Genomic DNA, 72,089 nt, shown 5'->3' with positions numbered 1-72,089 from the left:
AATTGTTCAAATCGACGAACAAGTATGACATAATTTTTTCAAATTTATTATATAGAAAATATTTCATATTTTTAATCATTGCGGTACAAAAATGTAATCGTTTAATCATAACTGTGATAAATATGACAGAGATTTATTTTACACCCCTCATAAGTTGGGTAATTTAGCACTTTCAATATATTACGATACGGTTACTGCTTACGAACTTACATTATAATATTCTTGATAATTACGCCTAAAATAAAAGCAGTCAACATAGTCCAAACCCATTTGGGCCAGGTGAAACCTAGTTCAACCCAAACAGGGCAAGCTCACCAGTAAACATAGTTCAAACCCAGCTGGGCTTGTGCAAACCAGTGAAACCTAGTTAAACCCCAGCTGGGTCAGCTCACCAGCCAATAGTCCAAACCCAGTTGGGCCAGTTCAAACCTAGTTCAACCCCACAGGGCAAGTTTACCAGTCAACATATATAGTTCAAACCCAGTTGGGCTAGTGCAAAACCAGTGAAACCTAGTTGAAGCCCAACTGGATCAGTTCAAACATAGTTCAAACTCAGTTGGGCCTGAACAAACCCAGTTGAACCTAGCTCATGTTCAGCATAGCCCAGTTGGAACCCAGTAAAACACAGTTAAACACAGTTAAAAACCAGTTAAACATAGTAGGCCCTGCCCTAGTACAGTTGGAAGTCTGACCTCAATATATGACCGTTACTAGCAAATTTTCGAGCACAGCTACTTGACCCGGAAGTAATTGTTTCGCGCAAATCCGGTTCTACGGACTTCGGTTCGCTACCTCCATGTACGGATGTAATCGGTAAAATTCGCAAACATCCCAATGTCATTCGGGTTTACGAGTATCGTAGCTCGATAAAGGATACTTTAGAGACTCAAGTACGATCATTTCCGGAAAGAAACGAAGATTTTACCAATAGAACAGTGCATTTTCTTATCGACGACCAACGCAAAAACATAAAGGTAAGTCAAATCGAGTCGACGTCTATCGTTATGTGACTTTCGCGTCTTAGACAACTTTTAACCGTAAAAATAGCATTTTTGTAATAAATAAGCTTGAATCTTACTCATATTTTTCAGAAAAGTTGTAACTCCCCCGAAAAGTGTGATTTTTTGGTCAACGAAAATGGTGCTCCTATGTGGTTTTGGTTGCCCCTAATACATGTATCCTAACGTACATAATACACATATACACGAAAGCACCGTATCCTATAACGTGCAGCCTAGCGCTATATGTCGACTATGATGTAGCTAGTGCTAGATTTGCAACGTCTCGTATTTTTCGTAATCTTTCTATTCGGCATAGATTCCCTTCATTTTTTTGCGTTAATATGGAAAAATCAGGGAGTTGATAAGTCACGGTACTACTTATGGCTACTAAATAGTTAAAATTTAAAAATTCGAGGGCATAGCGGACAGTAATATTACTGTACTAGGCCCCTAGTACAAGCCTAGGCTAGCCTATAGGCCTAGTACTTTTGTATTTACTAAAGTACTGTAATATACTACGACAAGTTTTTACTACAGGTAGGCCCTAGCCTAGTTTTAGTAATACTAGAATACCTGCATAGTTTAGTCCAATTTTAATAATGGACTAAGGCTTATAACCTTTAGTTCTTAGCCTACGCCTTCTTGTCCTTGTGTAATAATTCTAAGGGGCCTGTTCTTGAAAAGATTTGGACTGCATAAGATACAATTTAGTATTATTATTATTTTACAAAAATTATTAGTAGTATTAGTAGACTGCCTTTGTACTATGTATAATTTAAGATCATGGCTTATTATGAGTTTTATTAAAGCTGGACTGGGTGAAAATTTCCTCCATCCTGGGATCGGGATCCATTTCAATGTCACTTTGTTACAAGTGTTCAAGACCGGTATTAGATCCATGACTTAAGTCTAGGCCCAATTCCCTATGCTTAATATGTAGAGCAAGATACGTAACACAGAAATAAAAGTAGCTTGCTTTATACTGCTTACACTTTATACTTATTGCTATTACAGTTAGACCTACTGCTGGTACTTGAGAACAATTGCACCTCATAGAGCCATGTAGTTGTACATAGCTACTTATAATTCCAGGTGACTTAAAACAATATCAGGGATCATTTTGTGACAACATGTTTTGCTGTTAACGAGAGTTTACGATCTTTTTATTGTTATGTTGTTTTCTATGATAGGTACAGTAGTAGAAGTACTTAGTCATTCACGTACAGTCTTCCCTATGTGTGTGTGTGTCACACACAGATTTCTCTAAGGTGCTTTCCCATGTATATATGACCAAAAAAAAGTTATTCCCAAAAAGAAGAAAAGTTTCATTCACTATTAGATTTGTTTTGTTATGTATAATGTCTAACATTGCAAAATGCAGTTCCACTGGTATTAAGTATTAGCCCAGAGAGCTTCCAGAGTTTATTACATCCTCATGTTTATTATCCTCATATCTGAAGTCTTCATATAAGAGTTTATTTATAGAAATCTGTTAATAAATGTAGTCTCACATTCTATTTAATACTATATATCTTTAAGTTCCTAGCTCTCTTATATGTACCCGTAGTAAGAAGGAATGCAGCCTGTGGATCAGTTAAGTGCCTGTTGTTACAACTCTGCTCCAAACTATTGTTTGTTTAATCAGGTTGTATTATTAGTGTGCTACCTTTAAGCAATTTTGTTTTCTATATATGTGTAATTTACATTTTTCCTCAGTTTCTGTTATACTCTTATAGAAAGAACAAGTTGTGTGCAGCAACAGGCTGTAATATACTCAGCAGTCTCATGCCCATTCTCTAGCTAACTCGAACAGGTTATTGGCCCAGACACATACACTGGAAGTTAACTGTGTAGAATAGATTGTTGTTTGGAATTTATGTGCTGATTTTGGAACCATTTCTTGGGAATTGTCGGTACTTAAATTGGTTAATTTAGTCGTGACAACTGACCAATATGGCTGGAACAACAGAAGATATGACGTGGAAAATTAACAAAATGGATGGCTCGAACTGGCTGACATGGAATTTCCAGATGAGACATTTGTTTCTTGCAAAAGGCTTGTGGGCTATGAGGATGGCTCAGGAAAGTTGGGGGTTACTGTATGTGAGAAGTAGAAGAGTGCAAACTTGAAAAAGAAACAACTGGCATTTTTCACCATTGTGCTTGCAATAGCATCTAGTCAGCTGGAATTAATTACAACAAGTGAGAAACCTAGTGATGCTTAGGATGCCTTGCGTACTCTGTTCGAAAAGGATTCTCTAACCAACAAAATTCAGCTCAAGAAAAAGTACCTCAGAACTGAAATGGCAGAGGGCAAGTCAGTTGGAAATAATTTGAATTATATGAAAGGAAGTATGGATCGTTGGGCTGCTATTGGTGCTCCTATTTCTGAAGAAGACCAGGTTGTTAAAGTTATATGTCAAGTTTGGACTTATTTATTTACTTTCTACTCTTACCTTTTACTTTTATATATTTGTCTTTTAATTTTAATCTTATGCTATATGTCACAGGTATATCTCACCATTTCAAAGTTACAAAACTATCCATCCTGCCACCTGAACTATTTTTGCTATGTCATTCCTTCACTATGCCACCTTGAAATACCCCTTCCAGTCATAATGCACTTGACATTGTGTGTGATTTTTTTCAGACAATATTATTGTATGAAGTCTTCACAGTATGAAGTGTGTTCCATTTCAAGAAGTATTCAAATTTTGTTAAGCTATTCCTTCCATTTGAACAAAGTATTTCACTTTGAAGTGATCGAAGTAATTTATATTTCATGCCCATATTTTCACAGGACATTAAAACATGTTCTTTCATGGAGAGTGTCACACAAATGTTTTTTGTTTTCTTTTTTCTGTTGCTTAAAGTGCCTTATTGTTACAGTTATAAAATCAATAAAAGACCAGGCAACTCTATTTCCACTGTTGACTTATGTTCTACTATGCATGTGCAAAAGAAAAAGAAAACAGCCCTACTCAAAATATTTGGTCAGAGTATCCATAGAACGTAATGTATCCAAACACGTCCTGTGTACTGAAAGTCCGCTTTTAATTAAAGTCCCCATATGTGGCAAAACCACCTCATCCCTCCAAAATACCCTAACTCTTCCCAAAGCTGGTGAACACCACACCCATCCCAAAGCTGGGAAACTCCAAACCCTTCCCCAAATCCGCTAAGCACCACATTCCCTCCCCAAAACCCCTAAAAACACCACACCCCTCCCCTAAACAACACACCCCTACCCAAGCCACAGTACTTAACTTCAATATTGGCAAGCGGTTATGTAGTGTGATACATGAACCAAACAAGGATTGGTAATGACTGGAAAACTGTTAACTGATATTTATTGATGAATATAAGCAACAGATGAGTACCCAGCTTTGCAGAATCTCACTGAGTAAGGGCTACTGTGGAATTATGGTAAGTGGGTAAGTATAAATCATTTGGTATTGTAGGTATAAATCATTCGGAATTGTTGGAAGTTCCTTAGAAAGCAACTAGAAATAAGGTTTGGCCTAGGCCATGTTACCTTTGTATATTCGACATGTGGTATGACCCCTTCAGTTTTGACAACAGGCTCAGGAAAATTTGTGTTACCTTAATAGTTACCACCATTAATTTAGCTAGAAAGGAAACACCATCTCCCTTGCCCCCTCCCCCATTTTGTCTCTCTTACCCCTCCCATACACAGCTCTCAGTAATTTCACATTTTACCTAATCATATATTAGAATTTGGGACAAAATTTCTTCCAAACCTTAGCACAACTTAAATTACTTAATTTCACGCCACAAAACCTAACATGCCTAATAGACCGTACACTAAAGGAATGGGTTCCACTACATTGAAAACGATTTGAATGAAGTCTTGTCGGTAGTAGCCCATAGCATGAAAACGGCTTGGCGAAAGTCTACCTAATTTCAAAATGGCGGCGACAGCAACAAAATCGCCCAGTCGAGGTAATCGTTTTGTGACTGGCCGTCTTAGACAACCATTTCACCGAAACTTTACAGCATCATGTAGGAGAGTACAAGATCCACAAATGGGAGAACTTTTTTGCTGTAACTCTCTTTCGTTGGTTCGTTTTGACCTATTTTGTGTCAGTTAGGAATACATGTGTGAGGACGAAGTTGGATTGCAATCGTTGTTTCATAGGTTTTCGTTGATTTTTTCTCGGGTATCTTTGCCCTACCATACATTGGAATTACTTTTAATCCATTCTGTGAGGTTCCGGTAAGTTGTAAACTATCAATGTCTGTAAATTCTGTGAGTGAAACGTAGGACCGACTTTACGTTAAATGCGGGCAAATTCAAATTTAATGATATGCGTGATCGTTGATCATTCTTCGAGGTCACGGGGTCAGACTTCCAACTGTAGTAGAATCTAGTTGATTTTTTAACTGGGTCCTACTGGAATTTCTACCAGGGTTTTCAAAAGATTTTTACTTAAATAGGAAAAACAATGTGTGAAAAAAATTACAAACAATTAGAGGTGATGAATATGAAGGAAAAACTAAAATGATATTAAAAATATATAAATGGGTATTACATTGTACGCACCTCTTATAGTGACGTAATCACCGAATAATACAAGGGCGTAGGAACCGCCGGGGGCTGGGAGGCGCCAGTGAAAAAATATGGAGGGCGGAAGTATCATTCCGCCCCCCCCCACCCCCGCTTCGCAAATCAGAAAACCCCTTTTTATTTCTAAATGAGAAAGAAATCTCATTTGGAGCATCAAATTGCATCTAAGGCCAGGTGAAAATACAAAATTATATACAAAATGGAGTGGGTGGGTTGAAGTGTGCTATATTGCACAAAATTGCATCTGAGGTCACCTAGATATTCAAAAAAAAGATCCCTTGCCCCAGGCGGGCCACCAGTCTTCAGCCCCCCCCCCCCCCCCACTCAAAAGTACCTTCCTATGCCACTGGAATAATATCATTCACGACGGAACCCCCAACTTATCCCCCTCATTCCACTTCCACCTCCCAAAAAGGTGTGAAAAAGGCATACTATACTACTAAGGTCACATCAACAGATTTCCGACTGGTACAACCTCGTCATATTACACGACAGTTTCCGTTACCTTTACCATAGAGCTCCATGCTGTTACGTACACATACCGTAAGGGCTAACACGTGTAGCTTCATGCTTTTACGTATACATACTGTATAGTCGGAGATCTGACCTCAAGAAAAACCCGTTATTGCGCAATTATGAGCCACGAGAAGTCTTACCGGAAGTAGTGAAAACTACTCTCTTCCGGATTGCGAACTGAGTTGCGCGAATCCAATCGACACCACATAAGGAAACTGTCGGAATTATGCATATTCATAAATATTAGAACCGTTTACTTTCTTCATATGTGACGTAAAACATTCCTTTACCCGAGAATATCCGAGTTATGAGGAACCTAAGCTGCTGTGGTACGGTTGACGACGAAGAAATGAACGTTACTTGCGAGAAATAGTGAGGTGAGAACCTAAATTTTAGCTCCGATTTTATCTGTGACATTGCCGTCTTAAGTCACCAGTCAAACCAACGAGTGCATATTCTGGTATAAACATAGGCGTACGAGGCGGCAGGAGGACAGACTGCCCCCCCCCCCCCATTTTTTTCCAGAGGACAAGAAAGTCGGGCAAAAGTGCTGAAAAATTCGGGCAGCCTAGGAGAATAAACATATATATATGTGTATATAAATATGCAGTAGCTTGCCCGAAACTTTTTCAAATTTTTTGCCCGACAATTCTGTGGAGAGCGTTTTATGTTATTTGTTTTGTGACATTAATATTAAAATAGGCCTAATGATGTCTTTATTCAGCATAATGTTGCCCGAATATTTCCGTGTAATACCACCGTAAGCACAGCTCATCTGGGATAACACGCTTTTTTCACTTTCAAAAATGTGTCTAACTAGTCAACTGTATACCTGGACATCCCCGACATGAGTGTATGTAAGCACCGTTTTCTTGTTCATGGATGGTGGGGGGGGGGGGGGAGGGAGTGCCTACAAGCCTAGAAGTACAGGTTTGTTGTAATCTTTGTTATTTTTTATACTTTATTGTGAGACAAGTTGCAGTCTCACCCGACACAGCGACATTATCCCGCCTACGTGTCGTTGAACAATGTATGTTTTTTCTTGAAGCAGCTGAGTACTGTGTTAAAATAATAAATACGGTAACTAAATAGGAGCTTAAAAATGATACTGTCCTTTTTTCCCCTTCAAAGTGATGTTACCATATTTTCTTCTTCTAATTTACCAAATTTTTGGGGAAGTGTAAATTTCTAAAAGGTGAGATTATAAAATAAAGAATATTTAAATGCAATTTGCAAGGGCTCAGAAGGGCCATTTCCGGCAATCTGAGAGGCATTTTTGGCCAAAAATTCCTTGTACGCTACGCACCAACCGATGGTGGCACTCCGCTTAGATAGTGTCACGGGATCTTTCGGGCACAAAAGTTTCTGCCCCCCAAACTGAATATGGGTATAAAACATTTTTTTCTACAATATACCACAACGTGAAGTCATTTCACGTTTAAAAAAGGTTATTTTTGGCAGTGGCGTAGGAAGGTACTTTTGAGTGGGGGGCTGGAGACTGATGGCCGGCCTGGGGGAGGGGTCTCAGGGGAGGGGGTGTCCCCCTCCCCTTTGGATTTTTTGCATTTCCAGGTAGCCTCAGATGCAATTTGGTGCAATATAGCACACTTCAACACACACTCCATTTTGTAAACTTAATTTTGTATTTTCACCAGGCCTTAGATGCAATTTGGTGCTCCAAATGAGACTTTTTTTCTCATTTGGAAATGAAAAAGGGGTTTTCTGACTTGCGAAGCGGGGGCGGAATGATACTTCCGCCCTTCCACATTTTTCACTGGGGGGCTGGCGCCCCCCCAGCCCCCCCAGTTCCTACGCCCTTGAATTTACACTTGATCGTTCCCTTTCTCGTGCTCTCAATTAGAATAAGTTGGAATTTTTCAATTTCTTCCTTTCTGTTTTTTGAAAAAAAACTGAATAAATCCATAGATTAATGTTTGACGGTTGGAAATGATTCTTCATTCACTATTTAATCGGTGTACGTGTGTCCATATATCAAAGAGAGAGAGGGTGAGAGGGGGGAGAGAGCCGTGGGTGGGGGGGGGGGGAGATAGATAAAGAGAGAGAAACACCAGTATATGTATGCTGCTCTAGCCTATGTTACTTTTAAAGGCACTGAAGTCGCATTCTCCGTTTGACTTCACGACAATATCATATAGATAAGCGTAGGGTGGTTATACGGTAATTTCGCGAAATTGACCGAATCGAAAACGTATAGGTCAAGGTCAAAGGTCAAATGTAATGGTGATATCTTTGACTGTGCTTGCTTTGTAATTAGTTAAATATAGATGCCAAACACTCGACTAAGTAAGAGGGGGGGGGGGGGGTAAAATCCTCTACAAATTTGCGTATTTGTGAAATTCTGCGCCGGTTTAATATTGCATCCAAAAAAATTATTACAATTTTAAACTAACAAACACGGCAGCTATTATGTACAATACGCGAAGTTTTGGGACACACTTAGTTATACTGAACACTTAAATACCTGGGGAAAAAAACGTAAATTCAAAGGTTTACCTCACTTATAAATCAAAGCTGGGAATATTTGAATATGGTAACGAAGGTGTGTTTTTTTTTTGGGGGGGGGGGTGGAGAACTTTCCTAACAACTAAATTATATACTTATTAAACCAGGGAGTTGTTATGTAACGACTCCTTGATTGAACTGGCAGAAGCAACTCTTAATAATTCGCCAATTAAAAAGTCAGGATTGTTAGATAAAGTGTTAGTTTGACGTCATTATCCAATGATCACGTGTTCTACATATCACGTTTCATGCACTTTATCGAAGAAGAAAGAAAAACAATCAAAAGCAGGAGACCACTATATAGCATTAAGTTAATTCAAACTGGTTGTTAATTGTTTATTTACATAGTGCTCATACCAAAGGACGACAAACGTTCTTTCGTGGTTAGTGTCGGTGAAGAACTCACTCTGTGCGTGGATGACACCAAACTACCGAAGAACTGTGTTAATCAACTTGAGTGGGTACTCGACGGAAATCGAACAGAGAAATTGCGACGGTGGAATGGTTCCCCCTGTATTCACATCAAACGTGTGACCACAGCCGATGCTGGAATCTATGAGGCCTATAGAAGACCGGTCGGACGAAACGCCAAGCAGCACGCCTACTTTATCGTGGTTGTCCGACGTAAGTGTACTGCTCTAACGAGGTTCATCAGATAGGGGTAGGCTATAGAAGGGACACGGAGGGGGGGGGGAGGGGTGTGGGTGCGGATTTTATGATGCTTGCTCTATCTATATTAAAACAGCCAGACACTTCTCCAAGGCTTCAGGCCAGACGATCTTGAATACAACAAGCCAAGCTGAATGCAAACTGCAAGACAAAACTTAATGTTATCGAGATTTGCATCTGTTTTATATTATTATTATTGTTATTGTTGTTGTTATTATGATTATTATGATTATTATTATTATTATTGTTATTATTATAATTATTATTATTATAGTTATTATTATTATTATAATCATTATTATTATTATTATCATTATTAGCATTATTATTATTATTATTATTAGCATTATTATTATTATTATTATTTTTTTTTTTTTTTTTTTTTTTTTTTTAATTTTTATTAACGGCCTACTTTACTCATTATCATTTTCAAGTTGGCTATATATAGAAAGCAACTCAGTCTCGGAATGTCCCACGTCACATGTTTAACTGCGAAAGGAGAGTCGCTCTCTATAAGGCCACTCGTTGGCCTGTTTTTATGTTGTTTTTTTCTTCTTTTTTTTTCTTTTTAATCTCCTTCTAGAATAATTACTGAATCAACCATCCTAATCGAACAATCATTAATTGAGAGACCTTCCTGGAAAATGATACCCCTTGTATAGGTTGAAGCTGAGCGTACCAAACTTAATAAGTGGCCACATGCCCTCCACCTTCCCCCCCCCCACCTCCTCCACCCCCGGAATTGAGCATCAATCCCCAACCATGGCTGGGCATTGGTAAATTTGGAACCTCCTTTTGGGACCAGTTTCGCTTGCCGCATCGATCGCGGCCATGTTGCTCATTTTAACGCCACTGGCTACGACTGATGTCTAACCAGTGCCGGAGATGTATTAGAAAATATGTCATCTTTGATAGCATGAAAGAAAAAAAATGGAGAGGTTTAATCTGAATATATTCCTCCTCTTCCTTATTTCAGCTTGTCCAGATGGCAAATATGGATATCCTTTTTGCAGCAGTCAATGTACTATATGTCTCAATGGCGGATACTGTAGTGCAGATGACGGCAGTTGTCAATGCCTCCACGGCTTTGGAAAACCAAATTGTGATCGTAAGCAATATCAATCGATCTTTGTGTGTGTGTGTGTGTGTGTGCGTGTGCGTTTGTTTTGCTATCTGACCGAGGACTTGAACAAAGGAATTTCAGGCCCTCGGTTGTGATTTCTAAAGAATCACCACGTCCTCGGAAGAATTCTATTGTATGGGGTATTGTTAAAGTTAGGGTACGTGGATTTGAACAATGGGAAATACAATGGGGTCCTCGGTCTGAATGTAATACAAACATATGTGTGTGTGTATGTAAATGTAAATGTATATATAAATATAAATATATATATATATATATATATATATATATATATATTTATATATATATATATATATAAAGTGGAGCCATTCAAAAGTTTTTTTTTATTTCATAAAAGATATAAAGTTTTCAAAATTCTGCATCTGGCAATCCCACTAAAAAATACCATTGTTTTTCTTTATAACATGTCAGTCATTTATCCACAGTGGAAAAGAACATTTCTACAAGAAAGTTTAAAGATACATGTTTATGAAATTTTAAATACAGAGTACTTTGACAGCTTTGCAAAACTTTCAAAAGTATCATATTTCAAGGATTGGTGCAATACTATAATTCAGTCTTCTTTCTCCGTCGTAACGTAACATGTATTAGCCTGCCTTCTTATTCCCAAGAAAGGTGACTGAGAAAGGGGTGGTATTTCCGTAAAATTGATCCTTCTTCAGTCAATAGTCACTTGGTGAGAAGATATTAACTTGGGTCCATTCTCCTTGACGTGGGTTCCAATAAGTAAGCTAAACATTTGAGGAAGAATTATTTAATTGATTTTGATTGTTATATAGTAGCCGCTCTCTTCACGTGGTTTAAAAGTCAAAAAAAAAGAAATTTGTTTGATTTTTTTTTCATTTGACCTGTACGGTATCATTCGACGTGTCAATGACTTGATTCTACAGGTTACCGTATATTTGACATTAACGTTGTTCTGTGCCACCTTTCAGTCACGTGTTTCGAGAATTAAATTTCCTCGCGGATTTTCCCCTGCCACTTGTATTATTGCTTCTTATTATAGCCATTTTTCCTGAACTATATATATATATATATATATATATATATATTATTTATATATATATATATATTATTTATATATATATATATATATATATTATTTATATATATATATATATATATATATATATATATATATATATATATAAATATATATATATATATATATATATATATATATAAATGAATTTGTTTCAACCTCATTAATCTATTGTAACACGTACAATGCTGGAGTCTGATGCTTATCTTCTACTAAAATTGTTGTTTTCGTTCTTCAAACAAATCATAGCTCTAGGAGAAGGGAACATCGGTAATGATATAATCATCCCGTGTATTGACCTAGGCCACGGAAGAAGTTGTGAGGGGGCTTTGGTCTGCAATGAACACGTTGGGTGTTCTTGTGCTCATGGATGGAAAGGAATACGCTGCGATGAACGTAAGTTAAAGGCTATAATTGTAAAAGGGACTTAAATGAACATAAATGTTCTTTATTTGTCCATATATTATATTATTAAAAATTTAATATAACAATTCATTAATTCATTAATAATAAGCATGGCCAAAATAACATCAGCATGTCCAAAATAATAATAAGATTGTCCAAAATAACATAAGCTCGTCCAAAATAATAATAAGCATTTCAAATTAATAATAAGCATGTCCAAAATAATAATAAGCATGTCAAAAATAATATATGCTTGTCCAAAATAATAATAAGCATTTCAAATTAATAATAAGCATGTCCAAAATAATAATAAGCATGTCCAAAATAATATAAGCATGTCCAAAATAATTATCAGTATGTCCAAAATGATATAAGCATGACCACAATGATATAAGCATTTCAAATTAATAATAAGCATGTCCAAAATAATAATAAGCATGTCCAAAATAATAATAAGCATTTCAAATTAATAATAAGCATGTCCAAAATAATAATAAGCATGTCCAAAATAATAATAAGCATTTCAAAATAATAATAAGCATGTCCAAAATAATATAAGCATATCCAAAATAATATAAGCTTGTCCAAAATAATAAGCTTTTCAAAATTAATAAAAAGCATGTCCAAAATAATATAAGCATGTCCATAATAAAAATCAGTATGTTCAAGCTAACATCAGCATGTCCAAGATAATATAAGCATGTCCACAATAACAATCAGTATGTCCAAACTAACATCAGCATGTCCAAGATAATATAAGAGTACCGCAAAATACTATACGAGTGTCCAAGATAGACCCAGAATGTTTATAATAATAAGGACATGCATATATTATATTGGACACTTTTTGATTGATACAGCTTTCCGCACCGGAAATTCATGTTAATTCCACAAGTTAAGTCAATAGAGAGTGTTGCTTATTTTAGGTTAGAGATTCATTGATGTAACTTTGTAGCAATCTTAAAGCTACCACGGGCTGATCAGTTTGCGACATTGACTTGCTAGAAGCATTCACATTAACCCCTCTCCCCTCTCCCCTCTCCCCTCTTCCCTCTTCCCTCTTCCCTCTTCCCTCTCCCCTCTCCCCTCTCCCCTCTCCCACCTCTCCCCTCCCCCACCTCTCCCCCGTCCCCCACCTCTCCCCCACCTCTCCCCTCCCCACCCCTCCCCCACCTCCCCCACCTCTCCCTTTCCAAGTTGTATTTGTTCTTTATCCAGATAGAGTAGCTGTTATAACTGATATCGGGACGAGTTGTATATAGGTATAGGACACATTGTTTTAATAGAACGAGAGTTCTTATCACTCTCTAGATGTGTTATGTTGTCTGTATCTACGTTTTACTTCCATCTTTTGTTTTCGTCTTTCAGCATGCTCTTTAGGAACATATGGTCCGGACTGTTGCCTCGATTGTCCCGCCGAGGTACCAGATTGTAACCGTTTTACTGGAGAGGCATGTTTGACAAGTTAGTAGATATAAAGAGAGCCTATCAACTCAGGAGCGCAACCATCAGTTTTGTTACAAGGACCAGGGTGGACTGTGATTCTTAATATCGTCGTGAGGGGGGAGGGGAGGGAGGGGAGGTATAGCCTAAAGGGGAGGCGGTTAGTTTGTTAATATTGGTATAGTGTGCATGTTCGTTAGGAATTTTTTAAAGGGTTATAGGTTTCGAATGCACAATTTAAGTAAGATGTTAATGCCAATGTACTTTAGGATTCATTTGTGGTATATTCTGATTGTCGGTGGAAGGTAGGGGTAGGAGCTGGATTTCATATTGTCATTGTTAACGAAAGGAACTAGCCAATGTCAATGTTCCGATTATATAAGTATTAATATGTATGGCATATATGTTTTCTTAAATTGTCTCTTATTTCATAAGTTACGACTTTCGCCACTTTTATCTTGGCGGCATGTTGATATGATATAATTTGATAACGATTTCCATATTATTTGAATACTAAACTAGTATGACAATGTACGGTATATTAAATATAATCACGTTTCAATTCACATAACTGAATTCATAAAGAAGTGTTCCTCTATACTTTTCTGTTTTATCTGCCACATGGAATATCAAAATTAAAGGTACCACATCCGGCCCTATCATCATTCATTAATGCGAACCGCGTCAAGGTATAACGTTGTGCCTTACCTTGTCCAGTTATATGTAAAAGCTTGGCTTCAAGCTAATTGACGGGCTTTGGAATTTCCAATAATATCGACGTGCCACACAGGGGCGGGTTAAAACGGCGGATAGCGCGTTCAAAATGTTAATAAGAAGGTCACAGTTTTGTGACGCGCTTCAGCTTCGCGTTCGGGTCTAGCCTATAACTTGTAAACGAGTGCAGCATCTATATATATATATATATATATATATATATATATATATATATATATATATATATATATATATATATATATATATATATATATATATATATTTATATATATATAAATATATATATATATATATATCTATATATATTATATATCTATATATAAATATATATATATATATATATATATATATATAAAGTCATTGTACATAGGCGCGTAGCCTAAGTCTATTCCCTGCGTCTAAGCGCGCAGGTAGCATACGCCCATTAAAAGCCTCATTGACTTACACACCAAATCGCAAAGTAATGTGGTCTCTAAGTCTAGATAGAAATTCTCAGTGGCGTAGGAAGGTACTTTGAGGGGGGGGGGGCTCAAATCCGATGGCCGGCTTGGGGAGGGGTCTAAGGGGAGGGGTGTCCCCTCCCCTTTGGAAATTTTGGCATTTCCAGGTGGTCTCAGATGCAATTTGGTGCAATATAGCACACTTCAACCTACCCACTCCGTTTTGTATATAATTTTGCCCCTGGCCTTAGATGCAATTTGGTGCTCTAAATGAGATTTTTTTCTTATTTAGAAATGAAAGAGGGGTTTTCTGACTTGCGAAGCGGGGGGCGGAATGATACTTCCGCCCCTCCATATTTTTCACTGGTGAGGCTGGCACCACCCCAGCCAGCCCCCCGGTTCCTACGCCCTTGGAAGTTCTCGATAGCTACACACGCTACCCATCACCGGATAGCTGACAAGTTGGCCTTTTATGGCACTATCAATTTGTTGTATCATGACCATGTAGATTTTTTGCTAGCCGAGCCGGAAGTTTTCGTCACTTGTAAAATAAACTTCTTCACTCAGTATAGTGAACAATTTTCATACGCTGTTCCTGTGAGGCCTAAATGGGTCTAAAATTGCCTCAATTGACCCAATTTTTGCACCACATGTACTTCCATTCGTGTTCTTTAACATGCAAGCCACAAGAAAACAGATCTTGATTGATAACAGGTCAAAAAAAAAAGATGTTTTCCTATTGCATTTTGGCACTTTTGCTGAAGGAGAACATCCAGGCGGATTGACATAGGCTGTAATAGGAGTATGTGCCACCCGCAAGAGGACAAAGTCAGCCTAGCCTATGTGCAATTACCTTCAACCGACATTAGTATTTCACTGATTGACAATGAGTGGTAGGCCTACCATAATCTTCCTAGTTTTATAAGTTAGTAGTAAAGGGACGCAAACATGAGGAAAACACAATAACTTTATCACTGTTAAAAGTATCATTCTGGGAGCAGGACTCCAAGCCTAGCTTTGCTCAGTGCACAAAAGAATGTAGTCAATGTTAACTTCGAAAACGGTATTGCCAGATTGCATAGCTAATAGGCTAACAAATTTGTTCATTCGAAATCAGTGTTTACTGGCGATGACATTGCCCTCTTGTTTATTAAGTATCTGGCAACAATAGAATTAAAGTTAATTTCAAGTTTAAATTGGCATCCTTGCACTTCGTTAGACGATTCCGACATGACTTGATGGTTCATTCAATAAACACGAGTTCTTTAGTAAACCTCGTTGTTGTTTATAATACTTTCTTCATTGTGTCCGGCCTTCGACATGACAATTTGGGATAAACTGTACCCTTCTGTGATAAACTAAACCGATTTAAGGCAGTGATTCGTGGCAAACGAAAAGAATTACGCTGTCGAAGGGATTTCAATGGGGGGTTGTTATGCTACGAGAAGTATCATAGCAAAGGTATATGCGGACTGACTTTTTGGGACGGGGGGGGGTGAGGGGGGTTGTATTAAAACAGGTTATCACGTGAGTACGAGGAAACCTTGGGAACACCATGTTTTGATGAGAAATAGAGAACAGCCATTGATTAGAAAATACAACCCTGTAAGCTGTTTGGAACATGTTTATCAAATCCATAAAATTACTTCACGCATGAAACAAAGAAAAACGATTAAAAAACAATAAAACGTCACAACAATGCGCTTTAGATTGAACCACAGTAACAATTGAAAAATTGTTGAACCGATCAAAAACTGAATGATGAACGTGACAGAGCTAATATTGTACTTAAAATTATATATTTATATTTGTTTTATGGTTATTACATCAATTCACCACGCATACAATTATAAAATACCTCGCACACACTTACACCATGAACAAAAAACAAAAAAAACACACACAAGATTGCGTGCATATTATTTTCTTGGTCTCGGGTAGGAAGCAAAATTAAAAGAACCCACTACCAACTACAAAGTTCTTCTAAAAACTAATATTAATAATACAACTATAACTGAGTAACTTAGAATAATGATGTTCATACTTTGCATCGCTTTCTGGCACCAATTTCCATCTCGATCTTCTGGGCGATATTCCACTGTGGCTGATATTTTGACCTAGTGAAGTTGTCAACGGAAATAAGGTTTACGCCCCCTCCCCACCCCACCCCCTCCCCATCACCCCCTCTCCCCGTTGAGTATTTTTTTGTTATACGATCAAAGGTGTTTAGATGTAACATTGGGTTATATTTGTAACTTTTTTCAAGTAATTTATCGGACCGTTATGTTCAAGATTTTCCACATTAATTATTTTCCAAAACATTTATCAACCAGATATTCTTTTTCGGAAGTTTTTGGGACTTTACAAATTGATTGGTAGCGACCCTAAATGAAAGGCTCGCGACACCCAGTGTGAATACCAGGGGAGATAGAACCCTTGGTATATTCTAGTCTTCAATTTCTAACGTCACTTGTGAGTCTATTTCGGCTTTTTTGGCTTCTTGTTTAGCAACGTATGTTCGTAATTTCTCCAGGACGGCTAGGGTGCTTTCTGAAGGGTTCTTTTTGCTTAGTCTTTCCATACAAGTCACCGCATCGTTGTACTGTTTAGCTCTCACCATTATCACGCATATGTTATGTTCACATTGCAGATTTTCTGGATTTACACGTAAGCAATTTTGAAAACACTGTAACGAAAAAAAGGAAGAAACGAAAAGAAAAGAAAAAAATCATACAAATACACACGTCAAGTGATTCAATTAATCAGTCACAAATTAAGTGCATGTATAAAATCAAATGTAAAAAAAAATGGATCATAATAGTAGGTGGGAGAGAGTTAATTCATAGGGGTTGTGGGGGGGGGGGAATAATGGGTTAACCGGTCTTGCTATGTCTTAATGTCCATTCCAAAAGAACTGCATTATTTCGTCTCTTTACGATTATAGTGTTGATCGACTGAGTGGAATAGGATCAGGGGTCCACAGAGCCAGGGGGGGGGGGGACAAGAGGGGTAAGTGACCACAGCCCCTCAGTTTTTTGAAGAAAAAAAACCCCTCAAAAGTACTGACTATTTTTTCTTAAACAAGAAAGGATTGTTTTGGTTCAAAAGCTTTACTGATATACAGGTGCTGTGGCCGAGTGGATAAAGCCCGTTGTATTTTGAAGCAATGAGGCTTAGCAATCGGGAGGTTCCGGGTTCGATACCCGGCCAGGTTATAGTAAGGTGGGCTTTTCATCCAAGAGCAATCTACGGTTCTCCCATCTGAAATAATTTTCTAAATTGAAAAGATTACAAATTTGAGTTGAAATGCTGCACTGGAAGCCACCCGACGCGTAAGTTGTATAAGCTCTTACGGGTTTCTACCACATTTTAAGTGGTCGCTTAAGCGTCGTAAAAATGACTGCTGATTATTATTATTATTCATATTTTCGTAATGAAAAAAAAATTAGTTTTTTTAATTAGAAAGTTTCCTTCTTGATGCAAATTTATGAAACACATGTAAATAAAAATTGTGTCCCTATATATGTTAAAAATAGAAAAAAAAAATAGACATTCTTATATTGGATTTCTTGTCCGCGCAGAATTCATTTTGTTTGAAAGTTTCGAGGTAACTTTGTCCAATTCTTTTGCCCCATCGAATCAATGATACATTCAACATGGTAACCAATTTGTGTGTTATAACTCTACAATAATGTCGTAATAAAATTGACTTATACTTGAGGGTCTCGTTAAGATTGCAATCAGTTTTAAGAAAGCATTGAAAAGATCAGATCTAGGACCGAAATGAATGTGGCACGATTTGTTAGTATACTTTGGCAGTTAAGTACATGTATAATGGGATCAGCTTGAGACAAATGCAGTTTGCGTTGCGGTAGCTTCCTTCGGCTCTCTTTACTAGCTACCTTCACCACCCGACCCATACCCTTCACCCTGACCAATATTTAAAAAGTGCAAAAAGAAACGTTTAATGCCGGTAATCTGACCTAGTTTCGAATGAGGTGTAACAAAAGTGTTAGACACCACCATCGATCCCAGAAAATACACACACCGCTTGCTACCGTCGGTAATTAGAGGCTAGTGTACATAAGTCAGTACATACAGCTGCGGTCAATACCCACAGCTCATTCTACAAACGATACAGCGATGGAAATCTCAGGTCCAGCTAAAGATAATTAAGGTATCACGTTTTATTAATGTCTGCATTTTGTAGCGACACGAACAAAACGTCACTTGCAAGCAACAAAAAGTTAACTTTTTCTGATGGCCGGGTGCGGTTTGGAGCGAGTCTTCAATACTTTACGGTATTAGTCTAACGTAATAATGACGTCATTTACCTTCAGTCCATCTTGTAATGCCTCCAAGCCGTCGACGTAGAGTTCACCTAGACGCTGCCAGGCTTTATCATCGCCAGGATAGAGCTAGAGGGTGGTCACGTGATCAGAAAACATATTGAAGACATTAAAAAACAAAACACAGATGGCAGCTGGCAGCCAGTTGGGACAATTGTTTTATCGCTAATACCACTCTAAACTGTCATTCTGTTTCCTGCTTTAAGCCACTTGTACTGCAAGTACAAATAGTTCCTGGTCTATAACGCTTTATCTGATGATGGCAAAAAATGAGACATTCATACTGCTTCAAGGCGGCGGAAGCACTTTTAATCTGGGGGGGGGGGGGGGCACCGACATCAAAGTGGCACTTTGCAGAAATTCGATTGGACTGATGCAGCCTTATATTTAGTACCCTTTATAACTCTTATTTTATTATCTTATTTGTGTATACACATCACTCCATCAACGCCCCCCCCCCCCCCCTCAAGGAAAATATGCATACTAGCACTGCAATATCCAATGTGCAAATTGGGAATCAAGGAACAAGTTTTCTTTTGAGACAAAATGAGGTGAAATCATGCTAGTTGCTAATTTAGGAATCTTCCGAATTAGGGTTTATTTCTTGTTAATATCTTAACAATTTTTTTTCCATTCGAAATAGCTTTGAGTTTGACCAACAAAAATTCATTAAAAGTCAGGGCGTAGCCAGGATTTGCAAATTTGTATGCACAACTATCTGAGCGGAGCGCCACCATCGGATGGCGCGGAGCGTACTAGAAAATTTTTGGTTTTACAAACCCCTCAGATGGCCGGAAACGGCCCTTCCCGAGTGTTCATTCTGGTTCCCTGGCCTCTTGGTAACTTGAGACACCTCAATTTTTATGTAGAAAAAGGGCACATTTTTAACCTGAGGAAAAGTGGGGGGGGGCACGTGCCCCTGTGCCCCCCCCCCGTTTTGCCGCCCTTGTACTGCTTAAAGTGTCAGTATGAGTGCTTTGAAGTGGGATATGAAGGAATAGTTATAGAAAAAAAAAACATGTTCCAACTGGGTGAAAGATGGTGATAATTAATACGGCTCATCTATTAACATGACGCCACTTCTATCTTAGTGTTTGGGAAATAAACGAAACTTTACTGCGTATATCCCTATATCACACATCGTATGCTCCATATATGAACGCGTGTATGTGTGTATGGATATTAGATCCTCCTGCAAGCAGGAACTCACGAGGAAGCCTCATTGGCTTAATTTAAAGCCGCAAGCCGACCGAAGCCAGTCTCTTTACATTCATATTTAACGTCCATGATTATTGTTAATTGTCAACAACTCTGTAACTGGACGACATACATTAATCTAGGAGTGTCTCGAACCTTATATAACTCGAGACTGGGACACACACTTACGTTCTGCAGTGTGTTTATCCTATCATAACGACGACTTACATTCTATAGGTATATACTAGAAATCAATCAATAGTTATACCAGCAAACACACTGCAATTTCTTCTGAAATGATTTGATTTGCATGATACTTGTAATCCAATATTTACCTCAACTACTCGCTGGAGGTAAACCCTGGCTGATAAGGTATCATTCCGGGCCTTGTGTGTTACCCCTAACGCTGATAGCGCCTGTTTATCGTCTGGTAGCAGCTGTCGAAAGAAAATCAAAAACTGAAAATAACTGATGCATGGTGGTTAAAGAATATATCAAGTTCAAGGTTTATTAAATATGGCATACACTCGATGGATAGATTGATAGCAAATATAATAATCAACGTTCCTGCATACCATAGTTCTTTTGTGACGAATTAGTCAGTCAGTGCTATAGGATGCATGATGAATGCAATCTTCATTTAATGAATAATTAATCGATCAAGTAAAATGGCATGAATAATTAATCAATCAATCATTTAAGTATTAGCAAGTATACACAGTCAACCGAGATGACCGTTAGATCAAATATTCAATATATATATTCAATATTTTCACTATATATACAGGGTGACAGATTAACCAATCACCGTGTAGGAACATTTATAAATAATAAATCGCCATGTTCGATTGATCGTGAATTAATCAATCATTTAATATCACATTTATCATATAAACTTGACAGACCATGTTCCAAAAGTAAAAATATATATCTCATTTTTAATGGATACCTCGGATCTTTGTAAAGAAAGAGGGACGGGGAGGTGGGAGGGGCGGTTGGGGTGGGAGAGGGGGTTGGAGGGGATGGCTAACAAAGCACCGAAGTCATCCTTCATTGTTTAGTCTTATATAGTGCACGTACTGTCTTGAGTGGAAATACACAGAGTTTTGGACCCTGAATTCTTACCATTGTTTTTTTTTTTTTTTTTTTTTTTTTTTTTTGTCTTCTTCATTTAAAAGCTATTTCTAAAATTACCGCGGGCCACTTCGAACAACAAAAAAATGTGTATATAGAAGAACTTACCTCTAGTGTCTTGGTGTAGCAGATGAGGGCGTTTTCATAATCACCAGATTTACGGTATACCTCACCAAGTTTAATCAGATAAGCTGCTTTGTTTGATTCAGAGCTGTCTATTAATTTCTTGTACCTGATTGGATAGAATATAACATATTGTATTATTCTAACAAAAGGTCCATTGTTTATGCACTAACACATTGTTTTTTGACATATTTCGGAAATGAAATGTACATTTTAATGGCAGGAATTGATGGATAAGTGGAAATATTATGCCTTCTTGATTTCCTATCAGCTTCCTGGACAAATATATTCTCATCCCAGCAACAACAGCAAAAAACCTCTCGCCTCCCGACACCCCTCCCCAACCCCATCCCCCAAAGCAGCATTTTGCGTTTTGTCGCCGTTTTCCACTTTTTTACATATATCAATCACAAAACAGCAAACTAAGTTATTAGCCAAGTTTTTTTCCCTGCCAAAAGCGTTAATTGGCGAGTAATTAAGGACATTTGCAGATAATGAGAACTGTCCACCGACAAATTCCACATTTTAGATTAATCGCATACAGTTCCCCCAACCCACTATATTGAATCAAACCAATCACAGATGCAGGTTTAGTTATGAGCCGTTGCTAAAAATAGATTCAAACGTCGAGTTGGTAACTTGGTACAACCAGCGAGCTGGACTCTAACAGCTCCCTGGTACAACTGCCATAGACAATCTACACAAATCAAGCATGTTGTTGTATTACGTAATGGCCAATGACGTTCGTAGTATTGAAATATTCATATTATGGGCGAGGTTTATTTGGATCCCAACGGAAAATATCGTCGAGAAAAACAAAGTTGAAAGTTGTAAATTTTTCGACTTTTTTGCCACCATTTGAAGCAACATTTGAATAGATAAGCTAGTTATATATGTCGTTATGGCATAGTGGAGTCAGTGAGGTTGAGAAAAATCATAGAAAAGGATGCAAAATGCTGCTTTATGTATTTCTAGGCACACGCCAATTAATTGAGACAACGTGAGACATCGCTTGAAGCTGGTATATATTATACTTTATTTGCGACTTCTCGTTCGTCAACATTCATACTTCTAAACACAAACACTGGTCATTAGCAATTTGTAATTTAAAAAAGGAAAAAATTATCCATTTTACATCATTGGTGGAATTATTGAAGATTCAACTCATAAAAGCCCTTTTTTTACCGACTTTGATTAGAAACAATAATAATTAATCAAATGAATATACGGCAAAAATATACCTATTTATTAATTTTTCAGTCTCTTCATTTCCCGTTCCTTTTTCCAAAATAAGAGCTACGTTGTACTGCGCATTCTCGTTACTTGGTGAATAGCTCAAACATTGCTCAAAATAGTACAAAGCCTCATTTGTGTTCTTTCCAATTGCGTAGAGTCTTCCTAGCTGTGGTCAAATAAAAACAATAAAAAACAATGAAAACAAGTAAAAGAGAGATATATCACCCCTTCCCCCTCTCCCTTCCCCCTCCCCCAGGCGCGTAGCCAGAAAATTGCCAAGGGAGGGGCGAAACTGTAGGCAAACTATCAGAGTCTTAGATACGGCATTGCAAACTATCTAAGCGTAGCGCCACCATATTTGGCGAGAAGCGTACAAGAAAATTTTGGCTGAAAATGCCTCCCAGATTGCTGGAAATGGCACTTCCCAGTCCTTGTTAGTTGCATCTTAGCATTTTAATTTTAATACTATTGAATTTAGTGCGAGTTTGAAAAACAGAAAACGGAGTCTACCCAAACTAGTGGTCCATCATTCTTCCCGAACTGAATACGCATAACTCTTCCCAACTGAACGGAGATTTTACTTGACGATGGATATGGAGAAACCATGGTAACCCGCCACCCTCCTCCCCGCTCCCCCTTCCTCCCCATTTGCACACACACACTACTGCCTGCACCGAAAGATGTCTATGGAGGTACCAGTAACTATGGAGAGACTGGTAACTATGGAAATACTGGTGCTTATGGCGAAACTAGTAACTATGGAGATGCCAGTAAACAACATAAAACTTACTGATAAATCGTACAGATACTCGTATCATATGCATGTAGGTGTTGGGAAATGTGTATGAACCATTCTTGCGGTCCTATTGCATGGGCTTGTAGTCGATTGTAAGTTTATAGTTATCTATATTTTGTACTCACACTTTAGGATTGGTACTGGTAAGTGTACTAGCGACACTTTGTAAATCTATTGTCACTGTGTGAAGCTGGTACATTAATTAATGTAAGGTCATGGGTCGTAACTAAGAAGAAGGGGAGAAAACGACTTACAGCAGACAGTATCTTACAGTTTCTTGGATCTATAGCTAAGTATCTCCTTAAAATCCCAGTTGCTTTGTGAAACTCATTCATGGACAGATACAGATCACTCAACGCCTTGTAAGCATCTTCATATTCATTGTTTAGTCGGATTGCCTTCTTCAACATCTATATATGGGGAAGGAGAATGAGGAGGAGGAGGAGGAGGAGGAGAAGGAGGAGGAGGAGAAGGAGGAGGAGAAAGAGGAGAAGGGGGAGAAGGAGAAGGAGGAGAAGGAGGAGAAGGAGGAGAAGGAGGAGAAGGAGGAGAAGGAGGAGAAGGAGGAGAAGGAGGAGAAGGAGGAGAAGGAGAAGGAGAAGGAGAAGGAGAAGGAGAAGGAGAAGGAGAAGGAGAAGGAGAAGGAGAAGGAGAAGGAGAAGGAGAAGGAGAAGGAGAAGGAGAAGGAGAAGGAGAAGGAGAAGGAGAAGGAGAAGGAGAAGGAGAAGGAGAAGGAGAAGGAGAAGGAGAAGAAGGAGGAGAAGAAGGAGGAGAAGGAGGAGAAGGAGGAGAAGGAGGAGAAGGAGAAGGAAAAGGAGAAGGAAAAGGAGAAGGAAAAGGAGAAGGAGAAGGAGAAGGAGAAGGAGAAGGAGAAGGAGAAGGAGAAGAAGAAGAAGATTATAAATTAAGGGACGTCACTATAACTTTGGGCTCTCTTAAATCAAAATCCGTTTCCACGTGATACGGAGAATTGTAAGCGCCATGACTTACCATGTATTACTTATCCAGTGGTGAGTACCGGTTACTTAGTATTATACATCTACTAGCCTACGCCGAAAGCGACTTTCTCAGATTCGTCAACTTAAGATGGTAAACGGTCAAAGCAAGACGCCTTCCTTTACTATTAATTTTTATTAACCATGTGAAAGTATGAATGAATTATTCACAAAATTGATTTGATACAATCGCAATATTGTCTCGATCAGACAGCTTATTATATCAGTATTAATTAAATGCCCAAAAGCAAAATAATACTGCAGTTTTCTAATATTAATACATTAATTTAAATTGAGATTTGATTGGTCAACCCTAATGTACTGCATAATGTTGCTATGATGGACTTTCAGGATCAGATTAAGCTAATCCCAAAAGCTATTACTGTGAACAAACACCCCCCCCCCTCCACAAAAACAGCTATTTTAATGTTCCTTTTATGTTTCTTTTATGTTTGACAATATTTATGACTTATATGTCATTGATTGGGAAGTTAAAGGAATACTTATGCTTGTATAAAATATTCTTACATTTTCTGCTTCTGGCCATTGACTTTCGTTCTTCGCTCTAATCATAGCCATATGATAAAATGTCTGTACGTATTTCGGAGAGTAGCGGCCGTTTCCGCGTGGCGCCATGTACTTTTGCGCTTGGCTGAGATAGTACTCCGACATCACGTCGTCACCCATCGAAAAGTGCAACCGCCCAATTTCAGTCAAAGCACCATTTTCGATCGCGTACTCGCTGTAATGACATCAAATATAAATATATATACATATACTTATATATTAACATAAAAAAATGCAACAAAAAAATAAATCTTTTAATTGTGGGACAAATATATCTGCGGCTGGATATAACAGGTGTTACTAGACTGACAAAGCCGGGGCACAAGCACACATATATTTCTAGAGAGAAGGGGAGGGTGGTGAGGGGGGGGGGGCTTCATCTCCATATAATAAAATCAGACGGTTCAGTTCCAACACCTCTTCTCTGCCCCTTCCCATTGGTAGTCATAATATCACGCAGATACATAAACATATTCACGCATGATTTTACGGTACAACTTTAAAATGTCGACAAATTCTTCAATTCCCCCCACCCCCCCCCCCCAAAAAAAAATATAGTAAACTTTTACATTACACCTCCATGATATCTCCCACAGTAATTGTGCAACCGTGTAAAGGTCTTTTTAATTATACAAACTAATGGAAGATATTTACCTTTTAAAGGAGGCGTTGTAACAAGCTAAGGCCTCTTGTTTCTGTCCTGTGTTTTCGTAAAAATGACCCAAATTCAACCAAAGTTTAGCATTGTCTGTTGTTACTTGTAGTCCCGCACGAAACAAAGATTCTTTAGATATCCTGGTATAATAAACATATAAATATATAGAAATAGAAATATATATTTATATATATATATATATATATTTATATATATATATATATATATATATTTATATATATATCTTTTTTCACTGAATATTCATCAGGAAAAATATGGTTGCTGGCATCCAGTTGTAAATAAATGCGAAAGTAATATATAGATATATGAACCGATAGGAAAGTGGTCAGAAGTATTTGAAGTTTCTTTCTTTTTTACTTTACATATTAGATTATTCGCTACAATGGTGGATACAACAAACACACTTTTTAATAATAATCATATTGATATGAAGAAGAAATTAATCGGTAACGAAAAGGGTTTTTCGTAATTAAATGACAAGTAAAATGAAAGTACGATGACGTCAGATCCTTCTATGACTCTGAGCTTCAGTCATCGTCACAGTCACGTGATCAATGATAACCAATTACCTTTACTTATTATAACTTTGAATGGACCCAACATTCATCGCTTAAATTAATTCATAAAGTAATATAATGCACATTTGTTTATATTACCAGTCTTCGTTTCTGCGAGCTGTTCTAGCCCCATGAAGGAAGAGAGTTGTGCCCAGAAGTAGATACATTAAGTGGTTAAACCTAGCAGGAAATATAGACGAAATCAAGACGAAAATCAAGACAAACAAAATGCCTTACATTGTCATTGACAAAACACGGTTGCACAAAATATATATAAAGAAAATGGCTTTTGTCAATGCTTTTGTTGATCAGAGTATACCTATTGCACCTCTTTTCATCTGGGAAAAGAGCTGGAGAAAGTATAATGAGAAGATATTAAAGAAAATGATGAGATGACTTGAGAAAGTGGCGCTATTCTGCTTTATGGAGAAAGTATAATGAGAAGATATTAAAGAAAATGATGAGATGACTTGAGAAAGTGGAGCTATTCTACTTTATGAAATGTAGCTGCAAGTAGATGTAAGTAATTCGGAAGATAATAGTCCAGACCATACCAATGGTTGCCAAGGTTACCTATTACGAGGTTGGTCACTATGGCCACAGGTCCTCAAGGTCAGCTTAAAGAATAAAATATACCATTTTACTAAAGTATAGTACAATTTAAATTGAGCTGAAAATTGATTTCACTAAATTATACACGATTGCACTTATTAAGTGGAATTAAATTTTAACATACGTTTAATCTTATTTTCTCTTTTATTCTCTTTTATCTTATTTTTATCTTAACTTCAGTGGAATTGTTTCTTCTCATTAAATATAAAGCAGGTATTGTTTAAACGCGTTGCCATGGAACCGAGTCCATGAAACCTTAACACGCCACTGGTTACATATAGCTGTCCACCAGTGTCTTCCTTCCTAACTTTTGATAAAAAATGTTGATCGGTAAGTTGTGTTTACTAGATTTCAATCAATATGCAATCAAGTCAGTCCAAATCCAACCAAATCAATAAAAGTGCAGTTGAATCATCAAACATTTTGGAGTATAGGCTATATATATATATTGGGTGCTTTTAGGCCTAGACTAAATTTGAGGTCGTAACTATATATAGCCTTGGGAAATCACAACGTCGGTTCGCCAAGGAAAAAGTCACGGAAGCAGGTGTCTATAGTTAGTTGGCAGAATTTGGCGAATTGGCGAATTTCTAAATCTCACCAATAGCGAGGGGTGGACCTGTTTAGAAAGAATTATCTAAGATCAAATGGACTGCATGCAGTAAACCCGGGTTATAGAGCCTTTAGCTTACATAGAGACTTTTAAAATTTGCGTTCAGCTTGACTTACTTCTTGTATTTTAGAATCTGTTGCAGACCAATCACAACTAACATACTGAAACCAATGCTTGGTGAATAAAGAATTCGCTCAGCAATCACGAATCCAACCGGAAAGAAAATATTAGAAGCAGGCAAGAATGGGAAAACCAGGAAAGCCAGAGCCTATAAAAAGAGAATGAAACATAATGTATTCATTTTCTGGGCAACATATCCCCGAAGATAAACAATGTAACTGGCCACGTTTATGTAATTAATGAGTTATTAATTTAGTACAATTAACAATAGGGCCCGCCATCCACCATTGCACCTCACTCTCTACCCATTTCATTCATTGAAAGGCATTGAAGGCTCGCCCCAAACCGCGTGTGGCCATCTGGAGAAGTTAACTTTCCGTTGCTTGCAACAAGTGACGTTCTGTTCGTGTCGCTACCAAATGCAGACAGTAATGAAACGTGATACCTTAATTGTTATCTTTAGCTGGACCTGAGATGTCCATCGCTGTATCGTTTATACACTGTGCTGTAGATGTTGACCGCAGCTGTATGTACTGACTGTACACTATTGTCTAATTACCGACAGTAGCAAGCTGTGTGTGTATTTTCTGGGATCGATGGTACTGCCTAACACGTCTGTTACACCTCATTCGAAACTAGGTCAGATTACCGGCATTAGACGTTTCTTTTTGCGCGAGTCTTCACACCCTTTAAGATCGACAGTTATTGACTTAACAGATCTTATTTTTTAGTTCTTACCATTGCAATCTGCCTGGATAGCCTGTTTCGTCCTGTCAATGCCAGATAAGTGAGTGCCCCTAATCCACCGATAAAGTTCAGAGTGGCTAGATTCCTGGGGTCGGTCACTTTAGTGACCAATGGGATTGTGCTCCCACTATAGTCACAGATCAGTTTATAGGGGTACACGAGCAGCCAAAAATTTAGGGGGAAGAGATATGAGAGGGACAACTGCTTGGTAGGAGCAGTTGCGAAGGCTATTGGATTGTCATATCTGAAAATGAGGCCAAAACGGAATAAAATGAATAGTCATGACATCATTAGGCTGTTGCATATTCATTAGGCTGATAATAACATTTCTGTATGAATTGCTCAATACTTATTGAATGATTGTAGAAGTTGGAGATAAAATTATATGAGAGAGATAATTTACTTGGCGTTAGCATTGTCCTGTCTGTTAGCAGATGAAAAGAAATGAAAAAGTAAACATAATTGTTCTTAATGGTGATTAATCTAGGCTGTTGCATATTCACTAATTATAGCTTCGATGAATGCTTATTTTGCATGATCATAGAAATACACAATGAATAGATAATAAGAGAGACAATTCGTTGGAGTAGTAGTTACGAATGCTTTAAGTCATAAATGAATGCAATATATCATATCGATAAACATACCCTAAGACAAAGTTATGAATCTCATAATACTGTTGCATATTCATATATGTTTAATAAGATTTTTCAGTGCATTCTTTGGGTTTAATGATACATTTATGATGACATACCGAACGAAATGTGGCAGTTGAGCGCTCATTATGATGATTCGCAGTACGACTAGCAGAACAGCTGAAGAAAGGAGCGCTAACATTCTGAACACAGAAGCTACAAACCATAACGGTATGTGCTGTGGTGACGTCACAGCCGACTTGAGTAAGTCTAAACCTTCCCATAACGAAATCTGTTAGAGAGAATTGAGCGCAACAGTTATACATGATAACTTTGAGACTATTGGTTAAAATTGCGACACTATTATAACTACCTTTAATCCTACAGAAAAGAAATATAGATGTAGGTTGTTTGTCACGATTAATAGCGGTTATCAAACTATTACCTAAAGTGATATTTGAATAAATCATCACATTGATACGGTAGTAACTACTGTTTACTATGATATACGATACTACACCAATAACTATACATTGCCTACATTATGAGGCGTTACCAGACTGGCAAAGATGTCGGGATACACTGACAAGAGACATATACCACAATTGAAATGGAGGAAACCGTAGGGTTCGAATTAGAGAATGAACTACACGGCAAAAGCCATAGAACAGGGGTTCCCAATACGCGGCCCACGTGCCGTATCAGATCCGCGAAAGATTTTCCTTATCTCTCTCTAAAACAAACAAAAAATCGTCACACCATTTTGCATCCACTGTCGTATGTGTGAGCCCTTAAGGCGTTAGTTTACACAGTGACACAGTTAAAGACTGTTTTTCGATCTTTTACGTGTAACGTGTTAGTATACCTTATTACCTATATATTTAATAATTAAATACAATAAGTCTAACATAATATTCCAATACATATTTAAAACTAGGTTAAAAACTATTAAAGGCATTGAAGACTCGCCCCAAACCGCGTGTCGCGCTCTGAAAAAGTTAACTTTCCGTTGCTACAAAATGCAGACAGTAATGAAACGTGATACCTTGTTATCTTTTATCTTGAGATATCCATCGCTGCTATGTACACTGTGTTTTGGGTATTGACCGTAGCTGTATGTATTGACTGTACACTAGTGTCTATTTACCGACGGTAGCAAGCTGTGTGTGTATTTTCTGGGATCGATGGTGGTGTCTAACACTTCTGTTACACCTCATTCGAAACTAGGTCAGATTACCGGCATGAGACGTTTGTTTGTGCGCGAGTCTTCACACCCTTTAAACTCGTCGCTTTTATATGAACTATGACCTCCGATCCTGTAACAATCAGACTGCAAGTTAATTACCTTCTGTGACCAAAATATTTCATAAGCACAGCACACCGCAACGATCGTGATTCCCTGTTCCTTGCAGAGCGTTGCCATGACAGCGAGAGTAATGGTGATCCAGATATAGTGCCAGTCTGTCAAAGGTTAAAGGTCAAAAAGCGAAACCATGACGAACATTTCATAGATTAGAGATCATCTTGAAAAAAACTCCAGTGGCTTTAATCTTGATGAAGGCTTTCATTGATGTGAGCAACGAAAGCAAAACTGACCAATAGAAGTCTTGTTTTTTTCTTGTACTGGTTTGATATTATAGTAAGAACGTAGTAAAATAATTGTATTGTTATAAATTTATATAAATATTATAATATCTTAATATTTAGCTTATAATCATCAGAACAGTCAATCATTTATAGCCAATCCTCGTTTGCAAAGAAACAGTATACGAAGCATAGAAAAGAGATGTCCAAAATAATTCAATAGTACGTTTTCCTAAAAACTGATTAAAACAATAAATATATACTACTGATTTGTTAGTAATTTGTATTATGACTATTTTATATATAGACTGCATTAAAAAAGAAATATCACGTCACAACAAATATGTATATATGGGTCATCTCATGCACATCGCAAAAAGAAGGTGTTATATCACGCTACGTGACTCCGTTAGCGACATAAAGTCTTTAAAAAATTGTCATGGTAACGGGCATCTTATCATTTCATTTCTTTTTCTCTTTTTTTTTGCTTTGGTAAATAAAACGCACCCCCTCAGTTTCATATAAACTAAAGGCTTCTTTAAATTAGTAGAATCACGTCCTAACAAAATGCACAAGAAGATGTACAAAACCAGCGTTAATTAAAGGTAGTCAGTATATGCCCCAAATTATAGCATGTTATAATTGCTAGAAGTTTTCAAAAAGTACTTTCCTGGAGGTTTTTTCTCCCCAAATTGTTCTCAGACATGTTTAAGCAGCTCACAAGATGACTGTATGGTCCCAGTGAGGAAAATTTCATCGAAGGTTGTGATAAAAACAGTCTACGAATTTTGACCAAATGTGACCATATTTGAATATCTAGCATATCTGGGGCCAATACAGCATACCTCTAATCTAGTACAAAGGTTGTTGAAGTGCTTTTATAACTACATTGAATAAGGCATCTTTTCATAAAACAGGGTCGCATTGAAGCCCACCGTAGCGTCACAACTTGACAATTGGTGGTATAACTCGCTCAAGGACGTTGAGTTAACCCAGAGCCCTGATTAAACTACCGAATCCTATTTCAAGGTTTATTCTTTGTCTAAATGAAATGCCTGACTGAATTTTTGTCTGATGAAGCAATCATATCATATAGTTCTTGATAAACACTCCTTTACTTTAGTGTGAAATAAGTTTAGGAATATTTTAGGATATATTGTTAACCTGTTCTTTTTCGGTATCCACCAGCCATAGAATATGTACAGAGAGCAGACAGGGCAAAAATTGATGATAAAGATTCGGCGCGACCTACAATACCGGAGACCTGTCAGAGATGTGAGACAAAACCCGAAATATAAACTATAAAATATTATTTTAAAATATGATCAACAAGACCACTGATAAAAAAGAAAATGAAACACGGTGAGAGAGAGACAATTTATAGAACAGTAAGCCAACATATCTTACAAACTAAGATTAGAAACAGGTAAAAATAAAACGTATCCTAATTATAAATTATGACGCCAATTTTTACTTTTTTTCCCCTCTTAATTTCTGGAAAACGTCAGAGCATTATAACGTCAAGGACAGGTGCCCACAAAGCTAAATCCCACTGACCTAATTTCTCCAAAGACCCCCTAAATAAATTGATATGATTGTAGCATATTGTAAGTATAGTCTCGCTACCCATTGGCATTTGAATTGATTTCACCAGATTGTTAATATACATGTAACATCATGTCACAACAGATCATTAAAACGTTAAGGATATCTGTTCGTATTTTTACTCAGTTTATACTGTTTTTGGCATACTTTTAAACATAATAGAGACTTAATTAGCATATAAGAATTGGGACTGAAGTATCATGTCATTTTCAATAAATGTTGCAGATCATAGCTTTGCTTATAGTAGGCCTACGTGTGACTTGCATAGATACGCAAAGGTCAATTTTGATCAAAACGTTTTTAGTTTTTTAATGATTCTGTTAAGATGTGAAATGTGAATGACAAAACTCAAACAGCTACGTTAAAAGCAGGTTATACGAGGCACTAAAAATTAACAGCAGGTTTTAGCACTCATATATTTAGTGATTTATTAAAACTAGGTGTTTAATATTTCTACTTTAAAAGCCGCTGTGGAATTTAAACATTAAATTCAGGTTTTTGTGTTCATATATTCTTAAAAAGCGGGTTTATTGCATTGATCTCAAAATTGAATGAAACATATATCTAAGTTGATTAAACTTACACACCATCCTGCATTTTCGTACCCATTTGAATGTCAGTCAGCGACCAATGCTAGAAGTTCCTTTTTTTTAAATTCCTGACATTGTGTCGACCAGACACGCCGCTTTTATTACAATATCAATGACATTTGTAAAGCAAACTGGCAAAAAGTTCCAACTCTTGCTTCAAATTACTTATATGATAATTGGTTCAACTCAATACTTCGGTTAAAATGAGAAGATCATCTGAGCATGCGCATGAAATGTGATGATTGTGAAAGAGTATATAATACGTTACCGCATCTGTGTGTATGGGATGTACAGCAAACAGCATCGATAGGATAAATGCCAGCCAATCGGAGAGAAACATCTTGAAAACGTGCAGGATTAGTACGCAGAGTATCCAATGAAATATCATGTTAAAGAAATGATAACCGCCTGGTTCTAGTTCACCAAGAAAGTAGTTCCATCGGAAGGTGAGAACAGTGAGAGGGCGGTATGACTTATGACTTCTATCCTGTTTATTCAACAAATAAAAATAAACCATAATAATCATTTAGCTAAGATCGACTGTCACTTGCCATTTAGCATTTGAAGAAGATCCTGCTAGGATCGAAACGTCAGGCCAACTTACTTTTACACTTAAGATCGAATTCGATAGAAGAGATTTTTTTTGTCACATTTTGAACAACCAAGACCTTATGTCTCAGTTATATACGAGTCTCACTGGTCGAACCATCGAACCCCTTTACAGCTAAAATGGGTCTTTGTTATTTTCATACTAGTTGTATACTATAGTTGTACATAGTTAGGAGCTTCAGAAAATCCCTTTACATTTCCATTCTTTAACCAAAAACGAAATTTTTACCAACTGAGATTAGAACACATTTCAATGGGGAAAAGGCAAAGATACATATATGAAGTCACATGTTATCGGTAGGTGACTACACTACACTATATAATACCGCACAAAACAGCACATCATAGCATCAAGAAGCACCACAGAACGCCGCTTACCACCACACAACACCACATAATACTACATTACCCTTACATATCACAACATAAACCCCCACAACGCTTCATAGCTTATAGCAGGCTTTGGTATCCAACATCACTAAGGACCACACAACAACTGTAGCGCAAACCAACACCACACACTACCACGATACCCTGTGCATACGATAGCTGCGCCTATAGCACAATACAATACGACACGTATCACTTCCTATAGCACCACATTAGCACCGCGATACACCAAAACGACACCAGCGGTATCGACATAACCCAATATATTTTTAGCACAAACATAAACACCACATCACACCATAATAACACCCATCGAAGAGTGATCTGTCAATGAGTTTTTCTACTTACACTCGTCAGTGGTGTACCCCAGAAATCGTTCTTAAAGAGGTCCCAGATGGGAGTAGATGGTCGTAGATCTAAATTACTGATAACCGCCTTGTTATCATCAAAGACGAATCCACATTGTAAAGAGTTGAAGAAACAATTGATACAGACCACGAAAAGTATTATCGAACAAATGATAAACATTTTCTGCCTCTCGACGTTGTTGGGTCCAACTTGTCTCTTCTTTTGCTCTATGGTGGATCCTTCCAGCGTCTCATCACCCATCATGCTTTGCGTGACTAGGTCATGTGATGTATCACCTGATACATCCTCATCTATTGTTGTCTCCTTAATGGGTTGATCCTCGTCTTTTTCCTCCTCATGATAGTTTTCTTCTTCTTCTTCGACTTTTTGTCTCTCGACAGTATCTCCATCCTCATCAGCAGAATCAATATTCTCTATATTTGTGACGTCATCATAATTTTCTGCTGCTTCTTCTTCCTCTAAAGCATCTGTCGCTTGCTCTGCGCCGGTGATTAAAGAGGACATCTCGATCTGAAATAGAGAAATAGTTTTCTTAGCTTTCGAAACAAAAAAGTCACATGAGAGCTGCCATGGTTACTAACAACCACTATAAGCTTTAAATGTTATTACAAACATTTTATTGAAGTATGTATGAGGGGAGGTTCAACTATATGGCCTACCGTTGCAGAAATCTGGCTGCAAAAGCGCGGACTACACGTGACACGTGGGCGATGAGAGGGGTTGGTGGGGTGGGGAGAGGGGTGTTGGTATCAGTAAATGTGAGTCTTTTCAAGTCACTTTACAATAGCGTGTCTATATGTAATACCATAAAGAATGCATAACTTACAGACGGAATCAGACATTCGCGACTACACGGACAATTTATAAATTAGCATATAGCTTAGAGTTAGCAATGTTATGCATTTACAACGGATATACTGAACCGAACCTTAACAAAGGTGTTGACGTAATTACTACCTGTACTCAAACAATGGCGTTATATGATACTCCTTAGCACAAACCCGGCTACACAGGTGCGCATTGGCCTATACGTGATATTACTGACTTGGTCCACGGCGCCGTCATGGTCAGTTGCCGAACGAACGTACGTGCAAGCTGGTAGCAATTTACACTGTCTTGGTCCACCCCTGGGCCTACAGCCTGAAAAATAATGGGCTTACCTGATTCACTCATACAGAGTAAACACTGGTCACAGCACATATAGGGCCTACAAATGGCATATAGCAATACACATAGTTGCCTTTGTGTATGTATATATAAAACAAAAATGAGTTGAATGAAATAATAGGTTATACTTACAGTACCCGTTCTTACAGGTATGGTAACTCCTGGCTGATAGCAATAGCGTATTATAAGTGCAGCGTGTACGCATTGGTTTGTATATATATACATATAAACTTATATTACTACCAAACACACACACACATATATATATATATAAATGAAATACTGAGTACAATTTGCTAACGTGTGTACTATACGCATGGTTGGGTCGGTAAGAATAAATTCGATTTACGAGCGATATATTTCTTTGATTTATATGTAAATTCCGAAATCAAGAACTGTGAAGACATTGGTCAGGTCATTGCATTTACCCCCCTTCTTTTCACACCGAAAGTAGTAAAGTAAAGTAAAGTAGGCCATATACGCACGTCATTAGTGCGAACCAAAGCGACAAAAGTCACAAAATCTTTTACCCGATAACAAGAAAGCTGTTAATCTCCAATAAATGCTGAGGATGACCAGATCGATGATGGAAATGAAAACAGAAGTCAGATAATGGAGTTTTCCTAGATATTAGTGACAAGTGTAGAATAACACGTCATTTGTTACGTGAACTGTCAACTGAAAACTGTCAATATCTTAAAAACGGTACATAGGAATTGCATGCAAATTTCACTAGAATGCTTAGATTATGTTCCTCATTAAAAAATTGAAAAAGAAATTTCGACCAGGAATTTTCTTTTTACATAGCTATGTATGTTCTGTAGAGTCGAGTTCTGTGGAGTCCTATACCTTACGAAACAATTAAGCTATTTTCTTCCGTGTTGGTCAGAAGAGAGCATTTAGGCGACATAAATACAGCAAAATCTGTGGAATGATTATTGTCTAGATTTAAGCACAAAATTATTACATGTTAAAGGCATTGAAGACTCGCCCAAACCGCGTGCGGCCATCTGAAAAAGTTAACTTTCTGTTGCTTACAATTAGTGAAGTTTTGTTCGTGTCCCTACAAAATGCAGACAGTAATGAAACGTGATACCTTGTTATAGTTAGCTGGACATGAGATGTCCATCGCTGTATCGTTTGTATACTGTGTTGTGGGTATTGACCGCAGCTGTATGTACTGACTGTACACTAGTGTCTAATTACCGACGGTAGCAAGCTGTGTGTGTATTTTCTGGGATCGATGGTGGTGTTCAACACTTCTGTAACACCTCATTCGAAACTAGGTCAAATTACCGGCATGAGACGTTTCTTTTTGCGCGAGTCTTCACACCCTTTAAATATAGTGTTTCACCTAAACTGCATCCAGTCAGCTACTACTCACGTTGTCTTCTATAGCAGATCTAGTTTTTGGACTTGTGAGGTCCATCAATCAAAACGGCTGTACAGCGATAGTCTACCATAGAGACCATACTAGGTCACGGCGCTCTACAGAAGAAATACTTGAGATCAATACCGGGTATATGGATGTTAATAGTGCATTAAAACAATATGTAGGTAGTATTGGGTGTTCAGTTGCTTATGTAGTTCAAAATGTTTTGGTTGAGTTATGAGAATTCACAAGCAATAACGTAATGGAGTAACGTTAACCGTACTACGTGTTCGACTGAGGAACCGTCGTGAAGGCATCATCAATACCAGGGGCGTATCCAGGATTTTCTTACCCGGGGGCGCGAATTACTATCTAAGCGGAGCGCCACCATCGGTTGGCGCGGAGCGTACAAGAAAATTTCTGGTTTTGATACCCCCAGATCACCGGAAATGGCACCTCTCGGGCTTGAAAATGACCAAGTAGATGTACACTTTTGCCTGAGAACCAAGTATTTCCCAATAGTTTATTTTTTTCCATCCATAAACTTTTTCAAGATTGTCACCAGTCACACATCATGTTCGACTTCATCGCATGTACATGTCCTGTGGATCATTGTTTTTGTAGGTGATTCTACGCCGCGGCCCACAATACCCACAAGCCCCACTTTTCAAGGTTTTAAGCCCATTATTTGTTGAGAATTTGAAAATTCACATTTGTCGTGAATAAAATCACTTGAAAACATACCGATAATGTTGCACAAAATTTAATCTATGGACAACCAATATAGAAAAACCTCCTTCAACCCCTAAGAGACAGGTCAAACTTGTACGAGTAGAGCAAAGTATGATGAAAAATGTTGGTCAGGAATTTTTCGAAAATTCAGACGCAGTTAATTAATTGGTGTACAAATATTAAACCTCTTATAACAGCTATTATAAAACTTCGTTGAAGGAAATGAAGAATACCAGATATTTCCGATATCAGGTATCGGATATTTCGAAACCGAACACTACACAAATAGGCGTAGGAGGCGGGGCTGCACCACCCCCCCCCCCCCACAACCATTTTTTCGCCCTGAAAATTCGGGCAATATGCTGAGAATTTTTCGGGCACCTACTGAAAGAAAAGTAAATTGCAATGATGTAGCTTAAGGAAATGAATAGTTTAAAAATTATCTACTTGGTAATTAAAATAAAGTTCTAAGCTTGGCCGACTAATTCGCCATTACTAATGTAAAAGAGAGTTTTGACATAATTGGACCTGCATGCTTTTTCTCCATCTACATAAGACATTTGGTTGTTTACATTAGCACCCGGCGGTAAACTTTGCAACTTTCACCGACCGTATGGTACACGATGGCATGCGATGCAATAACAGATGCTTACTTATATGATATTGACCTTAAGGCTAAAGTTATGACGAAGCCGTCGGCTCCTCGGTACAGGCGGACCTACCTGTTCACCTGTTGGCATTAATCCATTGTAATTTTTATATATAAACCAAAGCAAATTCTTTTACTTTAGAGGTACCGTATGCTGTTTTGTCTCCAAATAAACCAGATTTTCAAATATGGTCACCTTTGGTCAAAATTCTTAAACTATTTTTGTTATCACCCTGGAGGAAATTTACCTCACTGGGACATTCAAACAACTTTTGTGTCAATTTAGAATGTCAGAGAACAATTTGGAGGGTAAAGACCTCCAGAAAAGTACTTTTTGAAACGAAGTGATCATTCGCAGGGCAGCTCGGCGAATAACGTACACAGACACCTTATTCGCAGGGCTGTGACGATTTTGAAAATAGGTTTATTATTAGGTTTTGCTATTGATACCAGTCAGTTTAGGGGCCTTGAAAAAGCCAACCTTTTGGGCCCAAATAGTCTTAGCCACTTCATAAGCTAATTTTTGGAGCCCCAGCAGTTCAAGTTTAAAAGCTTATTTTAACGGAGCTTATCTTGGGATTCCCCAAAAGCCGATATTGCCTGAAAGCCAATATGGTCAAAGGTGTGACACCCCCCCCCCTCCCACACCTTTACATGCAAATGAGCAGTCACTCTGCAAAAAACAAAGGTGAAAATGATCGAGGGATGACATTTTTATGTTGGCGGTACTAGTGCTAGACTGGTTTAATCTTAAGGCCCTAGGCTCCCAAAACCAATCCTAACAGCATTAAGATAGGAATCCCAAAGGCCAATAAATTCCTTAAAATATAGAGGCTCCCAATTAAGACTCTCAAAGAGATAGCTGGTGCCCAAAAGCAAACTCGAATAGCCCCAAAAATTACTGAGCCCGTTAACCCAGTCTATAAGGCTGCCCTGTGAATAAGGTGTATGTGTCTGGCTATTCGCAGGCTGCCCTGTGAATAAGATACTTGTGTCCGGCTATTCGCAGGGCTGCCCTGTGAATAAGGTGTATGTGTCTGGCTATTCGCAGGGCTGCCCTGCGAATAAGCCCCACCTTTTTGAAAACTTGTAGCAATAAGGCGGCGATTTCGATATAGCAATTTTTAACAACAAACTTGCTTTATCACATACCTCAATTTGGTCAAGCAAAACATGCATTAGGCTTGCGCGCCGATGTAGCCTACCTGCTTGAAGGTAGCAGCCATTAAGAGCAGCCAAAAACAGTGGCCACTAACACAGCCAATAGTGTATACATCAACGTTACGCGCCGTTGGCCACTGATGTTTGTACACTGTGGCGAGCGCTGGGTAGTAAAAAAAAGTAACAATTTTTTGGGATCATTATACATTATATTATATACAGAACGTTTAGGGAGGTCCCTATCGGGATTAAAACTTTTAAGGCCACTTGTGGTAAAAAAAAAAGTCGGCTCTGTTACCGATAGTAGAGATATACCACTTGAAGAGGAACCTCTCAAGTTTAATGTGGATGTGGTGCTAACCGGACCTCTCAACTAGGTCGATATCTCAATTTAATCGATTTTGCAAAAAAAAATGAATAAAACAATTCCTTTCTTATTTATGCACTAATTGATCAACACACACTCGACCGCAGGGTCAGTTTAACAGACACACACGACGGCAGTACTGTGTGTCATGTCTTATTGTCCTTTTTCTCTTGGTGGCTGCTGTTAGTGTCTACTCTTAGTGGCTGCTACCTTCGATGAGGCCGCCGATGTCGAACGTCAAGTGTTGTAGCCTATGTGCATAGCTACTGCTTAAAATCATTCTTGTAACGTGAAAGATGAATTTATGAAGTCCAAGATTGTTTGAATTTTTGAAGCATTAGACCCTCAACTACTGATCATCTCACAACCTGTGGCTTTCTAAGTAAGTACTATTTCTGATGTTTATATCAATGTCCTTTGAAAAATTCCCAAGCACGTTCTTTGGACTTCTTTTCGCATAACCGCTACCTGACATTAGCTATAGTCAAGGTTTAGTAATAATATTGTAATGTTACTCCAGTGTAGGCATAGGCCCTAGGCCTTATTTGTGGCACGTCATGCGATGTGGTAAATTATAAAATAATATCAAACGTGAGCTATTTTTGTTTATGCATCGCACATTATTCAACGAGTAGGCCAATAGCCTAGCACAAAGATGCAAGTCTTCATGGTGTTGCCAAGCCAACTTTGGCTTTGCCTAGTTTTTGAAGCCTAACGTGTGTAACTTCAGATAGTGTTTTGTTATAACCACTTAATCATGGAATCACGATGTGAGCAGTATCTTTGATGAATTAGTGTCTAACATCAAAGAGGATCTAGGCCTACATGAGGAAAGTTTCTATGTGTATGCTGTAACACTAAAGAAGCATTGAAAATGCTAACAGAAAATCTGGGACATGTACAGTAGACACATAACACACAGGAATTCAGTATAATATTCAGTTCATAATTGAAAAGTTTGAGTGTCAATTATCCCATCTGACCCTTTTCAAGTCTGATTATTGGTACAAGTTTAGAATACAGGGCCATTCATTAACTCTTCCCAGCATCCGGATGCGCGGATGCGCGGTGTGTCTGTACATGTCCGTACACGTATGACGCCCTCTAAAATTCCATCACGTATGTCTCCGCATCCGCGCATCCACCCCGGGAGTACTAGGAATGGACTTAGAAAGTTTCCCTATATACCATCACGTATTTCAAATACTAAAAGTCCCGCATGTACGAAGATATTCCACATCAATAGTGTGTCGTTGTAGACTCCGCATCCGCGCATCCACCCCGGGAGTACTAGGAATGGACTTAGAAAAGTTTCCCTATATACCATCACGTATTTCAAATACTGAATGTCCTGCATGTACGAAGATATTCCACATCAATAGTGTGTCGTTGTAGACTCCGCATCCGCGCATCCACCCCGGGAGTACTAGGAATGGACTTAGAAAATTTTCGAAAAGTTTCCACATATACCATCACGTATTTCAAATACTGAATGTCCTGCATGTACGAAGATATACCACATCAATAGTGTGTTGTTCTTAAAAGGCATCCGTACATGTGCGACGCCCTCTAAAATTCCACCACAGAAGTACTAGGAAAGGACTTAGGAAATTTTTGACCCCGCATCCGCGCATCCGCGCATCCGCGCATCCACTCAAAAAGAAAGAACTTGGACTTTGACATTTTTACTCACATATGTACTGGGGTGAGACTGAGCATCCGCGCATCCGGATGCTCAGATAGAATCATCGAGTGGCCCTGTATTATATAATTACTCCTGATTATTGACAACCTGTTTAGCCTGTTAGCTGATCACTGGCATAACTTGCAATATTTCTCGATGATCTTTTCAATAAATATGACCAGTGGTATCCGGTAATTTCACATGTCCCATTAATTTGCGTTCTCTGTTACATACCGCAATGCTCATTTTTATAGATTTAAAAAAAGGAATTTAAATAAGCACAAGTATTTCACACAGCTGGCACAGCTAAATTTTTGGCAGACTTGCACAGTCTGGAGTTTGGTGTAAAGTGCAAATGGTCTACATTGCCGTTACTCATTTCTGGTTTCAGCTAAATACAGACGACTTTTCTACCGCAGGTTACAGTATGGAGGACAAGAAACCAGAGATAGCCGTGAAGGTTGAGAAGGTAGACGACAAGGAAATCATCAAGGAAGAGAAGCTTTCGGATGACGAACTGAAAGTTGTCGTCAAGAATCAACCGCCAGGTATGAATATAGGATCTAGGGTTTCTAGCCCAAAAAATGGAATAAATTGTACAGACGCTTTGCTTTGTATGTATGTATTTTAGATCCTCCTGCAAGCAGGAACTCGCGAAGAAGCCATCATTGGCTCATCAAAGCCGCAAGCTGACCGAAGTCAGTCTCTTAGATTCATACTTAACGTCCATGATTATGAATTGTCAATTGTCAACAACTCTGTAACTGGACGACATACATTAATCTTGGAGTGACTCGAACCGGGGACCTTATGATTGAAAAGCACCGGCGTTAACCACTGAGCTAACACTCCACTGCTTGGCTTTTCTTTGGGTCATATTTTAATCTGACCTCTAGAATTAGCCTGCATAGCTTCTTAACACCATTAGGCTCTTTAAGTAAAAACACTGTGTGTAGAAATAAGTTCATGTCTACAGTGTACGTTAATCATACAGCGTTCACACAAAGACCCTGATACAAGAAAAAAAATGTAGCAGGTGTTGCAGCCTAATTGGTAAAAAAGAGGTCATTTTACGACCCAAGGCAGGTCGATTACGTAATCTCAGGAAACTTTTTTATGATAGCGTGCTATAGTTGGGGTCTATATAGCAGACCTTTAAGGCTTAAAACAATGGCAATTTAAGACTAAAAGGGTTTGAAACTTACAGTACATGGCCACATTCCTGCATAGTTTGGATTTGAATGTTAGTGTTGGGCTAACTGAAAAGGTTAAAATTTGGTTCATTGCATTATCAAATTATTTGATCAAACCTCCAAGATATTCCCCCCCCCCTCCCCACCTTTGCCATCTCTTTTTGGTAGAGTTTTCAAAATACATCAGTATTAAGTTGTGCATAGATCTTGTAAACTACTGTATGCTCCCATCTCCTTATAATACTGATCTAATTTGGTCTTCATGAATATTCATGCTGGAATATATACATGTATTATTTTTATAATTTGTAGATTCTTCCATGATGAATATTAATGACAAGACTGATCAACTGGCGTCCAATGACTCGGAGGCGTTGACATGTAAAGACCAAGGTGAGTAAAAGACCCTCAACCACCCCCCTCAACCACCCCCTCAACCACCCCCTCAGCCATCCCTGATGATTGGATTTTATTGTCCATACCCTTCTTTCTGTCAGTCACAATATGCTTCCACCATTCGAATAGATGGCAAAATCAAATCCACAAGTTGCTTCCATGCCCTTGTGCTTTTGCCAATAATTAAATTCCTTTTTCTAGTCACTCAATGAATAGATTAAATTGTGTTATAAATTTGCTCAGTTACAAAAGTATAACCAATATGCTCTGCCAGCCTGTACAGTATGATATTGAAGCTGCAACTATTTATTTACCATGACCCAGAGAACCTGTAAAATTGCTAATATTTATCATCATTTTGATTGCCGCACTTCATATATGGATTAAAACAAGAAGTTATGCGGCCACAGGTTGTCTTTCACAAATTTTACAAATGTTGTTACTGTGTTCTTAAATGTTACTCATGTATGCATCTGCTGCCCCTCACCTCCCCCCTGCCCATCCCAAATTACTAGTCTACTGTTGGTTCAAAATTAATTCTTCAATTGGCATTTGTGCCCATAATAATGAAAAAATCATCAACTTCTGGACGATCTTTGATCGTCATATTTTTCGATTCAATACGTCGTGTGTACACTGTACAGTATATCGATATTTCATTTTTCTCAGAGTTTGCAGGTAATTTAAATACCAGTGAAACAGCTCCTATGACGTTATTAAGCGTCCAGCTCGAAGAACAGAATCTCCTCGCTCAAGCGTTACAAAATCAACCTGAAGGTAAGTGGCTTAGTCTCAGCGAATCATCAGCCTTGTTTGCAAAGGTTAGCACCCCTCATTCAATTGCTGCATGTATCGTAACATAGTTTGGGCCAAAGACAAACCTTGTCCCTTTCTTGCTGTAAGGATCATGTGTTCACTTACTCATTACCTGCTGCATTTATTGTCATTTATTTATTTATTTTTATATTTTTATATTTTTCATTTTTTATTTTTTATTTTTATTTATTTATTTTTTTACTTTTTTTGGGGGAACTATTTTACTATTGACATACTTCTGAATTTGTATTGGACTATATGCGTTCAGGTTTTTTTGATTATTATTTTTTTTTTTAAATATATATTTTTCTTATTATTGTTTAGTATGGGTGTTTTTTATATTGTTGCTTTAGGCTTTTACATTTTATGCCTTATTGGTTCTTTTTATTTAATATTTAGGATTTTTTGTTACTATTTGTTTTTAGGTTTTACATTCGTAAATCGCTTTGAGCAGCTTTGCTGATTATGCGCTATATAAATATTACTTATTATTATTATTATCCCAACTGTTGACAGACTGATATCGAGCAATGTAATTACAGGCAAGTAAATAAATTAAGGTTGTCTTTCTCGTTCTCTTCCAGGTACTCAGTTAATAGTTCACATACAGGGCGGGCCTCCTGGACAGGTTCAAGTGTTGGTGGACGGTAAGCTGGTCCCGGTCTCTAACATCAGCCAGGTACTCACGCAAACATCCACAACCACCACAGTGTCAGCCTTGCCGAACACTTTCCAGCAACCAGGTTAGTTACGTCTGAAGTCATTACATTACAGACTAAACAATGAGTAGCGATTTAATTTAGGATAGGCTGTTCCATTCATTGGTGATTTAATTATAAGATTAGCTGCTCCTTTCATTGGTGATTTAATTCAAGATTAGCTGTTCCTGTCATTGGTGATTTAATTCAAGATTAGCTGTTCCTTTCATTGGTGATTTAATTCAAGATTAGCTGCTCCTTTCATTGGTGATTTAATTACAAGATTAGCTGTTCCTTTCATTGGTGATTTAATTCAAGATTAACTGTTCCTTTCATCGGTGATTTAAACAAGATTAGCTGCTCCTTTCATTGGTGATTTAATTCAAGATTAGCTGCTCCTTTCATTGGTGATTTAATTCAATATTAGCTGCTCCTTTCATTGGTGATTTAATTCAAGATTAGCTGCTCCTTTCATTGGTGATTTAATTATAAGATTAGCTGCTCCTTACATTGGTGATTTAATTCAATATTAGCTGCTCCTTTCATTGGTGATTTAATTATAAGATTAGCTGCTCCTTTCATTGGTGATTTAATTACAAGATTAGCTGCTCCTTTCATTGGTTCTTAATTCAAGATTAGCTGCTCCTTTCATTGGTGATTTAACTCAAGATTAGTTGCTCCTTTCATTGGTGATTTAATTCAAGATAAGCTGCTCCTTTCATTGGTGATTTAATTTAAGATCAGCTGCTCCTTTCATTGGTTCTTAATTCAAGATTAGCTGCTCCTTTCATTGGTTCTTCATACTGGAATAGATCCTTCATGTAATTGCATCACTGCGCCATGGTTTACCCAGGTAAGATCGTTGTGACACACAGATGTGATTTTACCAGCCTTAAATCTGTGGTCAGTAGGAGTGGTTGCTAAGGAGAATGTGGACTATTGTTTTGATCTCCAGTAATTCTATTCCGCCTCACGCTATGGCTATGATGACGTGATGTGTTTCTGATTCTCTGGAAGAGACGTACACAGCATTATGACTAGTACTCTAATTACAACTGACTCTCTCAGAACTAAACCACTGCTGAACACACGCAACTACTGTCTTCTGTGAATGGCCAGTGCTCCTTTAGGTCACAGGCAAAACGGAAAACCCCTTTGATTGGTTACATTTGCTGAGGCAATTTTCGGTTTTGAACTACCGATGGGAATCTGCTACATGTTGAGGGGACTCCACACGACTAAGAACAGACAAAATCTCAATCTGTCTTATTTACGTGCGCACTTGCCCGACTGTCCATGATTTTGAACGTTACGACAGGTAAATTGATTCCCTGTCACGTCCACTGACAGCTTGCCTTTGACCGTGCAAATGCTGGAATCCTTGCATAAGTTGGTAATGTTGTTTTTGTTTCCTTTTTTCCTCTTAGCCGCTCAACCACGCAATTCGAGAATTAACCAAAAGACTGGGAAAAAGCGGAAACAGATTCTGGACGAAGAAACTCAACTTTCCGGTGCGAGCTTCAAGTCACAGCTTCTCAATACTTCGGATATCGTGAAAGGGTTAGACCTGGCCCCGCCCACCAAACAGGTCATGGAGTATACAAGCACCATCGATTCAGATACACTGTTTGGCTTCCCCGGCAGGCCACACTCTTCCCAGCAATTACTGAATGTAAGTGTCAGTCAGTGTTTCATGTTGAGATTCTGTGGCAAGCCAAACCAGACACAAATGAGATAAAGTATGTATGTATGTATATTAGATCCTCCTGCAAGCAGGAACTCGCAAAGAAGCCTCATTGGCTTATCAAAGCCGCAAGCTGACCGAAGTCAGTCTCTTACATTCATATTTAACGTCCATGATTATGAATTGTTAATTGTCAACAACTCTGTAACTGGATGACATACATTAATCTGGGAGTGACTCAAACTGACCATATGATTGAAAGGCACCGGCGTTAACCACTGAGCTAACACTCCTAGTGATAAACTTTTGGCCATTATGTGAATATTAAGTTGTCACACAGTGACACATGCCTCTTCAAGTCCTTATGTGATGCTATTTAGTGTCATATAATAAATGACTACGAGCAACACTTGAGAAAGGTATTAATGTGTCAAAAGTAGGACGTTGAGCAGGCTGCAGCATTCTGCAGCCAAGCTGAGTAGGATGTTATCCCTTTTACTTTGTAGTTCAGGATTCACACAATGGACATTACTGGTCTGCGGAGATAAATCTCTATTGTATGATATTGATTCAGTCTGGCTGCAGGGCAGGTTGCAGCTGCTGCAGCCTTTCTTTTTGACACAGTGCCAGTCATCACACTGCAAAGTAACAATCATCAAACACAGGCTCAATTTCCTGCAGTGGCATCTAATTGCACACAAAGTTGTGAACCTGATTTTTTACCCTTTTGGCATTCCATAAGATGCCCTCTTATATCCAGGCATGAGCTTTTTCCGCGAATTCGCGGAATATCCGTGATTTCTTTTCTACCTCGGGGACAAAAACTATTATCCTAACACACTGTAGCATACGCAAACTGGAGCCTATACCGCAATTTTTGCAAAGTTCCATGATTTTTTTTTTTTACCCCAGGCTCATCCCTGCAATGTTGTTAACCTGGTTTTTGTCCCTTTTGGCATTCCATAAGGTGCCATCTAATAACTTTGATACTCCTTGCCAGTGAGATATCCACAGTATAGCCGCCTGGTATTGGCTTCAGGTGGGGAGTGGGAGTGGGAGGTAGGGTTTTTTTGGGTCCCTCCAGAACATATCATGGTTGTTAAACATATTCTCAGTGTTTTCTATATGTATGTCTTTCATTAGGTATTTTCAAGGAATTTAACGGCGGTCAGAACGGAAGATAAGAAGAGGAAGAAGACTCCTTTGAAAGACAAAGCACTGAAAGTCAAATATGACATTTGTGAAGACATCGTCAGCTGGGTGAGTATAGATGAACGAGATTGATGATTCCTTGAAGGAACGGTATTCTGCTACGTGATTTCGTGGACGGTTTGATCAGATTTCTCAGAACATGATAGAGTTATACTTGTAAACATATATATACATATATTGGCTTGCCTATAAAGAGTGGTTATTCTGTGTAAATTGTCAGATTCAAAGCACCAGGGGTGCATTCTGTACAATCATAACACTTGGGCTATACGCCCTCAATGACAGTTATACAAAGCCAATTTATACGCGGTCACACACCAGTCGAATCACTGTGGTCGAGTGGTAAGGACTTCGGTTCGTGACACAAGATCAGGGGGTTAGATTCCTACTTTCGCCTGATGAGTCCCAAAAGGACGAAACCAGTCGTGAATTGGAATTTTTCTGGTGTGTTGTGCTTTTACTGAATTTGTAAAAATGTGGAGCTGTTTTTTTTTCATTTGAAACAGTCATATTTATCTATCAGAATGCTCCTTTAACCAGTCACAATTTTGTTCCATTTTTGTCCATTTTTGCCTCAATTATTCAAATTTATATTTGAGAATCAGTTTGTATCCAATACTGTTCTTTTCTTCTTTCTTTTCCTTTCAGCTTTAAGTCGGAAGTTAGATGAAGCAAGAGATAAACATTTGGTTAGTATTGACTGTTAAATAATTTCCTTAAAATTAAAAATTTTTGTTTACATTTTTATTCAATAGATATGTTATGTTTGTACTAGACCACCTCCACTATCTTTGAAGTGAAATGAAAAATATAAGAGCTTTTGCTTTGTGTTACACACAGTTCAATATGTTTTTTCTTGCATGGACATTAATCTATATATATATATATATATGGCATGGTTGTACACCTCCCCTCTCTGTAATGTACAATGATAAACATAAGAAAAGGAAATACCACAGCTTTGATTTCTTACATAACACAGTTTAGATGTTTCTGTAATATGTTTGTTGTATAGAAGATTTTGTGCTTAATTTGGTTGCTATGTACAAGCTGTGACACTAGTCGGTAACAAAATCTTCAAGGCAGTGTGATGGTGGATGGGTGGAGGAGGGGGGGGAGGGGGCAGTTGGAACCAGGGCAGTTTACACCAGTGTAGTCTGATTCAGGAAGCTCAAATTAAATTTAATACCTTTATATGTCTCACCCTGAATTAGTGGTATAAGTATCACAGAAGCAAACCATATCTTCCAATTCACATCATTGATTTATGCTCCTCCTCCTTCATGAATAAACAGCAGATCTGCGGTGACCAACGGAATGATTCCCATTGCGATGACCGCTGGCCTCATTTTCAAGGTATGGTCGCTCGAGGGTTGGCAGAAGGTGGCCGTATCCAAGGCGTCAATATCCCATTGAATCCGATGGAAAATTGCCACCAGTGACTATCTGAGGAAGGGTTTGTGGAGTGGACAGGACTTCTGGCACACATAGACCATATCAGAAGAGGCGGAAACGAGATCTAAAAACTGGTTTGGAATCGGTCCGGTAGCCGATGGGATTCTTCTGATGGGGTGGATAATCTGTAACATGGATTTGGTGTCAATCAATGCAAGGTTTGGCAAGGGAGGAAATTAAAAATTGAAATTGGGGGCGGTGTATCTGATCAAACATTGACAGAAAGATGAGTCTTGACAGTGGTAGGATTCTGCAGTTGGAGATAAATTGCTATCTCAAGGATTGGTGTACAAGAGAGCAAGAGCTCATTGGCTCTCTAGTTGTCCAAGCGTCGATCAATGAACGATTTCGTCGGTGATGGTATCGCGTACAAGGTTTTTCAGAGCTGATCGGAGCATTTATTGTCATGTTCATAAAACATTAATGTACGATTGATTCAGTGGCAACCGTTAGCAACTTCCATGACTTTTTGTCTGTAGATTGGATGGTTTACCTTTTTTTTATTTTATTGAAAGCGGAAAACATTTCCTCTCATAATATTTGCATCAATGCCTTATTGTCAAATGTAAATTACTGTCTTGATTTTTTACATTTACAAAGTTTTGGAAGTGTTTGCCTATTTTTCAGTGCTGTTACAGGCAGTTTGATAATTGGGGAAACTTTTTCGGCAAATGTTCTGAAACTATTTACCATTTAACGCTCAATTTTATTGATGTTGATGCCGATTCAAGTTTTCCATTTATTGGTCGTAAAATGTGATGTCGGACTTTAGAGTTCATCGTTTGTTTTGTTAATCTGCCACAGCATGCCACCCAATGTTATTTTCTTGTAACGACGTTCCGAGGACCGCATTGTAAATATTAATTTTCTTAGTGTAAATACTTATGTACATATTTTAGTTTCGTCTATACCTCTTACCATGGAATGCTTTAATAAAAGCACCAATATGAATTCTGTGGCCAAGCAAGGTGAGCCGTGGATGTGAAAATGTGAGCAAAACTCATATTTTTCTTTTTATGTTTTCTGCAACAATTTCACAACATTTAAATTGTCAGAAACTTGGGTTTCATTTTATACAGTGATCATCCACGCTTTCCCCTGTACCTGTAACCCTTGCAACATGAAAAGTAGTCAATACTAGCTTCATTTACATACAAGAATCTGGGCTGAGACCGTTATAGTCAATTAAAATGCTGTTGCCCTGGGAGACATACTGATGTGTGTAGGAAGTGACAACTATACATTGAAGGTTGAAATTCTCAATTATTATTCTTTACTCAAGATGTGGTTGATTAAATGTAAATAATTCTTACCAGATAAACCCTAATTCCTGGAAAGTTGTTACAAGCAAGGTTTTCATTTAATGTCATCGTAGGATATGCTCTTTCAAAAGCATTGACTTTCCTATTATAACTCACTTTTGAATTACCCTTAAAAGTTTTGGACACTCTTTCAAAGTTTGTTCAGTTGTTAATGTGCTCTCTTCCTGTTAGAATTTCACGACTGTTCAAACTTAATCGTTTTGTAAGAAATACAAAATACAACTTCCATTCATTTCCTGTGGATAAATGATTTGCACACTTTACAGAATTTAAAGCAAACACCCCTTGTTGGACAACTGTCATAATGACATCACATTTGTAGGCAGATGTTGCCAGGTGCATTATAAAGATTTGACCATGTTTTGTAAAGTTTTATCTCAATGACACAAAAAGCTGCTAGAATGTGGTTTTGGGGCTCTAAAGCAGATATAGAAAAGTTCCAGCAAATAATGAATTTTAATCCCTGGACTATACTACCTGCTGAAGTCTCCATTTTTGGGGGCTACAAAAAAACTTATGCAAACTATTTGCCCTCGGTGGAAAATTGTACCATTTATAAGGGCTAGTTCTTATTCTATTGTGTGGTTAAATTTAATTTTAAGAAAAGAACACTCTATTGACCGCTGTAAACTAGCATTTTAATTCAAGATATACCGCGGGCTTCTTTATTCTTTAAACAGTAATAAACTATAGATTCAGAACTTTTTTCTTGCAATGAAAACTCACTTGTAAGCCATTCAGTTTATGGCTTTCTTCATCATAAAATATAGATTTGGGGGTGGGACGGATTTTCTTGGATATACTCAGTTATTAATTTTTTTTTTTATTGTATCTCTAACTTGCATATCAAGCCATATATGGTAATTTGCAAAGTTGCTCCAATCTGTTCCCAGTATTCTAAAGTTTGAATAACTTCATATTATTATGTTTTATTTTGTTATTACATTTTTAGATGCTGGTCCTTGTATGAAGTACATGTAAATAAATTTGTGATATTCATGAATTAATACAATTTTGGTTTAAACAAAGAACGATAAAATCAATTACTGTGTTTGCTTTCTGTGTGTGAACTGCTGTTTGAGGTAAATTTGTAAAGTTTCATGAAGGGTAAAAAATTCATGTAATTCTGTTCTCTGTTTAAAGGGTGTGAAGACTCGCGCAAAAAGAAACGTCTAATGCCTGTAATCTGACCTAGTTTCAAATAAGGTGTAACAGAAGTGTAAGACACCACCATCGATCCCAGAAAATACACACACAGCTTGCTACCGTCGGTAATTAGACACTAGTGTACAATCAGTACATACAGCTGCGGTAAATACCCACAGCACAGTGTACACACGATACAGTGATGGACATCTCAGGTCCAGCTAAAGATAACAAGGTATCACGTTTCATTACTGTCTGCATTTTGTAGCGACACAAACAAAACGTCACTTGCAAGCAACAGAAAGTTAACTTTTTCAGATGGCCGCACCCGGTTTGGGGCGAGTCTTCAACGCCTTTAACATCAAAATTGGTTGATTGATTGTGTCTGATCAATATAAAATCTACTTTTTTTTTAATATGTGCCTGGTGTCATGAAAAGACATTAATGCAAAACATTAAACGTGAAAATAAGTGAAGGCAACGATCAGTTTTATTGACAAGGAAGTTCTTAACATAACAAATAAAGTGCTGATTCAAAAGTTTTGACAAATCATTTATGGTAAGGGCACAATGTGATTATAAATATTATGGACGTAATAAAAAAAAAATTCCCCTGAATATTAAAACAATAAATCTCTGAATTGTGGAGGCAATAGCCCTTGATGAGTTATAACATGATCAATATAAAATGTTGAAAGACCAAGAATATAATTGCTTCAGTTTATACAGTAAAATATGAAAAGATATATTTGATACCATAACTTTGTTATATATGTGTGTCAGGAACCTTCTAGGCTCTTTTCAATAAAATAAAAATAACTCTACTGACAAAATTGTGTCAGGAACCTTCTAGGCTCTTTTCAATAAAATAAAAATAACTCTACTGACAAAATTTCAGAAAAATACCTAAGTTAAAGTTCTCTTTAAAGGAAAGACCACTGTTTTACATTTTTTTCTCTTCAGCTTTGGGTAAAATTTCTATAAAAGTTAAAAAACAACCTCTTGTGTTTACAAATTTGCTTTGCTCGATTTAGAGCACTAAAATGTTGGTTTATTCCGAATTTCTTCGAAAATATAAAATCAGCACTCAGATTGATGTTACCTGAAAAATAGCAATGCTGTTTTACACATTTACCCTTCCAAGTAAACCAAAAATCTAATGTCATGAGAGACAAACCCTGTTTTTTTTTTGGTAAAAAAGTTTCAAAGTTCCCTCCAGTTGTTCACAGATGTTTTTTCCTTGCCTTTCCAATCCCACGCAGGAAAAGAATCTAACTTGTGAAAAGATTTTCTGCGGGACATTATGACACTGAATAAATTTAAACAAGAAGCGCTGATCTCCAATGGGGTTGTTTAATCCCTTTCAGGTTAAGGGATCACCCTCGGCTTGCTTCTTCTCGATGAGTTCGTTTAATTTATTCAAGTTAACCGTGACAAACTCTTCGTCAGTTTGATTGGCTAGCTCTTCTAAGCATTCCTTGGCTTTCATGTACTGTTGCCTCTTAACCATGATGACGCAAAAGTTGTGGGCGACCTGGACGTTACCGGGCTCCACTCTCCCTGCCTCTTCAAATGCCTGGGAAAGAAAGATAAAAGTTTCAACTAGGACGTTATAAAGCATTACATTAAAAAAAAATATTTGATATTTGATGTGTTTAGCTGCAGGGAGTAAAATTTCCATATCCATCTATCTGTCTGTCTGTCTGTCTGTCTATCTATCTAGGAAAAATGATGAACAGAATACCATTCTGTTTTTTGACACAACCAACATTTCTCCCCCGGGTTTCTCCAGGGATTACAGATTTACAACTTAAAGCAGCCTTCCACCTGCCAATATGTATTAATTAATGGATGGCTTTTTGCCGAACTTAAGTCTTCATATTTATAATCCAAGAACAAAAAATGGAATAAAAAATTAGTGCTTGTTAATGCTTCTAAAAAAATAAATATATTTTCATAAACAGTAAACAACAGACCACGCTTGGATGCCGTTCAACACCATTCGTCCTTAACAAATATTGTAAAACAATAATTTAGTAAACAAGTCATTTGATGCGATGATTGTCTTATGTCTTTTCCCAACAAGTTTAACGTTGCACATGAGGAACAGACCAGGCTAAATGGTCTGAACTTTCAGACCAAGAAGTCCAACCACTTCAATAATTGGCAAAGCTCAGATGTTTTGCAGGGTCATCTCTCAAAATTGGAAAGTGTTAAAAAAAAAAACCTGGATCAATAGTTGTGTTTTTTTTCAAATTTTCTAACTATTAAATCTTAATTTTGTGGGTAAAGGCATCCTTTAATCGTTATGTTATCTTAACTGAACTTCTAAAAGCGCAGTTACATACATATGTAAATGAGGTAACTTACATTCCAAGCAGCGTCGTAGTCACCCTTGTGTGTCACATAGATATCGCCGAGCAAGAGCCAGGCATTTAGGTGGTTCCTATTAATCTGAAAAGAAAAAAATGTGTTGAGAAACTAGGATCAACCAGATGTTGAGAGACTAGGAACAACCCAAATGTTGAGAGACTGGGATCAACCAGATGTTGAGAGACTAGGATCAACCAGATGTTGAGAGAGTAGGATCAACCAGATGATGAGGTACTAGAATCAACCAGATGTTGAGAGACTAGGATCAACCAGATGTTGAGAGACTAGGATCAACCAGATGTTGAGAGACTAGGATCAACCAGATGTTGAGAGACTAGAATCAACCAGATGTTGAGAGACTAGAATCAACCAGATGTTGAGAGACTAGGATCAACCAGATGTTAAGAGAGTACGATCAACCAGATGTTGAGAGACTAGGATCAACCAGATGTTGAGAGACTACGATCAACCAGATGTTGAGAGACTAGGATCAACCAGATGTTGAGAGACTAGGATCAACCAGATGTTGAGAAACTAGGATCAACCAGATGTTGAGAGACTACGATCAACCAGATGTTGAGAGACTAGAATCAACCAGATGTTGAGAAACTAGGATCAACCAGATGTTGAGAGACTAGGATCAACCAGATGTTGAGAGATTAGGATCAACCAGATGTTGAGAGACTAGGATCAACCAGATACTGAGAGACTAGGATCAACCAGATGTTGAGAGACTAGGATCAACCAGATGTTGAGAGACTAGGATCAACCAGATGTTGAGAGACTAGGATCACCCAGATGTTGAGAGACTAGGATCACCCTGATGTTGAGGTACTAGGATGAACCAGATGTTGAGAGACTAGGATCAACCAGATTTTGAGGTACTAGAATCAACCAGATTTTGTGAGACTAGGATCAAACAAATGTTGAGGTGCTAGGATCAACCAGATGTTGAGAGACTAGGATCAACCACATGGTTCAATCTACATAATGACTTCATAGGATCGACTAGCGTTATCATACACTATGTCACATTAGAACAAAAAACTTTAAACTAAAAGCCTGAAACTCATAACTGTCTGTCATTTGACCTTCCAAACATTTTTTTCATGCAACTCTTGAGCATCTTATTATAGTCAGCACTAAGAAATTCCTTGATGCAATGCATGCTAGTATAAAGTAATTGTTTAGATGCTGCCATCTCGAAAGCAAGTATGTTAAGCCAGTTAATAAGGCTAGGAATTATGCAGATCCCACTCAAGAATGCTAAGGATCTGGGGATAGTTAAAATATTGCAGCTAGATAGTCAGTCACACGTTGTATCATCTCAGGATCAGCTTTAGTTATTAAGATTGTTTTATATTTCTCTTCTGGCAATTACACTCCCATCCATGTTTTGATTTTACTATATGCAGATTTGTCCGATTGCATTTGCAATTATGTGACATTACCTCCCTCTTCAGATATTATGCTAGCAACAATTCTGAATTTTTCCTCTAAAATATGTTAAAAAAAAAACCTTGAGAGTATATCTTCTGTCTGATAATTTTTAAACATCCAAAACTAAGTCCATAGCCTACCAGAGATCGGGTGCATAGTCCAGTCGACCTATCCCAAGTCCGAGGAGAGTCAAGATTTAGGTATAGCAGATTAATTTACCAGTTGTAAGCCCATTTTACTCACAAATCCACAGAGCCCTTTTTTGAGCTGACAGGCTCACTTTTTGAGTTCTCCCACCATCAAGGGGGTCAGGGTGAGGGGGGGGGGGGCTGGGGGTTTCAAAAGAAATACTCTTAAGAATGTTTCATAATTTAATATAAAAAAGTTTCACAACTCAAATTTCCTGTTCATGTGGTGGAAACTATTAGACAACTAAATATGTTAAAGTCGTAAATCAAATACAAACTTCTAGATTTCAAAAGACACATCGCTATATACTACGTCTCAGACATTTGTTACCATGACAACTGCAAAGAATATAGGTAAACAATTGAGGCAAACCTTGATGAACGACTCCAGAGTTTGCAGGGCCCGCTCGTACTCCTTCTGTTGTCTGTATATATGGCCGAGGTTAAAGAGGGCCGTCCCAAAGGTATCGTTCAGCTGAAGGAACGATAAGAGTGATTGTATAAATGTTATCGTTTGCTAATTATTTGTCACAGATTACCACTTCAATCCATTAGTCTCTGTTAATATCGATGATAGATCCTGATAGCATATTTCAGCATTATGATTCAATTTGCATTTTTGCATATGCATTTAACCGGTTGTCCAATCAACCTTGTTTAATCACCAGTTAGGCTTAATTGTATAAAGGTGTATATGGGATAGAGCTGTGTATGTCCATTAGCGAAAATACACAGCTGTTCCATAGAATATATCTCTTCACAGAGATGTAAATTTCCTACGTTTTTTTCCTACTGAGAGTGTGGATAGAATGGGTGCGCCTCTCTTTGACACTATGAATATGGAATGTCATAAGAAAAACATGAATATTTATGAGGGTGTGCATTGTACTCTAGTGTCATAAATGGTACATAAAATGAGATTTTTTATTTTATCTTTTATAATTTTTTATTATCATTCCAACAAGAGTCCAAGCAATGTACAATTCATAATAACATATACTTTATGACCAATAGTCAATATAAATGACAACAACAAATAAATCATTAAACTTCAAATAAAGATTTCCACTTATGCCATCTGATATCAAAAGCATTTTGCTTGCAACTAGTTTGATACATAAACTTTTCTTTTAAATAAAAATTCTTTAAATCAATTTTACCATGAGATTTTTATCCGAAAGAGAAAAAACTCTCATAGAATTTTAGGGAACTTGATGAAATCTATAAGTCTGTTTAGTTGTCCGATCTATTCAATATGAAAGGTTTCGGCCTAACTCTGATAGGCAGGCTAACATGTAGCGCATGTTAATTAGCTATTGAATACAAGCCACATGACCGAACCACTTTCGCAAAAGAGATAACACTGCAAGATAGGAAAAGCAACTATACTGTTACCTTCACAGCATAGAACTTTAATACAAAAAGCAAACACATCAACCATACTTTTGTGTCGCTCATGTGTCTGGTTCATGTATGTGTCTCTGTGGTATTGGTGAGTACCAGACTGGGGTGCTAAATTAAGTTTGTACAAAGTACAGAGCACACCATTGGTCGGAGCAAATAATCGGACAAAATAGAACACCTCACGGTGAGTAATATGCATTACTGCGATTCTCTGCACATCCTGGGATCATTGTATCATTCAATATAAGTTTTATAATGGACAATTCCAACAAGTGCTTTACCTGGACGGCCTGGTTTAGATACTTTTCAGCATTTACGAGATCGCCCAGTTTCTTGTAGGTTAATCCAATTCTCGTCATTATTTTATAATTATGCTTCTCCACTTCAGCGACTTGTAACAATCTGAAAAAGTCCAAAAAAAAACAAACAAGAAAAGGAATCACGCAAAGAAATCTCTTGGGTGCAATTATTTTCATAAACTCTGTTTGGGAATTAGGTATAATCAAATATTTTTGACAGAAAATTGAGCAAGTCTCGAAAAACAATAAAGCCAACAGGCTTAGTGAATTGGTGTTATATCTTTAATTATACAAGAACCATTAAGGTCAAGCATTGCACACAAGATTGTTGAATTCATTCTTGAGCAATTAAGCTTGTCTAACCCAAAAAGCCAGCAGGCTTATTCATAACTTTGTCATGGTTTTATGCATAAAAAATTTGAGATAAAGCAAGCGCAAAAGATTATTCGATGTTTGTCCTCTACCGAGAGCAATTTATAATGTAAATATGCATAGGTTGAACACTTTAATAATAGTTTCAGGAATGTAAGCTGGAATCCCGCCCTCCCCGCCAAAAAATAAATAATAATAATTGCAGATGATACCAGGGATGAGCCTGGGGTAAACAAAAAATCATGAACTTTGCAAAAATTGCAGTATAGGCTCCAGTTTGCGTATGCTACAGTGTGTTAGGCTAAGCAAGCAATTCTGAAACTCACCTATCTAAAGATTCTGGATTATATGCTCCATCCTTCCCATCTTCAATCAAGGCCAGACTGTAAAGTGCCATCGCGTGTTTAGGATGAAAATGGAGACACTGCCGGAACCATGACAACGCACCTTCGGTATTCTTTCTTCTGACTTCCACAACACCCATCTGGGAAAAAACAACAATAAGCAAATTATTATATAGATTCACGAATATATGCAACGGCCAAAAACACATCCCTTAAAAACCTGTGGCGAACATGTAACATGGCTTTCAAGCTCTGAATCACAGGCAAGCAATACACGAAAATATGAGAAAATGACATATTGCAATGAATGACATTTCGGGAAAAACAATTAGTTTTGTTAGAATTACATGCATAGCACAATTAATTTTTTGTGAGTATCTGAAACTTGCCATATGTGTGAAAATTTGTGGAATTTGACACTCTGTGAAAAATTTAGAAAATCTTTGCTTCTGTAAAATTTTGCATAACACCATTTTTTTTCAGGCCCACGTCAGGCCAACCTACTTTTGCACATTCTCCTAAAACAGGCTTTCTAGTGAGTAAGCAGTTGGTTAACAGTTTTATTTTACTTTGACCATTTTTTTTTCTCGGATGAAATTTACACCTTCCCTCATATTGGATTTCTCGCCACAGGTTGCCACAAATTCCTATGGCAGCCTGTGTCCTGGGGCTTCCACACATTCCCCTCCCCCCCCCCAAAAGGAAAGAAAAACAGGGGGTTCATGCTAGGGGTACCGGTCACAAGTCACAGTACTCTGTAGTCTGAACCTACTGTGTATAAACCAGCCATCACACAGTTTAGTTCTATACAATCTTGAAAGGGGTATATGAGGGGATTTCAAGAACACCATTAGCATCATCACAGATGTGTGAAGCAACAACATGTCCCTGACAGTATAAAGAGAGTAACCTGCCCTGCTAAGAGTGCATGTTCCCATTACTGCCACGATAGCAACTTTCAACACTTAGATTTGGTTACACTTTTGACAGGATTTCAAAAGTGAAATCTCTTCCCAATGCAGGATTTTTGTACTCTTCCTGGTCAAGGTCCATTTCCAACAATGAATAAAAAAGTTTTATTCTTTTCCTATTAAGTTTAGATTTGCACGCCTTGAATTTGAGCCATAATTATATGATAAAACGTCTCCAGAAATAGCAACCTTACTTGTTAGTAGAAAATGAAGCAATTCATTTATTGATTTATTAATTACTGTCAATAAGTGCAAAATATCTAAAACAAAAATCATCTAGCTGTAATAACTTCATCAACTGACTTCTTTAAATTACCAGAACATCACATGACCCTAATACACCAGTATGAATATTGCCTCAGTTCGTATCTAAAACCAAAAACAATCTAGCTCTAATATAATTTCATCAACCAATTTTTTTAAACTACCTGAAACACCACATAATAATAACTAACAATAATTAACAGTTCTTATATAGCGCAACTTACAATAAAGTCTCGCCGCGCTGTACTTAACCCTGGTCATTGGTAACTTGTCACACCTACACACCAAAGTGTGCACAATTCAAACAATCTCTCCTGGGGCATCACAGTGCACCACATCTACGTGTCCCCAGGGGACTTCCCATAGGGTGCAGCCACAAACCGGTGCAGGCAACTATATTTACAAGTTACCTTGCAAGTGCCCATTTATACACCTGGGTGAAGAGAGGCAATGGAGATAAAGTGCCTTGCCCAAGAGCATAATGCATTGATCTGGCCAGGACTTGAACCTGTAATCCTTAGATCACAAGTCCACTGCCTTAACCACTTGACCACAACGCCATGACCCAATAAGTATGAATGTTGCAAAAGTTCCTCAACATGAACTTTGCACTGTGTACTTACGTTGTACAGCCCATTTGCACTCCTCGGCGAGAATTCTAAAAGTTTCCTAAAGACCTGTTCAGCCTGATCGGTCTGATTCATCTGTACGAGCAGATCTCCAAGGTTAAGATAAGCATCTTCGTACTCGTTCCACATCCGGATGGCTTTCTTGTATAGCTAAATATATATATTAAAAAAAAGGGTGAAATAATTACTGTTCAAATGATTCCGTTAAAGAGATTCTCTGCAAAAGCTTAACTCTGGCTTGGGTAGTTGCATCAAATTGTCACTCTGAAATACCAGTCTATTATTCACACATACATGTCTACACATTTAACTGAGGTATGTGGGGTGCAAACCATACATTTACAGTTCCAAGATTGGTTTCAATATTGCAAAATTAGCGCCCTTAAGTTCTACTACTGAGAAACGAGAAGACCCACATCTCAGGGATGAGCCTGGGGTAAAAGAAAATCACGGAATTTTGCAAAAATTGCGGTATAGGCTCCAGTTTTCGTATGCTACAGTGTGTTAGGATAATAGTTTTTGTCATCTGCAAAATGGTCATCTGCAATATGGCTGACTGATGAAATATTACAGGGTTTATCCTAAACCACGAAATATGTACAAAAAACACTGAGGTTTACCTCTAAGGCATTAGGATATCTGCTTTCATTTTTCCTCAAAATGGCTGCCATGGAAACATAGATGGATAAAAATTTGGGGTCGATTCGCCTCGTCCTCCCTGGAACCTTCGGAGGCATGAGCGTCTCTGCTTTCCGAAACGTCTCCATAGCCAAAGTGTCGTTGTTAAGGGCCTGGTAAGCTCGGGCAAGGTTTATCCAAGCACCACCATCATCTGGTTGAGCGCTGAACAAAGAGAACGTAAACGCCAGATTGGAAGGAAGCATTGACAGAAATTTCGCGGAATTCGCGGAAAAAGCTCATGCATGCTAATTGATTTCTTGATCAAAACAAAGTTTTTATTCCCACCAACCCAGCGTTATAAACTTACACTGATGCTTGCTTGAAGAAGTGCAAGGCAATCTCCGGTCTCTGTTCGCGTTCGTACGAATGGCCAACGTTGTTCCATATTTTAGCGTTCATCGTCGTTATTTGTAGACCGGCCATGAATAGAGACTTTTCGCTTTTCCTGTGGAATGTATATGAAGGGTAATCGATAAAACAGAGGTTAGTAACTCGTGGATATCACTATTCAATGTGCACCGATCATTAGCCCGTCTCAAAGAACTCATGAAATTAATGTCAATAAAATGCTATGAGGATCACTGTAGGAAAGTAAGGCTAGGTAATTTGTTTGTTTTGTTGTTTTGTGAGAGCGTTGTGGTCAAGTGGTTAAGGCAGTGGACTTGTGATCTAAGGATTACAGGTTCGAGCCCTGGCCAGATCACTGCGTTGTGTCCTTGGGCAAGGCACTTTATCCCCATTGCCTCTCTTCACCCAGGTGTATAAATGGGGACTTGCGAGTAACTTGTAAATATAGTTGCAAGCGCTGGTTTCTGGCTGCACCCTATGGGAATTCCCCGGGTGACATATGGCTGTGGTGCACTGTGGTGCCCCAGGAGAGATTGATTGGATTGCGCACACTTTGGTGTGTAGGTGTGACAAGTTACCAATGACCAAGGCTAATAGCTCCTTTGAACAATTTTTTTTTAATTTGGTGCTATATAAATGTCTTCTGATTGATTGAAAATCTGATCTTATCTCTTCTTTGTTGTGTTCATCTTTAATTTATTCATTACTCATTTGTCCAACATAATTATCTGTCCATCTCTGTCCATCTTTCCATTTGCGGCTCTTAATGTGTTCTTAGATTGATTTCGCTTCAGTTTAGCCTCTGAAGAAGATCCTGAGCTAGGATTGAAACCTCAGGCCCTCTTAACTTGTACACATTTACCTACAAATACTATTGCAGTAGATATTGTTAAGCAGATTGTTAACAGTGTTTTCTCTCTTTGAAGTTAGGAAATTGTTTGTTGTGCTGGAGAAAGTTGTGTTTCCAACCCTAGAAGTTCATCGGCTGGCTATGTTGTTCCAAATCATGGACGTAACATGCCATGTTGTCTTTTCAATCCCAGTAATTGTCTGTTATGTTGTGTTTCAAATTTCCAGATGTTGCATCGTATGTGGTTGCCAGCTGTGGTCAGTCATCTATGCTATGTCGTTCCAAAGCATGGAAGTATCATTAATGCTAAGTCGTGTTCTAATCATGGAAATAGCATTAATGCTATGTCCTTCCAAAGCATGGAAGTAGCATTAATTCTATGTTGTATTCTAATCATGGAAGTAGCATTAATGCTATGTTGTTCCAAAGCATGGAAGTAGCATTAATGCTATGTCGTTCCAAAGCATGGAAGTAGCATTAATACTATGTCGTTCCAAAGCATGGAAGTAGCATTAATGCTATGTCGTGTTCTAATCACATGACCTGTTCTCAATCCCGGAAGTCGTCTGCAATGTTGTTCCAAACCCTGACATATTATCCGCTACTTAGTTCCACACTGAGGAATAATACATTACTCTATTGCTTTCCAACCTCAGATATCCTCTGCTAAGGTCCGGTGGTATATCAGAACACAGCTACCGATAAACCATCACATCGATACCGAAAAATACGGTAATTATCGATATTTTGTCAAAAGAAAAGAAAATTTGTGGAACTAGTACACACACAATATGTATGCAAGAAGTAGTGAAACCACAAAAAATGCAAAAATTGTGTTCTTATGAATGAACTTCTGCTAGGCTGGTATCATCACCAATGGCATGCTAACAGTCACAGATACATTAATACTTAGACTAATTTAAAGTCGAAGACTTACCAATCAATATTTCTTCTCGCAGTTTTCGCAGCGTGAAGCGCCACCGTTATTATTAATGCACCATAGATTAATTTCTTAAACCTGAAAGATCACAAAAATAAAAATTAGTAAATTTAAGGCTGATCTGCATAACACTGATACGAATGCTTCAAGGCTCCCTCCCAACAGTGATTTAGCCAGGTCGATTCTCCAATGCGACATTATGATTGGCTGGCCCGGGGAAGGGGCTTTCCCACCTCACCGTCCACTTTGGAAAAAAATTGGAATGTGAGGAGGTACATACATGGCAAATTATGGTACAATATTTGAACAAAATTCAGCTATAAAGTTGAGAAAATGATTGACAGGAATGAGTAATTCTTGAAAAAATTGAACCAAATTGATTACCTCGAAATTAACACCTGCATAGAAATTGCTCATCTTATTGGTTTTGTGCAACATTCTTTTATGTTGATGAGACAATGTCGCACAAATGTGGGCTGGCTAAATCACTGGGTCCCGCATAAATTTGAAAGTAAAAAATTCCATAATTTTTCAATGATAAACTTAAGAAATCCTGTGACTTTACTAATAGAATATATTAAGACAATATTTTTTTCAGCAGGAACAGTGAAGGGTTAGGTAGAACCAAGCAACTAAAAATTGTTCCATTTTCCATGACTTTTCCATGACTACTGTTTCTTGAAATTAATTCTATCCCATCACTTTCCATGTCTAGAGAGTGATTTGTAATCACTATGGCAAGCCTGTTTAATTAGCAAAACAATTAAACAACAAACAGAGATTAGTTCATTGACCCTGACTCAAATACATGTTCAAAATTTCCTTGATTGTCTGAATTAATGAATCCTGGGGACAATAAATATATGCAAATGAATTTATTCAAATGACATTCATATATGCAAATGACTGTCACTCACCGGTCATGAATAAGCAAACGTTTCAAGCCGATCACGACTAACATACTGAACCCCAGGCTAGGTACGTACAGAATCCTTTCGGCGATGACAAAGCCCACAGGAAATAAGAGATTGGAAGCGGGGAGAAATGGGAAAGCTAGAAATGCTAGAGCCTGAAAGAGAAAAACCAACCAGAAACGAAAAAAAATATACTTGAATCAATGGGTTGGAATTACAGCCAATTGCCTCCTGTTTGATCATCAATTCTCAACAAAATGTGCAAGGTATGACTCTAGATTCAAATTAACTTCATAACAAAACTATACTGCCTGCTAAAGGTCGTTCTCCTGATTAGATGTTTTTAACTGGTAATTATAAAGTAAATTACTGAATTCAATTTTGGGTTATTTTGTCCTCGAGATCTTTTACATTGTGTTAGTTGTAGGTATTAAACACCAGGCCAAAATAACATCAGAAATTTGCAAATAGTGTTATTGAGACAAATTTTCTCAAATGATTTTCACAAAAATTTTTATTCAAATGAAAAGTGTCTGGTTATTGATATGCTAATGAAGCTATTTATCTTTGGTTAACAACGCAGCTAGGATTCAAAGTCTCTATTTGCTTTATTGGCAAACCAAGTACAACTTATCAAATTTCCGGTTGCACCTAAAGAAAAGCTCACTGAAACAGGAACAGGACCGACTTGAATTATTTGGGACGTGTGGGAGGGGGGGGGGTGGGGGGAATACTACAGGATGCAATAGGACATTGGATATAGCAGTTTGAGAACGAATTTTTAGTAGAAACAATACATTAAGTGACAAGGAAGGAATGGTGAACGGCATATGTCTTTAAATGTACAGTACGACTACAGACAGCTGCTTTTCAAGCTAAAAACACAAATTGCAAGTTTGAATCTCACCATACACGCCTGTCTGGATGTTCTTGTGTTGCCAGTAAGAGCGAATCCCGTTAAAAGCGATAAGACTGTGATAAAATTCATCGTGGCTAGATTCCTTGGATCGGCAAATGACTTGATGAGAGGGATGGTACCCATCGAGTAGTCGCATAGTAATGGAAAGGGGTACAGAAGGATCCAAGCGTTGAGTGGTAGGAGGTACCACTGGGTGAGTTGTCGGACCGGCGTAGGGGCACTGGCCGGAGGATTATCAAACCTGGAAGCAATGGAGAAAAAACGAAATTCCCTGAAATTATTATCGTGCGATAAAAAGAATAAATATTGGGTCAAGGCTGTCTAGACCTGTCTAATCTTTCACATTTGGCCGGTCAGGAATCTGTTAGTTGCTTCTGGGAGAGAGAGATCACTGTCACATTAAATAGCATAGTCACTCTATTGCACGATAGTTCAGTCAAGACTATTAGTAGCTCCTTGGTCACTAGTTACCTTTAGCAACCTGATACTTCTTTGAAGATCAGCCACCCTCTGTTTAAAGGGTGTGAAGACTCGCGCAAAAAGAAACGTCTAATGCCGGTTATCTGACCTAGTTTCGAATGAGGTGTAACAGAAGTGTTAGACACCAGCATCGATGGCAGAAAATACACACACACAGCTTGCTACCATCGGTAATTAGACACTGGTGTACAGTCGATACATACAGCTGTGGTCAATACCCATAGCACAGTGTACAAACAATACAGCGATGGACATCTCAGGTCCAGCTAAAGATAACAAGGTATCACGTTTCATTACTGTACTGTCTGCAATTTGTAGCGACAAGAACAAAACATCTCTTACGAGCAACGGAAAGTTAACTTTTTCAGATGGCCGCACGCGGTTTGGGGCGAGTCTTCAATGCCTTTAATACCTCCTTTACTAGATATGCTTGCAGGGTTTCTAGAAGGTCAGCATCATTGTAAGATGGCTACTGCGACTCTTAAGACCATAAACCTTTACAGTATGATCAACATTTTAGACAAAGCTCTAGATCCTCTTAGACTTACGACACAAACAAGAATTCCCTTACGCAGTGAAATGTGGTAGTTCCGCTCCCATGACCAGAATCCTGAGAGCCATCAAACCGACTGTTGTAAAGAGAAGGAACAGCATTCTAATCAGGGACGTGATAAACCAGGACGGCAACTGTCTCGGTTTGCTGAATATCATCTTGGCAAGGTGAAGGCCTTCCCATAACGTCACCTGTGTGAAAAATAGAATTTACGACACCGACTAATTAGAAACTTTATAGTCTAGTGAGCAAGTTTGAGTGAAGGGAAATATATATAGCACAGAACTCACTGTTGTAAAGCACATGGTTATGGGGCTGCAGCATCCTGCAGCTAGGCTGCATAGGACGTTAGCTTCTATGCAGTGTAGTTTCACACAATATGCACTGCCAGTGTCACACAATAGGCACTGCCCGTGTCACACAATAGACACTGCCATTGTCACACAATAGGCACTGCCATTGTCACACAATAGGCACTGCCATTGTCACACAATATGCACTGCCATTGTCACACAATAGACACTGCCATTGTCACACAATAGGCACTGCCATTGTCACACAATATGCACTGCCATTGTCACACAATAGGCACTGCCAGTGTCACACAGTAGACACTGCCATTGTCACACAATTGGCACTGCTGGGCTGCCAAGTTAATATCTATTGCTTGATATTGATTCAGCCTCCCTGCAGGGTAGTTTGCAGCTGCTGCATGTGTTCCTTTTGGTGGGTGTACCTTACTTGGCTGTATCATATATAACAACAATCCAGATGTACACACAGTAGAGAGTTTGACTTGAGAAGATTTGAAGAGAAGCTCACAGGAACTTGTAAGCATTTCATTAGCCCTCCTTTAAACAGGAAGAATAAAAAGTATACCTCTAGCAAAGCACTGTAGAACAAATAAAGCCAAAAAATTCAATTAAACAGATACACTTATTATAACTGCTTCAAGCTCACACATAGCAACTCAGTCACTTCATAGGATAATTATACAGCCTGTCCTAGTCCTGAAAATTCAAGCTCACACCTTCAGTAGCATAATTATCTAGCATAACTACACAGCCTAGCCTAGCCTAGTCCTGAAAAGTCAAGCTACATCAAATTCCAAAAAATAATTGGATAATTAATAGATGGGCCGAGATCAAATATATCATGTTGTTCATCAGACACATATTAATATTAAAATAAAACAAAAACTGTTAGCAAACTGTTTATCCACTAAAGAACCTGTGTAAGAGTATGTGTAATAGTAAGTAGGCCTGACGTTTCAATCCTGCAATTTTACCTTGTAGTTTCTGTTACTTGTCATTCAGCCTCTGAAGAAGGTCCTACTAGGACAGAAATGTCAGGCCCATTTACTTTTACACATATTAATATTAATGAATCTAGAAGGAACTTTCAGCTTATTATCACAGACTTCAGGCTTAATGGTTAGGATCGAAGAACCTAACACACTCTCCATGCATATATCCTTCACAAAGAATCCACATTTCTTGTGGATATTTTATTAGTAATGGTGGATGGGACTTTGAACCATGGTTTCTGCAAAAGCACAAACAACTGCAATAAACCATTACAACAAGACAAGGATACTTTAGTCTTCATCAATGGTATACCCAAATCGCATTAAATCTAAAAATAAGAGTTACTTACCCTTTGTAACCAAAGCACTTCGTAGGCACAGCATATCGGAACTGCAGCTATTCCTTGTTCCTTGCACAATGTTGCTATGACAACCATCAGGATTGTGAGATGTATATACTTCCATTCTGAAAGATATATGTTGTGACCAGATAAGAACACTGTCGCTTACAATTACGAGGATGGTCGACAGGACTGGTTTTATCAAAAGGAATGTACAGTAATGTAACACCATAACTAGATCAGTCCCACACTGCTATTAACATGCTTTAGGTTGTATATTGTACCACGTACCATTACCATAATCGACAATGAAGAAAAAAACACATAAAGAGGAACCTGAAAACATTGTCCGTTCAGTTAAAGAAAACTTGAAACAGAAATGATGAAATTAGATGAAAAAAAACTTTACCATTATATATTGACTCAAAGGAAGTATATCTCTACCAGTGGTCTTATGGTAACCTAATCCAATCTCTTTGCTTTGAAAGGCAAGGATAGCAGAGGGGATCCACATCCTCTGTGTATCGTCTCTATGACTACAGACCTACCATTGGTCTTACGATATCCTAATCCACTCTCTTAGCTTTGAAAGACTAGGATAGCAGAGGGGATCACATCCTCTGTGTATCGTCTCTATGACTACAGACCTACCAGTGGTCTTACGATATCCTATTCAATTCTCTTAGCTTTGAAAGGCAAGGATAGCAGAGGGGATCACATCCTCTGTGTATCGTCTCTATGACTACAGACCTACCAGTGGTCTTACGATATCCTAATCCACATCTCTTAGCTTTGAAAGGCAGGGATAGCAGAGGGGATCACATGATATGTGTATCGTCTCTATGACTACAGACCTACCAGTGGTCTTACGATATCCTAATCCACTCTCTTAGCTTTGAAAGGCAAGGATAGCAGAAGGGATCACATTATCTGTGTACCATCTCTATGACTACAGACCTACCAGTGGTTTTTACAATATCCTGAGCAACTCTCAAAGCTTAGGACAACATAGGGTATCCCATACTTTATGTATCTAACTTGATGGCAAATGTACTGACCGACCAGTGATCTAACAGTATCCTATATCCCTTGTGTAGTTTTCAAATCGACATAGTCGTAAGGGGATATCAATTAGTTGGGTGACGTCGTAAATACATAAGTGCACGTTGAAGGGATTGGGTGGTATCTCACATGGGTTCTGATACCGTCTTTTACCACTCCGCATAAAGTGCGTAAGAAGAAACAGAATATATGACGTGTAATCGTGATCCGTGAGCTGTAATTACAAAAGTCAAATAAATGCACATTTAAAGATCAAATATATGACTTGTGTCCCTATAACACCTTCTCATAGCTATTCATTGTTTTTGCAAGCAGAACATGGAAGAAGAAAGGATAACTTCACACTTTTGGGCTATGACTTTACGACGGCAGACCTACCCGTAATCTTCCGATATCCTGATCCCTTCTCGTAGCATTTGAGAGCAAGAAGAACAAAGATGGCGGAGAGGACCTCAGCCCTACCAACAATTCCTGTCACCTTAGGGAGAAGAAAGAAAAAAGAAAAAACTGTGCATTATTTGCTGAAAAATGGAAAAGAATTTATAACACAAACAAAACTAACAGACCCAGTTTGGGATCAAATTTGGCCACAATCTTGTGGTACTGTAGTGCATCCTGAAAGGAAGATACAGAAACGTAAAGGAAAAAAATTTACTTGCTAATTTTATGCCACTAAATCACTAGCGAGAGTCATTAACTGTCTGGAAATAACTCAACATAACACGATATTAAAAGTTATGTCGCCCACTGGACAAAATATTGCTATAACCTTGCCAGCTAGTTAGAAGATGTCACATTGTGCAAGATATACCTATATAAATCTCTTAGAAAGAATGAGAAACCGTTACTTTTGTTTCAATATTATGGTTTAGTCAGATTGCGGCAGAATTCTGCCTGATGTAAGCTACAGTAAAGCTTTTAAAACCCAGAAATGGAGAATCTATTAAAAATAACAGTTTCCATAGCAACATGTACTTACTGCTTCTGTATGGACAGGATGAACCATAAAAAGAACAGCTAAGATGAAGGACAACCACTCAGAGAGGAACATTTGAAAGACAAGCAGGATTAGCAGAGACAGAATCCAGTGCAACATCATATTCCCAAAATGGTAGCCTGCCGACTCCAGCTCATGGATAGCATAATTCCAACGGAAGGTTAATATACATAGAGGGCGATATGACTTGTGGCTGGAATCCTACAGTATATATGAGAAATAAAAACAGCAAAAAACTTGAACAAACCCCATGACATTTAGCTGTATTTATAGGAAACCATCATGATATTGACAAGTTCAGATGGCTTGGAAATATGCCCTTGAGGTGAGTGTCAAAACCAATAACACTTTTTTTCTTTCAAAATAGTTTAATTACTAGAGCTACTGCCGGTAAAACATTTGAGATATGGTAGAAAACAAACAGACCTAGTTACGACTAACTATGAAGTCTCTAACTAAAAATGTATTGATTGAGTTTCTCAAGTTGACGAGACTACAGTAAGCCTGTGTAGTGCAGCTCTTAAAAATCAATTTTTTTCTTTGTACTGTATTGGTATATTTAACAGCCCTGGTACAAAATTCTATACAATTACTGGCTAATTAACAGGGATTTTTCTCATAAAAAAACAATGTTCATTGTATTATGCTTCATAGGGAATTACCACTAACCAAGGGTTGGATAGCTCAATCCTATCGAGTACTGGACTTGTAATCCTTAGGTCAGTAGTTTTAAATCACTACCCAGCCAAACCTCTCTTTTCAACAGGAGTTACAACTTTATAAGTTTAAAACTTTTGATGGTTTGGTTTCCCATAAGTTATGGTTTCCCATAATAATCTAAGAAGTACGCAATTGTCAGAAAAGAAATAATATCTGAGAGTCACAATTTCTTGGCATGGTTTGGATGACATAACATTTAGCACTTTTTATCATGTAAAACTCTGGGGGCAAAACTGTAGATGTTTATCAAACTTTCATGGGGTCTACATACAATAATCTCCCTGGGTCTATGATCAACCTAAAATTTGCAATTTGCTATGTAACCAGTTCAAGTGTGCATTAGCATGTTGAGAGTTTATCAAATACAGTTATGGAGAAATCACCTTGTGCATGGGAGTTCCCCAAAAGTCATTGAAGAAAAGTTCATAGATCGGAGTTGTGGGTCGAAGGTCCTGATTGGTTTGAACCGCTTTGGCATCGTCAAAGCAGAAGCCATCTTCGAGCGAATTAAAGTAGCAGTTGACACAGATGAATAGGAGGATGAGGGAAAACAAGAGAAAGTGAGCGCCCGTCTTTTCCTTCTCAGACGATGGAGGTGAGGTCGGTGGTGAAGCCTTACCAGGGATTGTGGTCATCTTTTGATCCATATCTAGGAGGAAAAAGGAAGAAATTCCCAGATGTTTTGATATTTTTAAGTACAGCGTCCTTGACAGAGATATGATCAAATACTGCAAAATGTTTAGAACTGTATACAGTGTGGCATACAACATTTTATGATGATTTGGAATAATCTGTTTAAATAGCATGGTCACTTCGAAGTTCGGACACCTAAGCCTTAAAACACCCCAAAACTAAATCTTCTGGTATAAATCACCTGAAAATATACTTGATATGGTGGGAGAAATTTGTTATAGTATGATACACGGCCAAACTTTCTTTCCTGCAAACTGTTTTCACGTTGTATTCCAAGAAGATTCTTCGTGATTGTGGAACTGGTATTTCTTTGCTAGAGTATTGCGAAGTTCGGACACCCAACCCACAGTGTGGCGCTGGTGATAAAATTGGTGGCGCAGTTGCACTTTCAGTAATTATAACAGACTTCATAGATCTCCGTCATTTTATTTACAAATATGTAAGTACTTTCTTGCACACGGGTCATTTTGGAGAGAAAATAACTGTAGCTTCGTACTTTTGGTGAAATTTGGCTCTTCCTGTAGGTTTTCATGGTGAAATCGTATTTCTTAGGGTGTCCGAACTTCGCAGTGTGCCAAACATCGCAATACTGACTATACATTAAAAATTTATGACTATCATGATCGTTTAACCCCCGCCCCCCCCCCTTACCAACCCGTCCCCAACTGACCTAGCATGCACTCTCAGGCCCTTTCCTAAACTTATGTCCCAAGTTGATGAGACCAGGTCATATCCCAGAGCCTTGACTGAGCTAGCTCAAGGGAACGAGGTATCAATATCTGAGTACAGGGGCACACTGGTAGTAACATATGAAATACACCAGAATCCAGTCCTGCCAGGAACACCTGCTACATTTCAGTGCACACCAGTGACCAGGACCCTCAATGGAGGGCTAAAAATGGGTCTTCCAAAAACATTTGAGGTACAAGTCATTAGAAATCATGTTTCCAAATATATTGCATATTTTCAATCTTACAAACAAGTCATTTGCCAGAAAACCAACTGCTGCAAAATGCCCACCAGAAGTACTACTACTGTAGTAGGGACCAAAAATTGAGGTCATTCCCAACATTGGAGGTTTCCCATGTGGTAAAACAAAAGTAGGTGACCCTGTGCAACCAAAACACGGAAGACATGCTTATAAACCACAAATAGTCTTCCCAGTATTGTTGCCTCAGTAAGTTACTGGCCATAGTGTTGTAGCATTTGGCTTACTGTTGGTTACCTACAACATATAAGTTGATAAGCCCTCCGATCGCCGGAATGCCTTAGGCCTAGCTTAGGTCTAACTGGCATTTTAAAGAAATGTTATGGTATATATGCTACCAAACAAGCCTTCAGCTAAACTTTTGTAATAAGAGTGAAATCAAACTACCTTACCAGGTTTCCTTCCTCTTTTTCACCCAGAGTGAGATGCAAACTGTTTATTATTCTCGTCATGAACAGCGCGGAAGGCCAGGCATTTACAACAACATTAGCCCTACATGAAAGTTGAAACAGCGAGTCCAGCTTATCGACACTTGAAAAGCTACGTTTTCTCGTGATTTCCATAACCTTGACTGCCTGACATATGGCGACGTGTACTAAAACAGTTCGATATCATAATCGCTGATACGCAACAATAATTTTGATTCTTGACACCTTTACAGGATATTTCAAAAGCCTCGTTATGGATGAATAACGCTGTAGCGTATATGATCTTATGCTGGGCAGAAATTTACGCACGGGAGTTGTGTATATATACAAGCAATGTAAAGCGGGTTGCACTCAGTAGAAAGGACCCCCATAAGCCCTCTAAATTGCATGCTTGAATATGAAATAAAGTTTTCTATTCTCGAATCAGGGCACTTGCGATTGCTGTAAACGAGGTCATGGGTCAGTGAAGGGTCTTATTTACTGAAGCACTCGCATTCGAGAGACCAGTCAACAGCGCTTCT

At 38.1% G+C, this 72,089-nt stretch overlaps 4 protein-coding genes and 1 long non-coding RNA gene across 12 annotated transcripts in view; 3 read left to right on the top strand and 2 right to left on the bottom strand.

The window, feature by feature from the left end:
• The window catches only part of LOC139970305 (uncharacterized), a 6,945-nt gene extending 3,023 nt beyond the window's left edge, over positions 1-3,922 (top strand). The window contains exons 1-2 of the long non-coding RNA XR_011794093.1: positions 1-974; positions 2,718-3,922. The exon at positions 1-974 is cut by the window's left edge and continues 3,023 nt beyond it. This is a non-coding gene — a long non-coding RNA (uncharacterized lncRNA). The remainder of the gene's footprint in view (positions 975-2,717) is intronic.
• Positions 3,923-8,390: 4,468 nt separating this feature from the next.
• LOC139972134 (uncharacterized) lies at positions 8,391-13,456 on the top strand. The gene is made up of 5 exons (XM_071979102.1): positions 8,391-8,409; positions 8,977-9,252; positions 10,274-10,405; positions 11,733-11,879; positions 13,257-13,456. The coding sequence occupies exons 1-5, from the start codon at positions 8,391-8,393 to the stop codon at positions 13,355-13,357; spliced, it is 675 nt and encodes a 224-aa protein (XP_071835203.1). The 3' UTR covers positions 13,358-13,456.
• A 3,285-nt stretch (positions 13,457-16,741) lies between these two features.
• LOC139970174 (protein O-mannosyl-transferase TMTC3-like) lies at positions 16,742-35,472 on the bottom strand. Of its 4 annotated transcripts, none has more exons than XM_071975817.1 (17): positions 35,310-35,472; positions 33,990-34,520; positions 32,911-33,129; positions 31,612-31,711; positions 30,209-30,324; positions 28,983-29,155; positions 28,220-28,472; positions 27,478-27,629; positions 26,236-26,316; positions 25,558-25,698; positions 24,865-25,078; positions 23,596-23,751; positions 22,551-22,711; positions 21,295-21,418; positions 20,388-20,489; positions 18,841-18,924; positions 16,742-17,192 (listed from the first exon to the last, which is right to left on the bottom strand). In XM_071975817.1, exons 1-17 carry the CDS (start codon positions 35,400-35,402, stop codon positions 16,953-16,955), a joined length of 2,940 nt encoding a protein of 979 aa, XP_071831918.1. In that variant the 5' UTR covers positions 35,403-35,472; the 3' UTR covers positions 16,742-16,952. The 4 variants fall into 4 exon arrangements, with proteins under 4 accessions (XP_071831918.1, XP_071831931.1, XP_071831936.1 ...); XM_071975830.1 differs by lacking the exon at positions 35,310-35,472 and adding an exon at positions 35,171-35,288 and having other exon boundaries at positions 16,743-17,192; XM_071975835.1 differs by lacking the exon at positions 35,310-35,472 and adding an exon at positions 34,968-34,986 and having other exon boundaries at positions 16,743-17,192.
• A 4,185-nt stretch (positions 35,473-39,657) lies between these two features.
• Positions 39,658-52,212, top strand: LOC139969994 (uncharacterized). 3 transcript variants are annotated; one of them, XM_071975519.1, is made up of 9 exons: positions 39,658-39,840; positions 41,562-41,690; positions 42,648-42,728; positions 43,401-43,508; positions 44,132-44,290; positions 45,673-45,917; positions 47,073-47,189; positions 47,790-47,830; positions 48,440-52,212. In XM_071975519.1, exons 2-8 carry the CDS (start codon positions 41,570-41,572, stop codon positions 47,793-47,795), a joined length of 837 nt encoding a protein of 278 aa, XP_071831620.1. In that variant the 5' UTR covers positions 39,658-39,840; positions 41,562-41,569; the 3' UTR covers positions 47,796-47,830; positions 48,440-52,212. The 3 variants fall into 3 exon arrangements, with proteins under 3 accessions (XP_071831620.1, XP_071831614.1, XP_071831619.1); XM_071975513.1 differs by having other exon boundaries at positions 48,437-52,212; XM_071975518.1 differs by having other exon boundaries at positions 41,534-41,690; positions 48,437-52,212.
• Positions 49,616-71,878, bottom strand: LOC139969987 (protein O-mannosyl-transferase TMTC3-like). Of its 3 annotated transcripts, XR_011793858.1 has the most exons (18): positions 71,533-71,877; positions 69,843-70,108; positions 68,722-68,940; positions 68,121-68,220; positions 66,690-66,805; positions 65,052-65,224; positions 63,989-64,241; positions 63,085-63,236; positions 62,165-62,245; positions 60,337-60,474; positions 59,969-60,191; positions 59,343-59,498; positions 57,467-57,624; positions 56,751-56,871; positions 55,439-55,540; positions 53,435-53,518; positions 51,911-52,640; positions 49,616-51,851 (listed from the first exon to the last, which is right to left on the bottom strand). XR_011793858.1 is itself a non-coding variant. In XM_071975503.1 (17 exons), the coding sequence occupies exons 2-17, from the start codon at positions 70,104-70,106 to the stop codon at positions 52,428-52,430; spliced, it is 2,553 nt and encodes an 850-aa protein (XP_071831604.1). In that variant the 5' UTR covers positions 70,107-70,108; positions 71,528-71,878; the 3' UTR covers positions 49,616-52,427. The 3 variants fall into 3 exon arrangements, 2 of the variants coding, with proteins under 2 accessions (XP_071831604.1, XP_071831591.1); XM_071975503.1 differs by having other exon boundaries at positions 49,616-52,640; positions 71,528-71,878; XM_071975490.1 differs by having other exon boundaries at positions 49,616-52,640.
• Positions 71,879-72,089: the final 211 nt, after the last annotated feature.

Source organism: Apostichopus japonicus, chromosome 1 (genome assembly GCF_037975245.1).
Source record: "Apostichopus japonicus isolate 1M-3 chromosome 1, ASM3797524v1, whole genome shotgun sequence".
In the NCBI taxonomy this organism is placed as follows: domain Eukaryota; kingdom Metazoa; phylum Echinodermata; class Holothuroidea; order Aspidochirotida; family Stichopodidae; genus Apostichopus; species Apostichopus japonicus.
The sequence above is the reverse complement of the archived record's forward strand: the minus strand, read 5'-3'. Positions and strand labels throughout refer to the sequence as shown.

Coding starts and splice junctions, on each gene's coding strand:
- LOC139972134 (XM_071979102.1), top strand. Junction 10,406..11,732: donor TGGAAAACCAAATTGTGATC/GTAAGCAATATC, acceptor AACAAATCATAG/CTCTAGGAGAAGGGAACATC. Junction 11,880..13,256: donor AGGAATACGCTGCGATGAAC/GTAAGTTAAAGG, acceptor TTCGTCTTTCAG/CATGCTCTTTAGGAACATAT.
- LOC139970174 (XM_071975817.1), bottom strand. CDS start 35,402: ATGTATATATATACAAACCAATGCGTACACGCTGCACTTATAATACGC. Junction 27,630..28,219: donor TATCCAGGCAGATTGCAATG/GTAAGAACTAAA, acceptor CTCTTTTTATAG/GCTCTGGCTTTCCTGGTTTT. Junction 25,079..25,557: donor TACAACGCCTCCTTTAAAAG/GTAAATATCTTC, acceptor ATGTCATTACAG/CGAGTACGCGATCGAAAATG.
- LOC139969994 (XM_071975519.1), top strand. CDS start 41,570: ATGGAGGACAAGAAACCAGAGATAGCCGTGAAGGTTGAGAAGGTAGAC. Junction 41,691..42,647: donor CGTCAAGAATCAACCGCCAG/GTATGAATATAG, acceptor TATAATTTGTAG/ATTCTTCCATGATGAATATT. Junction 44,291..45,672: donor GAACACTTTCCAGCAACCAG/GTTAGTTACGTC, acceptor TTTTCCTCTTAG/CCGCTCAACCACGCAATTCG.
- LOC139969987 (XM_071975503.1), bottom strand. CDS start 70,106: ATGGATCAAAAGATGACCACAATCCCTGGTAAGGCTTCACCACCGACC. Junction 65,225..66,689: donor AAGTGCTTTGGTTACAAAGG/GTAAGTAACTCT, acceptor TTTTTCACACAG/GTGACGTTATGGGAAGGCCT. Junction 63,237..63,988: donor CATCCAGACAGGCGTGTATG/GTGAGATTCAAA, acceptor TTTCTCTTTCAG/GCTCTAGCATTTCTAGCTTT.